The following is a 56,350-nucleotide window of genomic DNA, read 5'->3' on the forward strand; positions in this document are numbered from 1 at the left end:
CTGGACGGCATACCCAATCCATCCCTTAAACAAAAAAGTACTTGCCTTTCCATTTTCTATTAGAGTCAAACATGTCCAACACTAGCCTAAGCACTTTCTTCCTAGCTACAAAGTGATATATCCCTTGAGACGAGACGATGTGTTAGGGCCTATAACACCAAAAGAACTCGTCTAATGTAAGTTGACGGTTCCCACCACTCAGACAACCCCAGAGGATTTCAGCTCCAATGAATATCCTCCAAGCATTGGGAATGATCTAGCTGACGGATAGTCCTAAAAAATTGGCCAACTGACGATGTAATGCTGTCAGTGGCAACCTCAGTCCAGCCGCAAAGTTGGCGTCATACATACCAATGTCAGCAATCCTCCCCGAATAACACTTTTCAAACTTTTCAGGGAACTGATTGGGATATGGTTAGGAATCTAGTAACGGTCCCGTAAATTCTTAAAGATGTTTGTCGCCATCGTCGGCTTGAAGTCATTGATAGTCCAAATCTTGGGGAGAATAAAGGGATGAGTGTATCCATCACCCGGGCTTCCAGAGCTTCCTGACTCTGGAGCTCCCTCGTAACCTTCACCCCCGTCATCTTTTCTCATGTCCTCTTTAACCTCTCCTCCCTCATCACCATCGTCATCGCCCTCTACTTCCTCACCTTCCTCTCCAACATGACTCTCCATTTCGTCATCAGGAGAATAGGCGGATGACTCCCTCTCTGACGACCAGGAAAGGCCCTCATCGGGCTCATGACTAGACTGGAAGACTTCGTTGTAGCCCGCTCCCTCACGAACTGACGACTATTCACTCATCGCTTCTCTACCACCTGACATCTATTAACCTACAAGCGACGGAGTAAACTAAGAACCTACTTTGACGGGTCTCTAGCAGAAGTGATGACTAAACTACGGCAGCTAGAGCAAAAAGAAAGTAGAAGGAAAAAGTGGACTTACAGATAGAAGTGCCGATTCTGGAGCTGACGAGATCCACAGACTGGCAAAATCCACAGGATGACGTGATCCACAATGTGACAGCAGCAAGGCAACGAGTATCAGTTCTCTTTCTCCTAAAAATTGCAAGGATGAAATAAGAACAAATGTGGGGAAGAAGTGAGATATTTATAGGACAAAGATACACGGGAAACGAAGCGACGTTTTGTTCAGAAGCGAAGCCAACCAGCCTATGCCACATGTCCTAAGCATTAAATGATGGCTACTCAAGGAACCATTAATGAACGCACCATTTTTCGAACTAATGAAAAGGTACAAATCAATCTCCATAACTCGTCAGTTGAAGCTGAAGAAGCCATGGAGTAGAGAGCAGCTGATAAGGGTAATTTTGGAAAGATATCAAACTCATCAGTCCTGATATACATTTAATAAAGGAGACGACATCTACATAGCCAAAGCCGACGACTCTGATCTTGACCCGTCGACTCTTCTTCCAAGCAAACAGCATTTTGGACTTGACGACTTGAACGTCCAGACTAGATAGAAGCTAACGGGATTAAGCTGACGGGAACAAAGGAGCTCCTAACGAACCTAACATGGCTTTGCTTGGACTCCACGACTTGGTATAAATGGAAACATCTTGTACTCCACGAATAACCCTAATCAAGAAGATCTCTACAGTCCCATAAGATACGCACATTAATAAGAATCTTCTATACAGGAAAGATCTTCTCTGCCAAGGAATGAATGTCAACTCTACGCTACTATAAAAACCCCACAGCCCTCGCAAACCAAGGTACGCATAATTCACCCTAACTCTGGTACTCTAGAGTTGCGAAAATTCTCTAACTGGACCGTCGGAAGGTATTTGGTCAGTACCACACCGGTACTCTTCGTAGGATCTTCATCTTTTGTGTTGTGTAGGTTTTTATCTAAAGCATGTGAGGACCGTGTAGCTTACTGAAGATTTTTAACATCATCAGTGACTTTTTGCCTCTAAATTAGTAGCTTCCATAGCCAAATATGACTTTACAATTTGCATTATCAATAAGTTTCTTTCTTTAATTAATTAATCAATTTGAATCAGCGGGATATTAAAGGTCTTAGCCCATTCACAATAAACTCAACAAACCAAATATTTTCTCCTTCTTCTCTTTTTGTTCTTTTTTTCTTTTTTCTTTTTTGGATGAGGAACCAAATCTTTTCTAAATTTTAGCTAAACCCATATTTTAGTTACAATCTTACAAGAACTCAACAATATTATAAAGTACTGCGGCTTTGCTAAATAATTATTCACCTGTTTTTTTTTTTTTTCCTCCTACAAACACATTTCTTTCTCCCTCTCTTTTTATTAAATCTCAATGACAGAGTTAGGATTTAACTTTGGAGGAGCAAAATATATACTTAACATACATGTTTCCATCCAGTTATGAGTTTATGTAATACGTATATTATGCACGTACACAACACACATTTTATATATAACACTTAAGACCAATCTATATAATAAAATGATACTCATGTGAATACTAAGTGGTAATTTAATGTTATAAGACCTATAAAAATATAACATATCTATTATGGTGTGTTTATTCATTAGAATTTTTATATATGAATAAGCTGTGTTGCAATTTTTTCCTTTTATCAAAATTATACTTATAATTCGCATGTAAAGATCTTTAGGAATTAGATACAGCTAAAGTATAAAAACTCATAAAGTGAATGAATTATAACAATTTCAAGCAAAATATAGTAATCATTTGTGTATCTACAACTTTAGAGTTCAGCTTAAAACAATATCAAATTATGAAGTTCATTAAAAAATTATTTTTAAACTTTATTGCTTATAATTCCTTTTTATGAAAACTAACAAACAATCATATAAAGAATTTCAGCTCTTAGCCCTTTTAAAGGCAACAATTTTCTTTTCTTTCTTTTTTTTGTATTTCTTCTCTTCAATTTAAAGCTTTTTTTTTTTTAATCCTTGCTTTTACTTTACAAATTTTATCATAAAAAATACTGATAAAATAGATTTTTTTTTTCTATATTTTTCATTTTGAAATATAAAAGATATAATTAAAAAAACAAAAAAAAATCAAAAAATAAAAGAAAGAAACCCAAAGAAATTATGTACTCTAATTAGGGGGAATTTTGGGTGGGACCGAGGGGCAATTGCCCCCTCTCCGGGACAAAGCAAAGCGAGCAAGACTCGGGCTCAAACGACTTGTCACACAAACTCAAGGGCATTGCGAACAAGTGCCATGCTTATTTCCTTGACGAGTTGGGTTTGGAGGAAAGGAAGTCATGTTGGTGAATTTGTGCAGCTAAAGATTTGGGTGCACGGAAAAGGATTTTAGTGAATTTGTGTTAAGGATTTAGTTGAGTCTATATAGCTAAAGATTCTTGAGTTTGGATCTTTGCTCGGGGCAAAGTTTGACTACAAACTTAGTTGTAGTTTAAGCCTACAACTTCGCTCAATTTTTTTTAATTATTAGATGTGAATTTTGACAAATTCACCATTAAATTACATTTTCTTTTTATATTCTCCATACTTGCAAAATTTCCAAAAGATCAAAGATATCCATAACTATGTCATCAATCAATTATTTAAATTACAAGTTTTTGTAGTGTAAAACTATGCGTAAAAAATAAGTTTATGAATTATATAATAAATAACATCCGATTTGACATGTTAAGAGCGAAAAGAACATATAATAACGATTAGATTTTCAAAATATGTACTCTTAGCCGATCTTGGCTAATTTTCTGTTTAATGAAATCTATCAGTCTTGTTACTCATAAAAAAATACTTTCAAAATATGTAACAATATTAATTATTATTATTATTATTATTATTGAATAGATAAAAAATAAATAGTTTGGTGGGAATAAAAAAGTTAGGGGCCGTTTGGTATGGCATTTTAAGCAACAGTTTTCAGTTTTTAAACAACATTACACGTATTTTCACACACTTTTTCACCCATAAATATTTCCAAAAAATACAAACAACGTTACTCGAACAATGTTATCAAACGGGCCTTTAGATTCTTAAAATTGAAAATAACTTTTTAGTAAAATTTTAGCTAAAACTATATTGAGTTCTTTGTAACATGTTATAGTTATATGTGTGAATCCCTAACTCAACTAAAAAAAGAAAAAGATGCTAACTTTATATGTATTCAAACTACCTTGAGAGCCGAAATACTACTATGTGTTCATTAGGATAAATTAATTTAAAGAGATGGATTCGGATTTCAAGTTTTAATTGAAATTACTTGGATAAAATTATGAAAATATAGCTTTTTATAAGTGAAATTTATGAAGGACTTAAACTTTATTAATCTGAGGGTTCGAAATGACTAGGTGAATTGTCATTTTAAATCCATAACATTGCAAGCGATTTTTTTTATTTATTTTTACAAAATTTCAAAAAGTTACAACATCATGTGCTATTAAATATATATCAAATAATTGATACTATCATTATATTTCAAATCTTCAAAGCTAAAACTAAGTTATTCATTTTCATAATCCTAGTTTCCTAAAATAGACAATGATTTTTTAAATTAAAAAAAAATTTTAAGAAGAAATAGACAATGAAGTTTGTGTTTGAACCTCCATTAATTTTTGTCCATTTTTCTATTTTTCTAAATGCTTCTTTTAGATTGTTTCATAAGAGGACATTTATTTGCATTTTATCCATAAATTAAACTGTAAGAATAGGTTTCTGTTCAGGGCTTTTTTGTGGGCTTTGTTCACTTAAGCTCAAGCTAATGATATCATAGAACATGACTACATGGTATTAGGCCTCCAAATCCGATGAGTATTAATGGACTCTATCACACATATTAGGCTCTGAACCCAATAAAAATAGTAAACAGCAGTTCACTACATTGGGCCCCTAGGATTAGCATCCGGAGTTGTAAATCTCCGGATATCCTATTTTTTAGTATCAAACCACAATAAACCACAAAATACATGCATTATCCGGATGTTAATATGTAAAAATTTTACAATACTGTTACTACAATAGACTTCTACATATACACTTTAGAGCATTCACATCCGGTTTCTACAAAAATTCTATTCTACTATCTTAAAAGCTACTTTATCATTTATACCATACCATTTTATAACAAACCCAACATTCCAACTTTTATTTTCCTATTCAATTCATTAAAATAATATATACTACCCAATAAAATAATATAATCAAATCTCTCTCACTTCCGTCTCCCCCATCAATTTATTTATCATTTCCTCACTATCTCTCTTTCAACCATCCATCACCACCACCTCTGTCACAAGAAACCCACAATTACCACTGCTAAAAAACTCATCACCACCACCCCTGCCACAAGAAACCCACAAAAACACAAAAAATCACAGAAATCAAATAATCCACCATCACTACCACGACAACAACACACCCACCACCACCATGGACAAAAACCCACAAAAAATCAAAGAAAAATCCACATCAAAATCCACCGGAACTCAAACCCATCAGAAACCTTTGCCACCACAACCAAAGACACCATCACACCGAAACCAAAACCCACCATCATAGCCCCCACCACCACCATCGTGAGGCACACAACGCCGGTCTCCCCACGCCACATGCCACGCGTCAATCTCGCCACGCCGTGACCACTCCAAATCCAACCCAGCTTTGATGGCATGCTTTGTATGAGAGAGAGAGATGTGAGAGAGGGAGTGAGGAGTGAGGATGAAGAAAGAGAGAGAATCAAAGGGGGGGAAATAAGAGAACTGAGTGGCTGAGAGAGAAAAAAAATAATATAATAGTTATCCAAGATGCTACAGTATCGTTATAAAAGTAAGACGATATTGTAGTAGTATTGTAAAAAAATTTACAATTAGGAGGTTGGGTAGTGAGGATTTTGGGACTTTGATGCTAAATATTACCAACATATGGCATTTACAAGACCCAATTTGAATGCTCTTAGAGCATTCACATCAGGAAATTCTATTATATCATATTTTACCATCTCAAAAAACCATATTATCAATTATACAATACCATTTTTACAATACTCCAGCATCCCAACTTTTATTTTACAATACAACACATTAAAATAATATTTCTACACAATAATATAATATACCCAAAACCCAAATAAAAACAAAAACCCAAATCACCTCTATAACCACCTGCTACCACCTCCACCACCACCAAGAACATACCCAAACTGATTTTTATCTCCAAAACTCAATACCCAAACTGATTTTCATCAGTTGAAAACCAAAGTCATCTTCAAGCACAAAAAAAATCAAAATTACAGCAACCACAAAATCAAAATCAAAACCAAACCACGGCAACCCCAACTTCGGCAACCCACAAAATCAAAATCAAACCAAACCCACCTCTTCCTTTAAGCACGGGTCACAGCAACCAAAAAAAAAACACAAAAAATACAAAAACCAAAACTCCAAACCCGTCAATCCACCACAATCCTCAACCCCAAAGCCACCACAACCCACCATGACCCGCCACGATCCACACCGATTCAAAACCCAACCAACGCAACCGGACTTGAGAGACCCACAACCCACGACCCACACCAGACTTGAGAGAGCCACGACCCAGAACCCACGCCAGACTTGATGCACTCACAAATCGTGACGGAGCCATGATCCACGGAGAAGATGAGAAGCTTGGTGTTGGCAGCGATGGCAAGAGAGAGATGGGATGAGAGAGAAGAGAGAGGCTTGGTGTGAAAAAGTTTCAGCGATGGAGAGAGAGAGGATGAAATACTGTGGAGAGTAAACACCTGATATTTACACATAAAATATTAATATATCTCTTACAATACATAAAATATTAATATATCTTTTACAATTGAGCTACAGTGCAATTCTACCTTTAGAATTGCAATGTAGCACAATTGCAAATTTTTTTGTAATACTTGGTTTTTACAAGTTCGGATGTGGGGGGTTTTTTGGGCCTTTAAGCTAAATTTTGCCTACATATGGCATATGGCATTCTCAATGTGAATGCTTTTACTATTGACAAATTGTAAACTTAAATTTCATTTTTTTTATTACTCTAACCCTCTGTCTCTCAATCACTTCCCTCTCTTTCTCCCTCTTCTCTATCATCTCTCTGTTTCCCTCATACCATTACCATGGACCATGGTCCAAACTCCAGATTCAATCTATAATCAACAACGCCACCATCTTTGCCACATAGAACCTAGATTTGTTCTCCAATTCCACCGATCGAGATCAACGTGGTGGCCTGGTTAAGGTGGAAATCGGTGTGGTGGGTTTCTAGATCGGCGATGGTGGGTTTTTGGGGATCAGCGTTGTGGTTGTTGTCGATGAGATCGGCAGTGGTGGCTATTTCTTGTGGTTGTTGTTGGTGGTTTTTGGCGGTTTTTTTTCTCTTGGTGGTTCTTGTAGTGGCTATTTCTTGTGGTTGTTGGTTTGATTTTTGGCAATTTCTTTATGTATTTTTTTTTCCCTCTTGGTGGTGTTTGTGGTGGCTGTTTCTTATGGTTGTTGTTGTTGGTGGTGGGTTTAGTGGTTTTTTAAATAGTTTTCGTGGTGGTTGCTAGCTGGTGGCGTGGTCAATTTGTTGGGTGAGCGACAATGGTGGTTAGTTTTTCTTTTTCTTGGTGGTGGCTGGATTTTTAAAATATATTTTATGGTGGTGGTGATCTTTTAGACACGGAAAAATGAAGAGGAAGAGAGATTGAGAGGGAAAAGAGAGGAAGAGAGAGAAAAAGAGTGTGAAATTAATATTTTAATGAATAGATGACATAAATAAGAAATAGGAAGTTAGGTATATTGTAAAATTGTATGGTATAATAGATAAAGTAACTTTTGAGATGGTAAAATGGGATATTTTCTAAATAGCGAATGCGAATGCTCTACATTGTCCATCTCACTTCTAAATATAAACACAAAATTTCACAACCAACAAATATCATTTTTTTTTTATGTTGGAAGAGGAGTAAATGGTCATTTTGGAAACCATAGCTACAATCTTTTCAACCACGTTTGCTTCATATTCGTTGTCATCATTCTTCTTTTCCTCCTAATTCTTTAATAACTTTCCATTGTTTATTCTTCTTATTTTTGGGATTGTTTGGGTTATTATTTTTTAAATATTTTCTATTTACATTAAGATGTTTCTAAGTCTTACTCCCTTTGTTTTGAACATTGTTTGCATTCACGTGAAGATACAAGTTTTACTTTCTCTTGAATTCAAAAATACTTCTCAGCTTGTCAGAATTTTCTTCCTATAATTATTACAATATGGTGGGAGGTTGGAAATAATTTGCTCACACTTTAAATGACTCAAGAATATTACTTCCCACGCATTCTAGATTTTCCTCAACTACATAATTGTAGTAAAAATTTCATACAAGTGACTAGAAATTGGTGCTGAAGATATTCCCTTTACAAACAAAGTCGTGATTTTCGTATGTGAACAAGCATGAAGATGAATAGTGATATTCATGCGTGACCAAGTACAGTGTTGTAAATTTTAGTCTAAGTAATTATGACAAGTGCGAGGAAAAGATTGATTTTCATGTGTGAACAAGTGCAAAATCAAGTATGCCAACAATTTTTTTTTTTTTTTTGGTAAACGACGCTTAAAATTAACTGCTGAACAATAAGTCTATTACAACAAACAAGGCTAGCTTTATCTCTAGCCAGCTACTCAGCCACCACATCTAGTTGATTAGACAAAAAAAGAAAGTCAGTTACATCAAGTTCAGCTCCGAACCTTGCAAGACGATCAGCATATCCATTTGCTTCCCTGAACACGTGCGCCACGGAGGAGTTAGGGAATGTCTGAATTAGGTTCCTACATTCAGTTAAGAGGGGTTCAAGCATTAGATTGACCATTGAAGGCCTTGACACAAGTTGTACAATAAACTCAGCATCCATTTCAATACAGATATTCTCAATTTCCATTTGCTTTGCCACGGTCAGCCCGTCCTTGAGAACCCAAAGTTCAGCCACCATGCTTGATGTGCTGCCCAGCTTCCTCGCAAAACCACCTAACCAGTCACCATTGCTATTTCTCAACACACCACCCCCACCAACCTTCATCGGGTTCCCATACATGGTCCCATCAATATTTAGTTTTACCCAACCCGTAGGAGGCTTGTTCCATTTCACTTGGACTTGCACTCTGCTAGGCTTGTTAGGTTCATTGGGAACAATGGCGTAGAACTCCACCCCTTTTTTTAGGCATAAAGAACTCGTGCCCTCTTCCACTCTACCTATCTGAAATATTGTCTTATTCATTTGCAGCCAAATTGTCCATATTGCTTGGGGAAATAGAATTTTCCATGGTACATGGGGTCTCCAGTAGCTAGTGGAAGTCCCACAAAACTTCTTCAGCCACTCTTCCAAATTCAAAAAAAAAAAAAAATTCCTGGTTATTCTCCTTAAAACCCAGGTCTTTTCACACAGCTTTAGCCACCCTACAGTCCCTAAGTGTATGAATGATGGATTCCACCCCTTCCCGACATAATTCACACGTTAGGTCAAGGTTTAACCTTCTTGAACCAAGAACTTCCTTTGTAGGCACATTGCGATGAGTGCATAACCAAATAAATAATTTGATTCTAGGGGAAGTATGCGCTTTCCACACCCATTGATGAGGACTAGTGTCGAAGTTCAACAGATTAAACCATTTAGCTATGAGATAGATTTTAGGAAGAAGGAGTCATCTTTCGAGAATGCCCAAATTAAAATGTCTTCTTGGGATGAATTTTCTGCAATGGGGATACCCTTAATTTCCTGTAGGATTCTATCAAGGAGGTCAAAAGAGATACACTCCGCTCTGTCCATCAAACTCTTGGCCGAGAGTTTATCTTCCTCCTCGGTTAAAGGACCTTCAATTTGCTGTCTGAGTGGTCCGGAAGGAAGCCAGAAGCCAACCCAAGTACTCACACTCTCACCATTAGCAATAGACCATCTAAGTCCCTTATTAAAAATAACCCCTCCCACCTTACATGCTTTCCAAATCTGAGAGGCAGCTTGATTCCTAGAGTTTCCCCTCAGGCGACGTGGGGTGAGGTACTTGCAGATAAGCATTTGAGCCCACGGCATTCCCAAACTAGAAGCAATCCGCCAACAAAGCTTCACCAAAAGAGCAGTATTCCTTGCTTTCATATCAAAGATCTCGGATTTGTGAACTTGTTCCACTCAACAAGATGGATTTTCTTCTTATCTGTCGTAGATCCCCAAAGAAAGTCTCTCACCAATTTATTAACCTCCTCACAAACCTTGACAGGAGGTTTATTACACTGCATAATATACTCGGGTATGGAAGTCACCGCTGCCTTGATAAGCACAAGTCTCCATGTCGGCGAAAGGCATTTGGACTTCCAGCCATTCAATTTGGCTTGGACTCTTTCCACGACAAAATTAAATTCATTCTGTCTCCTTCCCTTGTGGCATATCAGGAAACCAAGGTATTTCCCAAGGTTATGGGTATCACCAATCCTGGTTAGGTTCACTATATCCATCTTATCCTCCACGATGACATTAGGTGAGAAGAAATTTTGGATTTGTCCTTGCTGATTTTCAAACCTGAAAGCTTGTAAAAAAACACCTAGAACCTCCACGACAGCCTTGACATTTCTCTCATCAGTTTTGGCAAACAATAGGAGGTCATCAGCAAAAAAAATATGGGAGAATCCGGGACCACTTCTAGATGCCTTAATCTTCTTCCAACTCCCCTCCTCACACTTCACATTAATTAAGGTACTCAAGTACTCCATACAAAGAATGAATATATATGGTGAAATCGGATCCCCTTGTCTCAAACCACGTGAGGGACAAATTTCACCAATTTGATCCCCATTAAAAAGCAACACTATCGAGGTAGTAGAGATGCAGCTTAGGATAAGTTCCACTGTGTCTAAGAGAAAACCCAAACTCACAAGCATACTCCTCACAAAACTCCATTCTAATCTATCATAAGCCTTCTCAAGGTCAATTTTGATTATCATGAATCCTTCCTTCCCTTTTTTCCGCTCAATTGTGTAGACTAACTCTTGAGCGATGATCACATTGGCAGTGCCTCTTCTTCCTAAGACAAAGGTTGTTTGGGAGGGTGAAACTAGTGTAGGCATGAGGTGTTTTAGCCGATGAACAAGAATCTTAGTCACGATTTTGTAAATGGTGTTACAAAGACTAATCGGCCTAAAATGGCTAATGGTTTCCGAACCAAGTTGTTTTGGGATGAGGACAATCAAGGTCTTATTAAGATGCTTAGGGATTTTCTTTGTTGTAAATACTTTCTTGATTTCAAATTTCACGGACTCTCCCACAATCAACCAAAACCTTTGGAAGAATTCAACATGTAGACCATCCGGCCCCAGAGCTTTGAAAGGTTTCATGGACTTTAAAGCAAAAAGGATTTCTGCATCGGAAGGGGAGGCAGCCAAGTTATAGGCTTCCGACTCAGACAAACAATGTCCCCAAACAGGGATTCGGTCTATGGTTTGGTGGCAGACCTCCTAGTCAATTTTGTACAACCTCTCGAACCCGTTAATGAAGATCTCTTTCACCCTCTCAATATCTTCTTCCCATTCACCCTCAGCTTTCATAATATGAGTAATCCTATTATGGCTCCTACAGATGAGGGTAGATAGATGGAAAAAGGTGGTATTTCTCTCCCCTTGGATTAACCAATCCGTTCTTGCTTTAATCCCCCATAACTTTTCCTCCAAAGACATAATTTTTCCAAGCTCTTCAGGAAGCCAAGAATGCATGTTGATCAATCCCTGACATGGGTTTTGAGCCAAGGCTTTCTCCACCCCTCCTAATCTTGCCAGAAGATTTCTTTTCTTCCAAAAAAAATGTTTCCAAACTCCTCTTTGTTCCAATATCTCGCTTTAAGGGTAAAGGTACAGATTGCACTTCTAACGTTTTGTTGATTTCCTTCCCATGCATCAAGGACAATAGGAGGAAAACTTTCGTGGCTAAGCCATATCGGTTGGAACCGAAAAGGCCTTTCACCGGTTCTAATAGGAGGGTTATCCAAGGCAAGTAGCAGCGGGCAATGATCCGAGTTAATACGCACTAGGTACTTGACCTGGGCCTCAAGGAAGCAAGACTTCCAATCTGGGTTCGCCCATAACCTATCCAATCTTCCTTGAATTAAGCCAGAGAGGTCTCTTTATTGGTCCATGTAAACTTGGAACCCGTGAACCCCAGGTCAAATAGATTACAGCAGTTCATACAGCTTGTAGATTCCTCAACGCTCCTTCTACAAATCCCATTATCACCCATTTTCTCCTCACTGCTTACAACATCATTAAAGTCCCCCATGATAGCCCAAGAGAGGTTGTGCCTTTCCAACAGAACTTTTAAATTGCCCCACATTAAGCACCTCTCTATAAATCGTGGACTACCATAAATAGAACTTAAAAGCCAGGGTTGAGCATGGGAACTAACCTGGACAATGGCGTGAATTTTCTACTCCGTCACCATCAGCACATCCATAGAAACAAAATCTGATCGCCAGAGGAGCCAAACCCCACTAGCATAGCCGATGGTTTCCGTCGAATAAGCTCCATCAAAAGGCAGTCTTTTAATGATCTCATCTACCCTGGGGCCATCAATTTTAGTCTCCGTAATCACAAAAATCACTAGTTGGTGTCATTCTACCAAGGCCATCATTGTCTTTCTGAATGTGGGCTTCATTGCCCCTCTACAATTCCAGATTAATACATTCATGATAGGATTGGGGGAAGTGCGAGAATCAAAGCATCTTGGGGATGGCTCCTCCCCTATCTCCCTCAATTTCCATGCTTGCCTCAGCTCGTTCCTCTCCCTGATCACACTTGGAAAGAAGTTCACGGCATGCTTCAGAATCCCGAATTGAGCTTGGTTGCTCAGAATGTTTAGTGTACATGCAATGGTCGACCTCGAGAACTAAAGGAGTTTAAGCACAGAGAAGTTTCCCATTACCACCATCTCTATTGGCTGAGCCAAAAGTATTTTCCTTTGTGCAATCACTAGTTCTAGATGAATCTTTTCTAAAGCACTCAGAGATTTTTCCCAATGGTGCATCCAGGATCACTTCCCTAACTATGCTAAGGGAATTCTTACAAGAGGCTGAAATTTCGGCTTATCCATGAGGAAGTGCCAATACGGATTTGGCGTGGTTATCCAAGCTTCGTCCTCCATTGGCAGAAACCCCGGTTGAGCACTCACCTCTGTAAGTGGAAAAATGTTTTTCCATGCCTCCATTGCTTCCTCCTCGAACCAGCCCATGATGTCTGTTGGGTCTCTCTGGATTCCTTCTATTGTTTTGTTGCCTATTGGGATGACTTTCCCTTTGAGAAAAATCGCCCATTTTTTCATTGCTATCTCCATTTCCTTCAATACCAGCTCCGAAATGGAAGTTTTGGCTTAAAGGAGGTAGCTTAACTTCAGAAGTATTATTCCTTGAGTTAGTGGGGCATGTGTTAAAACCCCAACCGTTGATGCTATCCAATTCACTGTGGTTAATTGAATTTCTACCCTGGGTCAGCTTCTTGGGCCCACTCTTAGTCAAGCCCAGGTCATCTTTTTTGCTTTTAGAAGTAGAATAGTTGTTATGAGGTTGGGTTAGTTGAGAATGGACTAGCCGTACCTCCCTAAGTCCCTCCTCAGCATGTGATTTTCTCTTCCCATCCTTTCCTTTGTCAGCTTGTGTGTCTCGAGGAGCTCTTGGTGTGTTCCAGTGAGTAACATCCTCACTCCTACCTATAGCTTCAAAGGCAAACTTGTGTGAGCTTCCTTTGTTATCCTTTGGCTTGTGTTTCCTTTTCACAACCATCCAATCACCATACACATCCGCACCAGCCATTCTTGACACTCCAACGTCTCTTAGCCCACCTTCTTAGGACCCGTCCGAACTTGCACTAGGGTTCTGCTGTTGCTCGGAACCTTCACGAGGTGGTTCCAGCCTTCTAATAACCATCGAACAACCTTCTTTCCTATGTCCTATGTGTCCACAAGCAAAGCATATATCATTAATGCCTTCGTACTGCACTACTTGGGCCATCTTGCCAATCTTCACGGTTTTAATTAGAGGTTTTTCCACGTTAATTTGGACACAAATTCTTGCAAAGCGCCCCCTCTCTCTATTGATCGTATGTGAGTCAATCCTAAGACAGGACCAATGGTGCTTCCAATCTTCTTAAGAATGGTGGGTTCATAAAATTCTATAGGTAATTCAGGCATTCTGATCCAAACTGCAACTGAGGAACACAACACTTTAGAAGCCTTGAATTTAGGTTCCCATTGTCTAATGGCAAGAAATTGTTGACCAACAAACCATGGTCCACCCATCAACACCTCATCAAGGTCGAATTTAAGGTCAAATTTAATCAGAAAGTGACCGTGTTCAAGATCAATGATGTCCATTCTGCCCATTGGTTTCCATATGGTTCTCAGCCTAGATGACAAGTGCATGTAGCCCACATTTCTCCCAAATGTTTTCACAACAATGGATTGACTCCACGATTCTCTAATTTTGCATTTTTCCTCTTTAGAGAGTTTCAGTGCATTCATACCCTCACAAAGTACATCATCTTCCTCATCAAACTCTATTTCCTCTTCCATGGAAGATTCAAATCCAAATCCTTGAACATAAGCACTTGGAATAGCTCCCACCAGACGGTCATTATAACTTCCTGGGGGGTGGACAAGCCTATCATCCTTACGAATACCGTTTCTCGAATCTTCACCCTTTGAATGAACATCTTTAAACTTCTTGGTGCTTCGTTCCAGTGTATCCTCCTCCTCGGTGCTTCTCTCGCGCGTTAGCATTATAGCTATCCAAGAGTTCTTTTTTCACTCTACTTAGTGCCAACAACTTTTATATTTATCAACTAGTTGAATTGCCGCAAGACGCGGTCTCACTTGTTATTAGCTTCTTCCAATATTTTAATAATTTTTACCAAGAGTTTTGTAATTCAATTCGTTGGCACTTCCCAGTATTTCCACTAAAGACACCCAAGGTTCAACCCCCATAACTATTGATGTATAAAATTTCTTGTAAAAATTTGTAATCTTTAGCATTCTATTTTATAAACAAAACATAAATACAATGTAGTTTACTGATTACAAACTTGAAATTTCATGATATAGTGCCAACTCAAGAATGCAAATATCGTTTTAATAATATATAATAATAATAAAAAATGCAAATATCCTTTAATTATTTTTTTACATTCTTAAATGTGTCTTTTTTTTTCTTTTGTTGGACTTTGTTTCAATTGTTGCAAAAGCAACTAAATTTGAGCAATAATATCATATTCTAAATCATTTGCTTTTCATATAAATTTTAGTAAAATGACATTAAAAGTTCATTATACTTAAATAATTAATACAACACTTAAAATAATTAATATAACAAAATAAATATATTTATTATATTAGTAATCTTTTTAATTACATAGAATCATTGTTATTGATTCCGTTCCGTTCCGGCCGGAACGGCTGGAATTTTTCGTTCCGGTATGCAAACCGGTACCGAGATACTTAACGTTCCACCTCGGGCCAAATTTCGGGCCATTCCGGTCCATTCCGGCCGAGATGTGAATTCCGGCCGGTACATGATTTGGCCTATGGAAAAAAAAAATTTATTATTTGATGGCTAATATTATGTTATAAATTTTGTTGGCTTATTAGTTATTAATTATTATGGGCTTATGTAATGAGTAATGACTTGTTATAAATCTTCTTATTATTTGATGTTGTATTGAAGTTTAAGACATAAGAGTTAAGACTAAATGTTTTGTATTATTTGATATTTAGTTATTGTCTTCTAAATCTTTTTATTGTGTGATGTTAAATAGATGTTATATTGATGTTTAAGACTTAGGAGTTAAGACTAAATGATTTGTATTATTTGAAATTTAGTTATTTATTTATTAGAATTGACAATTTTATGTTTTACAAGAATATATATAATTTAATTTTTAGAAACCTGAAACACCTTAAAACGGTACACCGAAATCGGCCGGTACCGAAATATTCCATTCCACTAGACAAACCGAAACGGGGTCCGAAACGGTATTAATAACAATGCATAGAATAAATATTACAATTTTGATTCCATCTCAATGAAATGAGTTAGAAAATATAAATGGTTAATAATAATTTTAGTGGCGATCCCAATGAATAAGGACAACGGGAAGGATTTGAAGTAGCCTTCACAGATTAAAAAAATTCTTAGTAATGAGCAATGTGATAAGTAAGACACTCAGTCTTATATAGAATTGGGATTAAAAGTTGGTGGGGCCATAGTTTTTCAAAATACTAAACAAGATAATAGGATATGTGCGATATGGTTTTAAAAATCAGATCAAATAAGCGGGTTCAACTGGGAACCAGACCCTAATCCAATTAAAACCGGTAAAAACTGATGGTTCAATCAATAAAAATTGAGAACCAAATCCATTTTCGATCCTTTGATTGTTCCGATTTTTAAAACCATGATGTTCAAATGTTTTGGATAGAGACGAAATGGAAGCTAAAGATTTTGTAACGGATGGAATAGATAATAATCAATTTTCAAAGTTTTTAAGGGTAAACAAATAATCCAAATTTTGGACCATTATCTTATATGTTACCAAAAGTTTGAGAAAATAGAAGAAAGTCATCCGTGAATCTATAGTTGTTTTTCCTTTGACTAATTCAGAAAATGTATCTAGATAAAAAATAAAAATAAAAAAATGTATGTCACCTCAGGAGACTAGTATTGTAAACACTATGGGAACTTCTTTAAAGAAGAGAGCAGCGAGCACCATTCAGATCCAGTCTCAAAAGCCACTATTGAGGCCAATTCTTAGCCTATTTAGAAGTTTCTTGAATTCTTGAGTAAATATCTATAATTTTGTAAAAGTTTTCTTTTTAGTTATTTTGTTAGTGTTCTGATCAAATGTAATAGAGTTGCTCTAACTTTTGCTAGTGTCTCAAAAGAGAATAAGAAGATCATTGTTTGACTTAAAGAATGTCTCTCCTTTTTCCTTTCCATTGTAAACCAAGATACTGAATAAATAAACTATATATCATCTTTTATTTATATACATATATATATATATATTAAAGTTAATTCTAGTAAATTTATAAATATTTAATTTTAGATACTTGTATGCTAGAAAGAATTTCATATTCTAAATCTATTATTATTATTATTATTATTAAAAATTGTTTCTTATATAGAATTTATAAAATAAAATAAAAAACAAATAAATTCCTTTAATATAAATAATTAATACACAATTATAAATAATTAAAATATGTATCTAATCTATTGGCTAATTCCATTAATTAGAAACAAAAAAGTTAGTTATAATACATCAATCAAGAAGAATCATACTCTTCAATTTAAACAAAGACAATCAACAAAATACCAAATATCATTAAGCGTATGGAAGAATTTCACCACCAGCCTCATTACATCACAAACTCCTGAAGACAAAATAAAAATATTGTGAGGGCATAAGGCTCATGAACTAACATTTACAGCCACAAAAATTATTTTTGTGGTATTTTCCTAAACCCAACCCCTGAAACACACTTGCATATCCTATTAAGTCTCACGCACCCTCTGTACAAAAACAGCAGCCTAAACAGAAAATCTTACAACATATATTACTGTTGAGGAAAAACCATGGCATTGACAGAGGGAACCATCATGCCAACCCTCACATTCATATTACTCATCAGATTCATCCGAATCTTCCTCAGATGTCACCTCAGAGCCTTCTTCCTCTTCATCATCATATGAATCAATCCTCATTGATCTAGTGGCAGTCATCTTCGTCAGTGCTGCAGTTTTACTAGCCCTCTGCGAGCGCATGCTTATTGTGCCAGGAACGGTGGGGACAACAGAAGTGGGTGAAACTTCTTCATCAAAAGAGACCTCTTCAAGCCTCACGCGTCTCCTAGAACGGGGCGGTCTGCTTGAGCGTGGTGCTGGTGTTTGTAGCATCTCCACAGAACCATTGGTGTCCAGGTTAAAGTCAAGTTCCAACCTCCCTATGATACATAAAGAGGGACAAAAAAAATACACAGAAGTTAAAACACAAAAAGTAAAACAGATGGAAAGATTACCACATTGATTATGGTCCAACATGCATTTGACATAGAAACTACAGCTAACACATCAAACTCTAAACTGCATGTATTAATCCATAAGTTAATTGGGAAAATATTTTAAATTTACTCCCACTACTTAACATGTTAGACTTGCCACTACCACGCTAACGCATTGCATGAAGCAATTGCCATATGTAATCTTTATTAATCTGGAAAGGGCAAGAATTTGTCTCTAATAAAATACCACTTTTCTACTGTGTTACTGGAAACATTTGGAACAATTTACCAACCCCAAGCATAATGTCAAAAAAAGAACTGTCCCTCCCTAGCTCTTTCCACAGATATGTAAAGGTCTTTACCCAAAATAAGATTGGCTTGATCTTGTGACAGTTCTTGCTCCGGTTCTCTATCTAATGCCTTAAGACGCTCAGCCATCCCCTTCAGTTCCTTTACAAGATCCTTCTCTGCCAAGACAGACTCAGCAACATGATTTAGAAGCCTCCTCATTAACTTTATTGACCCTTGTTCTGATAACCGAAAATGGAGCAAGACAAGTATTCTACATAGTGCCAAAACATATGACCTCTCAGCAGCTGTCTTCTTCATATGGAAGCTTGCAACCTCCCAAAAAACAAAAAAAAAATAAAAAGACATTATAAGTTTGAAGCCCACAATATTCAAATGAAGTATCCGTTCAAAAAGACATTTATACCTAGGTATTTTACATATATGCAAACTAATAACTTACCGTCTCTAACAAAGCATGGTCCTTTTTGACTCAAGTCTTAAATCACTTATCACTCAGGAATTAAGATAATATCTGATGCGAAGGATATCCTATATGATATTCATGTAACTTAAACTAACATGGATAGAAATAGTGGAGTAGGAATTTCTCACTCCAGGGAGAGTGGGATTTCAGTAGGGTCCTTTGAAATTCCTAACTTTTACAAACATTTCATCCATGCCACTCCTTTGCCAATAATCCACCATCCCTAATATAGTCCAGTCAGCTTTTTGTAATTCAATCAAATAACCACACTTCTCAATAACAGCCCCAGACTTGGAACTGGATATGGAAGGTTTCATGCCCACCAAAAGTGTTCTTCTCAAAGTGCATGCATGATAAAATTCCATCATGGATGGTTAGCCTACAGAATTTACCTCCTTCTCTAATGATGCAACAAAGCAAATGAATATGAAATAGAAATAGCAGGAGCACAAACTCCTACGAATAACATTTCCAATTTGTATTATACTCTGTGGCTTTGAAGAAATGGGTTCCCAGTTCCCACACAGCCATCAAATTTAGAGAATTGATGAGGCTTCGATTGTTGGATCACCAACTACAAGATATATTTCAATACAATAAATTTGATCCATATACAGCTCATTGCCAATCCTAAATATAATATCCATAACGTATATTATATTAGGAGCATCAGCACGGTCATGCAATAGCACTAATATTATAATAGTTGAGTCGAAAAGTTGTAAACAATTACCTCTACAGCAATGCATATTGCAAGCCCCTCTTCACTACACTCAAGCAGAGGTTCTAGAGAACCATCTATGACTTCTGGTAGTTCTCTATTTCCATTTTCATCCTCTTTCACAGTCTCCTTTTCATATAATGGAGCCTGCATCATCTGCAGCATGAAACGTGATGCTTGGACTGCACGCTTACGCATGTCAGACACCAGAACTGGAGAACCCCCAGCATTGCCATTGACGCCTGGCCACATTGAACGCATGATAGGAATGAAAGCCTTGGATAAATATTTCTGCATTTACAGAACCAAAACGCTCAGGCCATCAACATAAAACATAATTTACCCACATTTATAAGACATGTCAAAACTTGAAATCTGAGTAACCTGCCTTGTGATTTGCAGAGAGGGAAGGATAATGCTCAAAGAACACAGATAAACACTGCTTCAACCTGGTCAATAGGACAAGGAGAATTAATTTTAATACACTATGATATAATAAAGATCATAAAAAGAGAAGGGAAAAAAAAATTACTAAATCAGCCTACCTCTGCAGGTCTTTTCTTTCATTGCTGAAATACAAGTTAATGAGCTTGGCCAAAAGAAAAGGATGTAGAGAAGAGTGTATGCTAGGATAGTTCTCACTTAGAAGAAGAATCTTTGCAAATCCCTCCCCGAGAATAGCTTGAACGGACTCATTTTCATCACTTGCTAAATAGTTTCCCCGCTCATCTCTGTCAATTCCAGCATATAAGAGATCAAGCGTTTGAACATCCAAACCTTCACCTGTATCAGATAAGTTTACAGGACTAAAAGCCTTCTTATCATCTTGGACTTTTGATGAAAAATTCTCCCCCAAGGCCCTGTCAACTTCCTGTGGCCCATGCCACATCACAAGATCAATTAGGGCCTTACAAGCAACTACACTAACTGCAGAAGGGCCATTAACAAAGGAAAGCCTCAATTGCTTTACTAGTTCCTCGCTTGGCTTCTTCTCTAACAACCCAAAAAGCCCAAGGCACCTGACAGCAATCCTTTGCACATCCAAGTGAACATGTTTTGCCTGCAATTGAATTTCTTAACAGTGGTTAATACTGATGCGGGAGAAGGTTGTCCTGCGTCAAATACCTTAAAAAAAGAAAGTCTTGAGCTATGTTTTATACTAATGACACTTCAAAAGTATGTGGAGCAACTGAATTAAACACAAACAAGTGTACAATAACAGGTGTGGAAAAAGTTTCTCATAGGATGTCTAATTATTGCATTGAGAAAAGGGGGACATATTCCATCTTTAACATAATTTTCAATATATGCAATTAACTTCTTGAACTGCATAGATAATTAAACATCATTTTAAGTGTTCAAAAAATTATCTTCCACATACACAACAGCAACATTAAAGCCTTAGTTTCAAAAATTTGATGTCAGCTATGGATCCTCAAAAGATTAATTAAAAATCGGTCATATGTATTCATCTCCACCATTCTATTAAATCTATTTTTTATAAGTAAAATTTTATCCTATCTAAAATCATACTATGTCACCTCTTTAACTAACATCTATTTTTTAACTGTTTCTACCAATATTATTTCAGGCCTCCACCTCCTTTCATTCTCTCAACTTGAATCGTAACACTCTTTTTCATTGGTGGATTAATCGCTCTCCTTTATACATAACCCAACAATCTCAAGCGACTCTCCTTAACCTTTTCATCAATAGAAGTCATCTTTATCTTTAGAGAATTTCTTCATTTCTTATCATGTCTTTCCTAATATTTAAACTTATCCATCTTAACATTCTAATTTCAACTATACTCATTTTTTGAACATGTTGCTTCTTGATAGCCCAACCTTCAATACTACAATCATACAATACTCCTAATTTGCTTCTCCAGATCATCCATCCTACTCTTATCCTTTATCCCCCACATGCAGTTCATTTTGCTCTAAGGTGTGCAAGTGAAAATGCCATACTTCAATGATTGAGTCCTCTCCCTGTGTCCCATGGTTTGGAGGTTAGATAAACCCCACTACTAAACACATGCATGTGCCAAACACTCCCAGCACCCAAATCCGTTTAGCATAGAGCATAACACTTTGGGAAGAAAAAGCACAGGTTAGAGAAAATAAAATACCGACATATAAACTCATTACCCCTGGAAGCAACAAAGATTGCAGTAGTTCGAAAGGCTCAATAGCTTGTCCCTGAAGCCAACGAAATGATTTTGCATTTTCCAAGAGAAGACCAGTAACGGCAAAACTGTGCATCCACTGCATGAAATCTGCAGTTCTCTCCCTGCAAGGCCGAGCAAGCTCTTCTACAACCCCAAGAACAATTTGTTCAAATTCACCATTAGCAGCATGGACTTTCTTTGCCAGTCCAGACACTGCATCAGCCCATTCTCTGTCTCCACCAAGATTTATCCCATCTCCTATAACAACCATGTTCCCATCATCATCCACTTCATGCTCAGGAGGCTTGTGCAGCAGTTCCTGCACTAATGTACTGGCAACCTTCCTGTTTGTAGCATCAGAAAAATCAAGCATTGCACCAAGCAATAGTAGCTGCCTAGATGCAAAGCAATAATTTGGTCCTGCATATATTAGGTAATATTAGGACCCGTAGTTGGATATAATTGACTCCCATGTCAAACCAAATGAACTCACACCCACCAGCATCAATGTGAGCTTTCACCAAATCTATATAATCAGAAACTGTTGCAGGAAGAATTCGCTCTAGTAGGTCATTATTGTCTGAAGCTTCTGCAGCATATACTGCTGCTTCAGTGCCCATTGTAGCAGCAGCATCAGAGCCTTTTGCCTGTTGAAGCACAGTTATAATTCTTATAAGATCAAAACAAAGCATATTGGACTTAGCATATGTACCTTCAAGAATTCATTAAAGACTGAAAGCACGAGAATCGCAACAAACATGACAACTCCAAGAGCTGTTTGATCTTTTAATAGATTTTCATTAGCAAATTTAGAAATTCTCGGTACAAATCTATTCTTTGAAGTTATATTTCTTTACCCAAGCAAAACAGGAAGTTCCAACAAATGAGATTAATACGAATTCTGGCAGTTTCAGGAAGAGATTACTCAAAATGAGTGAATATGGTAAATGGGCAATGGCAACCATATGCATCAATCAATTAACAGAGCTTTAGAAGAAAGAAGATTCTGACTCCATGCTCTAAACATCGAATTAACACCAAATAAAGAAAAGGTGAAGGTGTTTTGTAATATTTTCTGTGGAACTGCAAATTTTGAGAATTTCAGGGGTTACTGTATGGACCACCTGCAGTGAGAGTTATGTTGCTTTCTGTCATAAGCATAACTGAGTCTATATATAAGAACAGGAGAGATTTTGTCAAAGAGAAAGAAAGAGAAAGAAGGAAGGGAGAAAGCGACATACTAACTGGCAAAGAATTCAAAGTGATAGAAGAACACGCGGTAACAATGAGAGGGAGAAATCGTGACAGTAATGTTGGTCCTTCTTCCATTTTGAGACATCCAAAATATGATCTTTGAAAATTCAATGAACATAGTATTGATAACTTTCCTATACTACCATTTGCATTATATGAAAAGTCAATACCCTATTTCATTGGCTTTATTTGAGTTCAAATTAAAGAGAGTGACTTAGAAACTTACCTTTTTTTCAAGATAATAGTATAATATATTGATGTTCATTTAAAATTTTGGGTTTTCTATTAAAGGTCAACAAAAACAGACAAAATTGTGTGATTGACTCTTCTCCACACACCCCCCCCCCCCACCTCACTCCGAATCCATTTCTTTTGTTCTTCTCTATTCATGTTTTCTACAAAGCTTTTCCATTAACAAAAATCTTCAAGTTTTTGTTTATGTAATAGTTTTCATTCTGACACCAACATGGTAAGTTTCCATTAAAACAAAAGAGAGTAGAGGCCCTTGAGTTAATTGAAATCTCAATAATAGAGCAAAATATCTGGACAAATGGCCGAAAGTTAGAAACATCATGCAAGACACCTCAATTTAAGACCTTTTATTTAAGCTCTCAAATTTTAGGGGGAGGGGGGGGGGTGTTGACCACCCCCCCCCCCCCCAACCCTTACAAATAAAAGAGAAAGTGTGTCAATGAAAATCTAAAAGTCTAGAGAATTTTTGAAAGAGACAGAGACTCACTTGTGCTTCATCCTGCAAATGTCTACACACGGTCCTCCAATAAAGCGCAACCTCTGCTTCCATTAATTGGATGCTTGGGGTGCAATGCACTGAGTCCCCTAAATTCAATATGACAAACCATAAGGATTCTATAAATTACATATTAGCCATGAAACAGGTGAACAATTAAGGTTATGTATATCAGTTTGTTCGGGTAGCAATAGGACACTAACACAGTATTTTCAAGACAAAATTATTCAGTTATTGGGTAAAAAACAATATACTTCCAATGTCAAAAGTCGAATTGGGATCAACTAGGACAGATATAAAGCATATTTATATAAGCTAATATGTACTGTAAATCACATCCAACTACAAACTCTAATGACTCTACCCTGTCTCCAAACCATACATATTTTAGTTAAATGCATATCAGCAATGCATCTTATGTTCTATCTTTCTAACACTTAAAAAGTCATAACCAACAATGATATTTTCTTCATCAACAACTCCTCAGACCTCAAATTATAAATTTAGGTATATAACAAACAAATCCTCAACATTGTCGTAGCAGGAAAGTGTATAAGAAATATATGATATTTAATGTCATGCCGCGATCCACAACGCCCCCATCCACCCTCTCAGCACTATAAATTAACCAATTTTATAAAGTTGTGCTTGAATAGCTAAGTAGATCTACCATAAAGCTCACCCAACCTTCTGTTCTATCAACTGTAGATGATATGTATTGCTGAATGCTTTCCCCATCACGTAGATTCACTAAACCAGCTGTTAACAAAGCCCCCATCACAGACTCCCCAACCAATTCATAGGTTTCAACATCGAGATACTTGAGAAGTTCTACAGGGTCTGCATTGCAGCACTTAATAAGCCACTCATCTTTCATTAACTTTAGACACTCCTTTGAGACCGCTGGAGAACGGTCAGCAAGTCCTCTCTGAAGAATTGTTGTTCTGAGCTTAATGCTACAAAATAAAGCAAACCAAATTGAAGAGTAATATATGTTTAGTATGAAGCCAACTACAAAAGCTAAGCCAGACGTTCAATTATGTCTGCACCCCTCAAAACACATAGTCAGTACTAAGTACTAACTAGACTATGCAATACTTTAATTGAACAGAAACACGCAGAATTCATACTGAAGGCAGAGCAGTTCTTGTTATTACATGGATTTACCTTAGACTTTGAAGAGGAAATTTATTAGCAAGAACACAGTATGCTGCTTTGCGCACTGACTCACTCACATCTGTGGTGCAATCAATAATTACTTGTGATGTTGCATTTGAAGGAGGCAACGATAGAACTACTGTCTTACGAACATCCTGCAGACATGCCATAGCCTTGTAGATATTAAAAGCACTAAAATATTGAATATTTTGCCATAGGCTTCATATTTTATGAGCTTTCATCCTTTTGTAATAAAAATATTGCCCCCACTGGAAAAGCACAGCTCCTAAATGTAGCATTCATGCTTTCCACCTTGTCCTATCCTAGCTTACAGACATTGCCTTTAATTTTATTTTTTTTTTTTTTTTAGTTGAAAAGTACATTACCAGATATGGACAGGAAAAGAAAAGCTAATAATTTGGAAAAATGAACAAAATAGGCTATGAATTTTACCAATAGGCCAACATTTTGGGACAACTAAAAAGGGGGATGTGGACTGTTATAATATCATAAGAGGATCGAGTGTTAAAAAACAATGCCAGAGACAGGCAAAGACCCTGGTATAATATTGAACATAGTCAGACCCATCCTATGCCAAGATAAGTGACATGCATATCATGAAACATCTGACACTCTTCCAAGAGTTAAGAACGAGAGAAAAGATTTGAATACTTGTGTTAATGTTAGCACAAGCAGGTGGCCATTGGAGCTTGGTGTCCCAACATCAGTGAAGGACCATGTATCCTCACATACTAACCCGTTGAGTAAATGTGACAGCATGGACTCATGCTTGCACAAGCAAGAAATGAATAGATCAAAACTTTCAAAAAAAAAAAAATTCACAGCACAAAGATTTGATTCCAAATTAAGTCAGCATACATTCAATGAACCAGTAGGGCAACTCACCGCATTCTGTTCTATGGGAAGCACCTCAAGAAATAAATCTAGTATATCACTGTTCTCAACATCATTTGCAAAGCGTGAAAGAGCCCTGACTGCAAATGTTCGGATTATAGAGACCTTGTCCCTCACGCACACCAACATGCATTCTATTACCTCATCCCAAAGTTCACTGCTCACTTCCGCATCATCCGGCAACCGCATAATGATCTACAAGTTCAAGAATTTCATCAAATAAAAAGACAAACAAGAGTGCCCAAAACCATGGTAGGAAGTATTATTCAGACTAGCTAAAATGTTCGTACTCAGATGACATGCAAGATGTAGAGTATTTGAATCAAATGTCACTAGAAAAACTTAAGACTAGTTTCACTTTCTTAAAAGGAGGAAACAAAGAGACCAGCATTTACAATTACAAAATGGGGGGAAGCAGATTTAAAAATCAACTCCAAGTGTAAGTCCACCAAAAAGAAACCCAGTTCAGCAGCTTTCTAGGAGCATTTTCAGGAAATTCAAATGCTAAATGACAAGCGACCAAGAGCCTCAGCGCATTTTAGGAAGCACGGACATGGGACATGGGTATGACACAGCAACACGAGCAATTTCTGAAAAATTATAACATGACACCATGGGTATGACACCGGTACGACATGGGTACCACACCCCAAACGAAGTGTCCACGTTTGCTAGTACTAAAACAAGAAAATATAATTGTGCAACTTCATGAACAACTAGCATAGTGCCATATTAAAATACCCATCTTCTCCAAACAACAAAAAGCATAGTACCCAAAGTTCGTTTCCCATTCCACTCCTCCATTCTCAGATCAAATTTTTATTATAAGCAATCCAATTGTGCAATTTCTAAGATATTGAAACCAACAGAGCTTCGGAACTTAATGAAAAACTCTTAAATCTTAACATAGCTTCTAACTCCAAACTCCCAAATACTTTGTAAAACCAAATTTCCCAATCCTATAAGTTCCCAGCTCAATTTTTGCCTACATTTTCAAATTCAGCAGTAATCAAAGCCGTATTATAAAATTAACTTTATAGTTTCTAGTCCCATCTCTTCGTTTCGTTTTCCACAGCAACCAAAAAAAAAAAAAAACCAAAATTTAACCCTAAGCATTTCAATTCTCATCTGAAACTCCATCACATTTCATTGAGTTACAAAACCTAACAACCACACGTACCTCGGAAACCATCTGGCAAGCGCGGAACCTGGCGGTCTTGTTGGCGGCAGCGGCGGCGACGAGGAGGAACCTGAGGAACTCCTCGAGGAAAGCATCGGAATCGGCGGAGGCGCTGGCGAATATGGAGACGAAGCGTACGACGCGCTCGGTAGAGGCGACGCGCCGCTGGAGAGTGAAGAGCGGGGTTAGGGTTTTGGAGAAGGCGGAGAAGAACTGGAGTGGGGACGAAGATCGTGATCGGAGGGCTGAGAGCTCCTTCAGTTTCCGGTTGTGAGTGGCGTAGGAGGTTCGAGTTTCTTCCAGAATCTTCGCGATTTTTTGCTTCAATTGCTTCTCTTCCTCTCTCTCCTCCGCCATTTCTCTCTCTCTCTCTCTCTCTCTCTCTCTCTCTCTCAGATTCAGACAGACACACAGTGAGTGTGAACAAATTGGATCTGATGGGTTTTGAATTCGAGCGGGAGTTTTGAAAAGCACATATCATGGGCTTGGCCTTGAATTTCTCATTTCTATGTTGGGCCAAGTTCAAGCATCTGAAGCTCAGCCCATTTAAGAATTTTTAAATTTAAAACCCAGAAAATAAAAATTGTGAATAAACAAGCACAACAAGCTTCTTCTTTTTTTCTTTTTTTAAATATTTCCAACGCTCATTAGTCAAGATTCAAGAGGGTTAAATAAAAATTGTGAATAAACAAGCACAACAAGCTTCTTTTTTTTTCTTTTTTTTAATAATTCCAACTCTCATTAGTCAAGATTCAAGAGGGTTTGTTTTTTTTCTTTCTCATTGTTTTTTTTAAAGCAAGAGAGTATTAGTGGCATAAGCAAAGATTAAAATAAGCTTTGAGTGTTGAGGTAGACAATGGGTTGTTAACTTTTGATTTGTCAATATTATTACGTACGTAAGATTACGAATGATTAGAATCAGCACATCAAATACCTTGAAGGCTTCACCTGGTTCATTTCATAAGCAAAGTCAAATGTTCATTTCATAATATTAAAAAAAAATCAATAATTATAATAATAATAATTATTGTTGTTGTTGTTGTTGTTATTGTTGTTTGTTTGAAATATGTGCGATTTGATGTGATATATTAAATTTTTATATGTATCAAAGTATTGTAGGGAAAAAAAAAAAAAAAAAAGTAGCAAGATTTTACTCTTTTTTTTTTTTTTTTTTTTGTGGAGCTCACCAAAATAAGTTCTAAAAACCCCAAAAATCAAACTTTTTTTGAGCTTGTCAAACGCACTAAATCCTCTCTATAAGGAAAGGTATGAAAGGGGTTTAGAATTTTCACCCATTATATTATAAGTTTTAGAAGGCAGCTCCATATTTCTCTAGATAACTACGCCTGTTTTTATTCCATTAAATCAAAAAATACAAAAATATGTATATGTGTTAGATTGGGGTTTTCTTATGAGTTGTAGTATTTTGTCTTGTTTCTTATGTTTTACTTTATAGTTGTAGATCCGATCGAATTAAAGGAACTTGTTTTTTCATGCATTTTTCTTGTATAGATTTGTAGATTTGTGTGTCTTGTATAGTGAATAGTGATATGATGTAAATTTGTTTCAAATATGATTTAGCACATTGAATCATATGTTTATGGATCATTTATACAATTTCCAGCATTAGTTTTTGTTTTTGCATCATGTAAAATCATGAAAGAGCTTAGACAAAATTATGTTTTTTTCTTATTTAATAAAATTCCCAAGTCATTTAGGAGACTAGGATAGGTATATGTGTATTCCTTTGCATCATAATGAGCATAATTCACATAAAATCAAGGGAAATACGTTAGAACTCACATAAAATCAAGGGAAATAAGTTAGAACGTTTAATTTCTAGATTTGAGATCTAATTTTAATTTTTATGATTACATATGGAACATGTTCATTCATCATATAGTAACAATATCAAGGACATACGCTTTAAATGCTCAGATGATAAAGCATTCCTATGTATTTTATTAATGTTAAATTAGGTTGCATTGCATAATCACTAATCTAATTTTATGGTTTTTTTCATTTTTCATTATATAATTGTATGATAGGATAGATGAGTTATTTTATATTGGCTATTATATCTTAGGATACCTATTGTCGATTGGGCGTGTTAGTTTGTTGTCTTCTTTAGTTGGTAATTTAGACCTGCTCTTTTACTTTTCTTTTCTTTTCTTTTTTTGTTAAATGTAGCCTTGGTCTTAGTCTATGGGATATAGATTAGAAATTTTCATGTAATTTTTTATTATTATTTCCTTTTTAGATTGTAACTAAGAAATGAGGCTTTTTGATTTAATTTTCTTATTAGATTGTATTTAGGATTAAAGTCTTGTAATTTATTTTCAGTTTGAAAATTTGTTAATTTTCATTATTTATCATTTAAGATTATTTGTAAGGTTTTTTTTTTTTAAATCATGTAACTAAATTGAGTAACAACTCCATGTAAATATCTAGATTAGATCAAATCATTATCACGATAAGATTTTCACCTTGACATCCCTTACCTAAAGATTCATAACTTTTGAGGGGGAAGGGATTTTATTTTTTTAGTTTTTGCAATGAAACTATATATATGTACAATCCTGAGCAAATTCTCTACCAAATGACCTTGCACATAACTCAGGATTTATCTAAAATTTTAGAAAAGAAAGAGAACTCATAAAATAGAATAGCTTAGGTGGGCTTTCCGTCTTCATAACTTTCGATTGCAAAATCTGAAAAAGAAATGTTAGCTGAAGCTAGCTGAAAGCCCCATAATGAGGTTACCAAAGAATGAGTTATTATTACTTTTCTTAGTTTTCTTTCAAAATGAGCAAGTGCAATCATATGGGGACATCATTGACAATCCTTCAAGGATTTCCAATAAATCCAAAAATGTCGAGAAATCTGCCCCTCACCAAACCCCACATGTTATGTTTTACTTTTGCAACTCCCATATTTACATCTAGTGTAAAATTACAGTAAGTGTTTGGTGAAAATAATAATGGCAGATCAATTCAAAGGATAACATTATATTGATTGAGGACCGTACTTCCTTACGGTTGGTATTAACTCTAGGGGAAAGTTTTCTCAACAAAGAAACAAATCTCGAGGGGAAGATAAAAGAGGAAAGAACGAAAAAGTGTATTAATTTGAAGACCAAAAACAAAAGGCCCACTCCACAGTTCACACATTAGTGTAGCAATAAAGAGTATTCCAATTCTGTCTATTTTAATATTAGGATTTACTTTTTATATTTTACCCAATTACTTTTTTTAAATGCCAACATTAAATTATTTTTCCTCAAAGTTAATTCAATAAAATAAAAATTCTTCATTCGCATCATCATTTTATAACTGTGGACAAGATATGCATAATTTATTAATTTTAGACTAATTGGTGTTTTTCTTAAAAAAAATAATTATAATAAAGACCAACTGATGTGGATGATTTTTTTGAGTTGATTGTTCAAAATTTTGCATTTATGTTATTGCCATGTATAACTCTAGAGACACCAACAATTTCATAGAGATTTTCACATTCTCCCTCTAGTTCTTTGAGTTGTGGTGATCCCAAAAGAAATGAGTGGTAGTTTTATCAGTTGACGAGTTCTTACTAATTTTTATCTAGACGCACCATGCATTAACATTTTTTTTTATTATTATAATAACAACTTGCCACCTTGCTATTTGTGATTTTTTTTTCTTTTTTTCTTTTTTTTTCTGGACATTACACATATTTGTAAGTGAATTGCTATTGGATACTTTGAAGTTGGCATCCAATTAGACTCGTATTCTGTAGTAATCTTTCGCTATCTTTGGTAGTGACATGCAACTAACATTGCAGACACAATTTTCGGATGTTCCTTTATTTTATTTTATTTTATTTTGTGCTTTAACATTAACCTGGAAAAATAAAAAGGAGCATATTTCTCTTACAAGTAAAAGTTATGAGGATTAAAAGCATATATATCGGAATACTAACTTTGTTCGAAAGATGGCTTGCTTCAAATGGAAAGTACTTTTGGTCTTATAGAACTAGAACATTTTCAGTAGAATATATGCTCTGAACACTGCATAGAAGTGCTTGTAATTTGTAAACCGCCCAATGAATTGATTGAAATCCTCTTTTTCATGAGCATCATATAATCATAAATCCACAATTAAAGACACGTACATAAAGTCTGCCTATATAGGTATTTCGCACCAGATGCCACCCAATAGGCCAGTGGAGAGTAAATAAAAAAAAGCTTTATCTATCAGATTGTGCAATTTCCACGAACGTCACTCAATGTGTCTGCCCGTTAGTAAATGGCCCATGCCTGTCAGCCTATATACGCCTATGCCAGGTTGCCTTGCTAGTGTCCAACCATACAGGATGAGACTGAAAGCACAATATGATCTCTTTTTCTTAGAAGTCTTGAAAGATAAACCTAAGGCTGAGACTGAAAGCACAATATATGATCTCTTTACTTAGAAGTCTTGAAAGATAAACCTAAGGCTGAGACTGAAAGCACAATATGATCTCTTTACTTAAAAGTCTTGAAAGATAAACCTAAGGTTAATATAGATCCAATGCTATCAAAGGTTAATATAGAACAAATGCTATCAAAGTTAATTAATAATCTCCTAATAGCATAAATTTTTTTGGGAGAATCAGTAAGTTAACAATAATAATACCAATAATAACCGAATAAGTCTCTAGTTTTTTTTTGTATTTTTTTTTTTACAAACAAAAGTATTCCAAACCTCTTTAAAATAACTTGCCACTCAAAAGTTTGCAAAAAATTTATTTAAAAAACAGTGATAGTTACATAAAAAAGTTTGACCCTAATTTTAATTGCATAAATTTTTACACTATAATTCAAAATCATTACAATCTAAACAAAGTTATATTAACAAAAGTTAGTAAAAACAAAGTAATCAGGGTTTGAACTTCCACTATGCACCAATAATCCTTCTATCTAAATTATCTCAAATAATATTTTGGAACTTAAAAGGCTTGCAAAACAACTTAATCATTTGAAAACTCAAATCGGTGAATACAATTTTCCTAAGATTTTTTTTTCTAGAATATTGTTTGACATTTGTGTGTAGGATTTTTTTTTCCAAAGTCTAAATTACATTAATTTTGAAACTAGAATATATTATGTAATTGTCCCAAAACGATCAAAAACATATAAATTGCAGGTCATTCAGAGGATATATTTATATTCCTTTTTTGAGTAAACTGGTAAACATAGATAAGTTTATGGGTCATATTACCTTAAAACGTTTCAAGAAAAATCCTTTCACATTAAAAATATATAGAATTATTAGATATTACCAGAATTTCTTAAGCATTTTGCTTAAATTTAATACAATACAAAACGTGTTTAAAAGTGGTTATATACACACTATCGTATCAAATCTAGTACACTAAAACACTTTATCTAAGCTTTGCTCAACTTCTCAATAATCACTCGAAATTAAAATTAATAGAAAGTTATCAAATTAATTAAATCGTGTGATATCGGATTCGGATAGACTGATTTTTCACTTGAGAGGTGAGACAATGACAGGCTCATGTCTAATGGTGTATAACCAAGCCAAACCTTGGAAAGGTATTCCTAACCATTTTGGTACCTTAGAATTCAATAAAAACAACTTAGATTTATCCTCTAACAAAATGAGTGGTAAAGGATGAATTTCATTTATAAAGACTCTTCACCAGCAAGTCTCTGTCAAGTTGTTAAAGATAATGTACCTTGTCTCAATCAACTCACTCCCTTGCGGGAGAAATTGATGATAACTGGCACGCGTTTCTATTATGTTTTTTTATAAATCCAGAGCAAATTTCAAGTAGAAATATCACATAGCCATGTTCAAGAATAATTAAGGAAGTCAATATCGTACCCGAGGTTATACCGGTTTGGTTACCGGTATGATATATTTCGGATACCGGTCAATACCGGTGTACCGTTTCGGGTTTACCGCTATTATATATATATATATATATATATATATACACACACACACACACACACCAAAATCTCTAGAACCATGTTTATAAGCATATAATATTTCACTTATATTATAGTAAATATAAAAGTTTATCATAAAACATTACCTCAATTCAGAACAAATTATTCATAGTTTTAGACTTTAGTATCAATTAAAAGGAAAAAAAAAACACAATATAAAAAATAGAAAGCTTGTTGTTCATTGCATACTAAGAAAACAAATAATACTAATAAGTTAATGTAAATAAGTTACCATTATGCCCTTACAAAAATTCAAAATTACAAAACTAAAAAAAAAAAAAAAAGACTTTTTTCTGTACCAGCCGGTATTGCCCGAAATTGGCCGGTACGCGGCCGGTATTTTTTCCGGTACAAAATAAAAGTGTACCGGTACCGGTGCACTGGCCGGTACAGCCGGTACCGGTACGATATTGGTAACATTGAGAATAACGGCTACTTCTTCATTTAGAAAATAATAAAATAAAAATAAAATCCGTTTGTATTTGTTTCATTGTAAAATACTTTTATAGCATCTTATAGTAAAAATCTTTTGGGAAATCTTTCACCTTTAAATACTTAGTATGCGTGTGTTTAGTAAAAATTATTTTTGTCAACTTATTTTACTATTCAACTTATTTTTGCTACTAGACATGGGCGCACTACACTTTTTGATACTATTCATCGATCTCACTATACTATTTTAACTAACTTTTACTTTTATCTACAGTACTTTCAACAAAAAATTTTCAATTTTAGCAAAATAAGCGGATCTCAATTAGACTTTTAGTAAAATATTTTATAAAAACACACAATGCCTCTTCCCCCATCAAGTAATTGGTTGCTAGTCCAGTGGACTAAGTCTGTAGTCCAGTTATTAGAGCTACAGAAGGTAGTAGTTTGGCAATCAGTGCTAGTAGCGGTCCAATCATTGGACTACCAACTCCACCCGTTGAACCGCCAGCTCTTGTGGCTAAGCTAATTTTGGAGGTTTATACTTGAAAATTTTTACATATTACACTAATTAAATACTTGAAAATAGTATAAAATGTTTTTATTTACAATTTAAAACAATTTAGGGGAGAGAAAAGAAGGGAATAATAGAAACCATAATATATCTTCAGATTTTCAATTTAGATTTTAGAATCATCAAAAAGTTGGACATCGCATTATGAGACGGAAAAATGAAAAATCTATGTATTTGTTGTTTTGTTTTTTTTTTTTTAAATAAAAATGGGGTGTATTATTTAATTATATATAAGTTCATACAACAATAAGCATTACAACCTTGAAGGGACACAGACTACTAGTCCCAAGTTTTTCCATATCTCATACAAAAGGCGCATATACAAAAGCGAGACAAGTACCATAGATTTCCAAAAGGCACTGTTGTTGATTTCCCCTCTTTGCTAGAGCATCCGCGCAACCATTAGCTTCGCGGAATATGTGGCACGCCTATAGTCACGCTCCATAAGGTTCTTGTAATCACATAGTAGTGGGATAGCATTTGGTGAGATATCATTATTAGTGGTTAACCAGGAAATAACTGTCATAGAATCAATTTAAAGATGAATAAATTTAAAATCTAAATCCCATGCCAGAATGAGACCCTGGTGAACTGCATCCAACTCAACAATATTATTAGAAGTAATACCCATGTTTAATGAAAAACCTAAAACCTAAGCACCAGAACTATTGTGTAACAGACTGCTTGCACCAATCAATCCAAGATTACCTAAAGAACTGCCATTTGTATTTAAATTTATAAAAGGTTCTAGTGGAGCAATCTATTTAATAGTCCTGGGGATCCCAATTTTAATAGTCTTAGCAGGGCAAGCTAAATAGAAAAATTTTGTAACAAACTAAACCGCTTATGAACAAGCCGAGATTGGGAGCTAGATTGATTGTTAAAAATACGCTCATTCCTAGCCAACCATAAATGCCAACAAAGGAAGGGGAAGTGAATCTTCCAAGGAAGCTGATAATGGAGGATAAGAGTATCCAATGTAGTGTTTGTTTGAAGCCAAGTTTGAAGTGGTAGTAGAAAAAATGATAGGGGCAAGACACTTGGAGATTGACACCAGACCATCTTAGCCCGAGGGCAATCTCTTAAGATATGGATAGTGTTTTCAGGAGTATTAGACCGAGGACATCAATTATCGATTTTTGGACGAGAGAAAGCCAAATAGTGATGAGTAGGCACCGATTGCACATGGACTTCCAAATGAAAATTTGGATTCTTTTGGGGCAATGGGGTTTCCAAATCCAATATATTTTGCAAAAGAAACATTAGCTTGTTGGTATAAAAACTTCAAGGCAGAATCAACCAAACAAACACCATTATTTTGAGGCCAGACAAAGGAATTAGACAACCTAGTCAGTTGGACCACATAAATACCTTGTATAAGTTGTTCAAGTTGCGTTAGAAGGGGAAATTGTAGATCCTATAACCGCCAAATATGATTGTCCAATAGGAAACTCACTAATCTTTGCTCCTCATTTGGCATAAGAGGACCTTCAATACGACTTCGTAGTGAACCGCTAGGGATCCAATGATCCTCCTAGACTCAAATGGTTAGACCATCCCCTAATATCCATTTCGTACCTCGTCAAAGCCATTGTATTCCTATATGAATGGATTTCCAAATGTGAGACACTCTAGGGTTTATGCCACTATTAAAAAGGTTTGTATGGGGAAAGTATTTGGCTTTTAATACTTGAGCTCATAGCATGGATGACTGTTGTTGAAGCCTCTAAGCCTAATTCATAAGCAAAGCCACATTCATATGGTGTGTAGATTTAGGACCCAAACCACCCGTATCCTTAGGAGTTAGGAGTAGTGATGGTTTCCTAACTAATCGTTTGACAATGTCTATGATGGGCGGTGTCTCCCCATAAAAATTTACAATTTAATTTATCCAACTGCCGACTATTTTTTATTTTTTTTGTGGTAGAAGGGTGGTTTGCATGGCATGAATAGAAATGGAGGCCGAGGTGGATTTGATTGAAGTGACATAACCCACAACAGAAAGATATTTAACTTGCCAACCCTCGATCTGCTTCTGGATTTTATCAACTAACTATTGAGAAGCAGTAGCCTTTCAACGGGTAGTAAAAATAGGAGTTCCTAAGTAGGTTTCAAGTTGAGTCGTAGTAGTAATATCAAAAATACCAACAATCAAATCTTTAGTTCTCCTGGGCGTATTTAGTGAAAACCAGAGACATGAATTTTGTGTACTAATGATTTGGCCGGAGCAATTACATAATTTATGTAAAATATTTTTAAGATTATGGCACTCCACAATCTTCGCGTTAGAGAAAAGAAAGATATCATTAGCATAGAATAAATGCAAAATTTTAATGTGACCCCTTAACGTGACATGATGGATAATTTTGTCCTAAACCGCCTCTTCCAGAAGAATGGATAAGCATTCCAAACACCAAATAAAATAGATATGGAGATAAAGAATCCCCCTGACGCACCCCCCCTACTTGGGACAATAGCCGGTAAAGGAGCACCATTCCACATGATGCGAAAACGTGTTGAGGAGATCATATTCATAATAAGTTTAGTTAGAGTCGAAGGGATTTGGAAGAACTCAAGAGTTTCCTGAATTAAAGACCATTCGAGGCGATCATAGACTTTATCAAGATCAAGTTTGAGGCCGACGTGGGCCTAGACTTTCTAACAATTGTACAAATAATTTTTTGAACCAGAATAATATTATCAATTGTTTTGTTTTTTGTGACAAGGACATATAACAAAATATCGCCTACTTACCAAAACCTAATAATATAAGCATAAACATGTGACTAGTAATCCATTTGACCCCACGACCTTTCCCTAATATCCCTCCTCATGTTTGTAGGGGTTTGACAAACTATATATGATGTCTGTTTTGTTACGTGTCATTTCATATAACAAAATAATATGTTACTATTTTTTGCACATCATTTGAGAAAGGGTAGTGATATATATATAAAGTTTTAATTTATGGCGTTCACTTTTATGATTTTTACTCTTCAATATCAAATCAAGACGTCAATCGATTTTTAGTGTAAATAGAAATTAAACCTAAGATTTCTTATTCAACTATCAAAAATTTTACCAGTTAAGCTAACTATAACCCACAATAATAATACTTATTGATACAACAAAAAAGTCACAACATTTTAAAATTAGTATATCACATCATTAAACAAATATTTATTTAAAAATTATGGTGAGCCTGTGTGTGAAGTAACATGCTAATTTTAGAATATTATGAAATTTTTGTGGTTTTTTGTTGTATATACCCAGAGCATTACTCTTTGAGGAAAAAAAATGTTCTAACACCATTATTTAAAGATGAAACAAAAATTGGATAATTTCTCAAGAACCAAAAAAAAAAAATTCTAAACATAAAAACTTTAAAACTGAGGGTTTCAGTTAGCTTAACTGGTAAAAATCTTTGATGGTTGAATAAAATATTTAGAGTTCAATTCCCGCCAAAACAAAAAACTTATTGTTATCTTAGTCTGATGATAAAAAACTATCATCGGGAACAGAAGCTATAGGTTGAAACTTTCAAAAGCTTCTTTTCTTTTCTTTTCTCCCCACACCCAGCCCGGACCTCTCCTCCCCATATTTTTCCATCTTTACTTTAACGAAAAAAATTAATTAATGTATTATAATTTTTTCTATTCTCTAAAAAAAATATTATAAAATTTTCTCAATCTCTCTTTTTTTCTTTTTTTTTTTTTATTGTATCCATTAGAGATTATTTGGACTTATTCCTATATGATTGAATTTTTCTTCTAGAAATTTCTGTTGCAAAAAATGAAACAAATAATCAAAGAAATATTACGAATATCGGATTATGGGATCTCATTTTAAGTTTGAGCATGATGGTTGCCCAAAGAATAAAAATATATATGTGACGCTAGGACTAGACAGCAAGTTGACTTCCATTCAATTATAATTAAAGTTCATCTAGATTATGATGTACGATCCATTTATAATGTAAGCAGTGATTATATTCATCTGGCCCTGCTTGCTTCATAATTTTGGGTGACACAATAAGTTCTTAATTTTTAATTTAAGGGTGTTTGTCAAACTTAAACAAAAGACTGTGATGTTACTGCTAATAAAAAATATATATATATATATATAGGAATTGAAATTCACTAATTATAGAATATTAAATTGAGTTCATATGAAGTATTGCGATGCATCATGTATCATATATTAAGCTGCAACTATATATATAAAACATTCAAACAATAAGATCAAAACCTTTATTAAAATTTATTTTGTCCTTTCAAGATATTCAATAGAACTTTTTGTAAGTATGTGACCTTTGAGTTTCTGAAACACCGTAGCGAAATAACTGTCATTGCTCTATATAAGTCGTTCTATTCGGACGTGTTCTTTACCTGGAATTTAAAATAAAGAATTGTGAAGTAAAAGTTTGATTATCCATTTGATAAAATTTTCTACAATTATAATTCCCATTAAGTGTTCTAATTCCGAACTCCCACATTTATGTAAGAAATATCAATTTTTGTATGTGTGCGCAAGAATTACTAATGTGATATTTAAATCCAACTTTTTAACTCTTTTTTTAAAACTAATTATATAGAGTTGACTTTACAACAAAAATATTTATTTTTCATCCAATTAATTTGTTTATTAATATTCGGTCTTTTTTTCGTTTAAAAAACTTATCCATAATAGTCAAATTGTTAATTTTTGTTTAATTACTAAAATAATATATTATATATAGTATATGATTATATCAAATTATTTAATATTATTATTTAATGTATCGTTTTCAATAATATGATATGATATAAATTCCAAATTCTAAGTAGTATATTTCAAGTCTCAAGTATTATAATTCATGTGAGTTAAAACTCTTAAAAATCTGTAAATTTCGAGATTTGTACCCAAACATGATTATTTTTACACCCATGATTGGTGTTGAAGTATCTCCCATTGTGCTCACTCACTCATATCATATGGGATATATTTATTATTTAAAAATGAGAAAGGAGAAATAGGAAAAGTTAATATAAATCTAAAAATACCATTATTCTTTCTGTTTTTATTTTTTAAATAATTATGTTCTAATCAACTGTTGATCTCACAAACTCTTCTTTAACGATGGAAGAGATACCATTACCACCTGACCTCAATGATTTGTGATTTTATTTCCTTTATTCTAATTAGTAGACAAATGAAAGAGAAATATAATTGTCATCACATAAGCACTATAATAATAAATGCAAATTCATATAATAAAATAATAATAACAATAAATGCACTAAAGGTAAGAACTACCTAAATACATAATAAAAGAATGAACGAATCCTACAAAATTTTCATTGTTTCCTCCGTATAGACGTCCAAAAACAACGCAATGCCTCTATCACTAACTGAAAAGACACCATCACCAGGAGGTCAATCCAAAATTTATCTGCACATATATATATACTATATAGTGCAGGCCAGCTTAGTTCAGGGAACGTGATGCCAAAACCAGACATAGCAAATTATTAACCATTATTAGATTTTGTTGACCATATGGGTATGATCGATAAATAATATAGTAAGTAACAATAACAATGTCTAGTTTCATGGAATCAAATGGGATAGGTCATTTGAAGATAATTAATTAAGTACTCCCTACGTTTTTTCCTATGGTTTGTTTGGTTAAGCCTTGGGAATAACATATATAATATGAGTTATTTGTGACCTTTGCGGTTCTGAAACAACACATCTATGATCTAACTGTCAATCTTTTTTTTTCTTTTTCATTCTCTTTTTTATAATTTGATAGTTACAATTGTGAAGAAATAATTTGAACTCTGAATGTTATAAACACACCAAGAAGTGTCAATCAGTTGAGTTAAAAGGTTCTTGGCATCAAACTTTCAATCTCTATGGATCCAACCTTAATCGTGAAAGAAAGTGAGGGGTAATGACGTTTGATATGAAATCTTTTTTTTTAAAATTTGTTTTAAATTGACTCGTTTTCTTATATTTGGTCACAGCTTTGAAATGGAGGTAATGTGTATTATTTGGCTCGCATGGAAAATCATTGACCTCTCTTCTAATTTTAAAAAATTATATAAATACAAACTTTAATTCAACAAAAACATACCTTAATTTGAAACCTGTTTTTTTTTGGTAGAAACAAATACATACACACACGCAAAAGATAGGAAATTGAGTTCTAACACTAAGGCACACCACAGTTCCAAGTAAAAGTTATAGTAACTTTTTAAAAGATGATGGAACAAATTATACTACGTACCTACAACATATTCTCTTAAGTAATGTGAGACATTACCCATTTTTTAATTTGGAACCTTAAGTGCAAATTTAAGTGAAAAAAAAAGTCTAATTTTAGTATAAAAAAAAAAAGGTCATTTGAAAAAAAAAAATCAAGTCAATATCAGTCAACCAATCAACAATTAGTACATAAAAAGCGAGGGAGTGAAGAGAAAAAAGTTATCATTGCGATAGTTTTTGTGGTATGAAATTTATGTTTGATGGACTATTAGATATACTGGCCTCTAAACACGCGCTCACGCTCATGCTTAGAGGATTTTCTATTTTTTGGTAAAAGTTAATAATTTATATCCATTATAAATTGAGATTGCTATATTTTTTAATTACAAAAATATCTAGGAGTATGATGAGTGTTACACGTGTGTTTGAATTCAATTTTAATTTTAATTTTAATTTTTTAAATGGATAAAGCAATTTGAAAACCATCAGAAGAGTGGTCATCTTTTGTAGGCAATGTTTTAGTGGGAGTTAAAGAAGTATTTTTATCAAGTTTTGTCTCCACTTAAACGTAGGTTGTAGGGGTATTTTGGAATAAAAAAAAATTTCGGTCCAAACAGGGAAAGCCCCTTAAATAGTAGTATAGGTAACGCTCTGGAAAACATTTTTTTTTCCCTAGAAATTTGGCTAGATGGAAAAGGATGGGTTTTAGTGTTTTCCATTCAAGTCCACCAAAACACATCCTCTCAAATTGGAAAGAAAATGTGTGATAAATTTTTTTAAAACATTATTTCCCCTATTATCCTATTATTTCAAATTACAATATAGGTGTGGGTTCCAGTTAGCTCAACTGGTAAAGTCTCTGATGGTTGTATAAGAGATCTGGGGTTCAATCTCCGCTTTCACCAAAAACTGATTGATGTCTTAGTCTGATGATAAAGAGTTATCATTGAGAGCGGACGTCATAGGTTAAAACTCTCTAAAAAAACTACAATATAAGTATAATAGTAATTTACTTATATTCTTCCACTTTTTATCCTCCATTTAAACACAAATATTGAAAACTAAAATATTTTTTAATCTCTCAACATTTTTCATCCTCTCACTATCTACCCTCCTAAACAAGCAAAGCCTTAGGCTTGATTTCTGTTGACTAACATTTTTCACCATTCAAATATTGATAATAAAATGTTTTCCACCAAAACAAATAGAACATAAGTAGATGGTATTTACAAAGTTGCAATGCATTTGAGAAGAAAAGAAAAAAAAAAGAATAGTTTTTTTTCACGTGTAAATTATGTAAAAAATATTATTTTCTCTTGTTTTAAAGCTTTTTAATAAAGTCAAGAAACTTGTAGTTTAAAGTTTTCATATTGATTTCCAATTAAACTTGTAGTTTAATTGGAAAAAAATTAATGAGGGAAAGGAACATTGCAAGGGTTTTTTTTTTTTTTTACAAAAATTAAAAAAATTATAAAAAAAAAAGAAAAGAAAAAAAAGTCTGGAACGAATTTAAGAGGGAGTAAAGTATTTTGATTTTCCTTCATTCACAAAAAATATTATATGTTGTGAAATAATATGGATGACAAGAAACCATTTCATAAGGCAAAGAGAAATGGAAGTTCCAAATCTTATGCTTTTAGTAGACAAATTAATACAACTTACACCAATGTGGTCGATACCGTACTGGTACTGGCCGATATGTATCGTACCGGTACATATATCAGTATCGAAACACCAAGGTTTTGTACTGGTTTAAATACCAGCCGTCCGGCCATATCGGCCAATTTTAGGCCATACCGGCCAGTACATAAAAAAGTTTCTTTTTTTAATTTTGTAATTTTTGAATTTTTGTAAGGATAAAATGACAACTTACTTGCATTAATATATTAATATTATTTATTTTCTTAGTATGAAATGAAAATTTAAGTTTTCTATTATATATATATATATATATATTATTTTTTTTTTTTAATTGATGCTAAAGTCTAAAATCAAGAATAATTTGTTCTGAATTTAGGTAATGTTTTATAGTAAACTTTTATATTTATTATAATATATATATGTGTACACACATACATACATACATACATATATATATATATATATATATATAAAAGATAACGATAAACCCGAAACGGTACATCGGTATTAACTGGTACCGAAATATATTGTTTCACTGATCAAACCGGTATAGCCTCCAGCACGAGATTGACTCCCTTGATTTACAGGACCATATTTTGTCCTGGGATTATGCATGAGAAGAAAAGCGTTGAAGCAAAATGCGGGACCCTCCCACCCCCTCCTTTGTGAAAGTGAACTGCAATGTGGCCTTCAATTAAAAAGAGTTGGCTGTGGTGGTAGAAATCATAAAATTAAGGTACTCTAGATTAGTCAAAATTGACACAAAGTGGGATAGCAAAAGTAGAACTTCTATTTTATGATCCCTACCCAACTCTAGTTGGGGTAAGAGTATTTTATGTGCATATGAGATGCCCTAATCGTGTTGTGAGCTTCAATGACCATCAAACATAGTGCTGATGAAACTAAGCTAATTTTGAATTCTTTCACTCTTATTGAATTGCAAAATCATATTTTTAGTGTCAGTTTGAGAACAAATTATTTAGTTATTTTTTACTGAAAGTGTATTAAAGTATATTTGTAATTTGAAAATTGTGAAAAAAAAGTGGAAAAAAAAATGAGGTTTTAAAAAGCTACACATAAAAGTTAAAAACTAAAAACTAATGCTAAAAGTTAATGTCAAACTCACCCTTAGATACTATAAAACAAAAATAAAATAAAATAAAAAACTCACCCTTAGGTAGGCTAATTTTGTTAAAGTGGGCTCTTTTGTGTAAAAAGGAGGGGGAAATCCCAATCTTGTTTGTGCCTTGATTTGTTCTTTAATTTTAATATAATTCTCTTCTTATTCAGAAAATATAACATAAAAATAAAGAGGCATATTGGGAAGTATATTATCTCTTTCTTCACCTCCCTCTAACCCAACTATTTCAAGGCATTTGCTATTAACTATGGGTTTTGACTTTTAGTCCATAATTAAAGGAAAATTATAAGATATATCAAAATCTACAACATGCTTAAGTGCTTACTCGTGATTAATGCATCCTAATTCACTTCCTCACTCAGTACTATAATCCAATCACAAATGAGAAATGTGTTTATGTCTATAATATTTTTAGAATAAATCTTAAGCGATAAGTTGTTATTGGTTATTATGAGCGGAAAAAAAAGTAATTTAAGTTGTGAATTTAAATTAAAACCAATAACAACTTATTGTCTATAATCTGTTGTGAAATTATTGTGAAAATATTGTAAACATAACATTTTTCGTCACAAATTATACCAAAGCATGTTGTGAGAATGTGTGTAGATTTTAATGTGACCAATAATTGAAATGCCCCAAGTGGGACAGCACCCTTGCACCATTCATATTAGTATTTTTTTTCTTCGGAATAATTCATATTAATGTGTGTGTATATACATATATATATATACACACACACACGGACTATTAAAGGAATAAAGTTCGCACTTTAGTCACCCAACACCATTGTTTTCAGAACTGGACTGGACTGGGAGGTCGGACCGTGAAAACCGAGAACCAAGATGAAAATCGGTTTTTTAAACATAAAGAATCGTATTTTTAGTTAATTTCGCAAACCCCTAAAACCGGGGTGGGACCGCACGAACCGGTAAAGAACCATGCGGTCCAACCCCTTAGCAATTTTTTTTTTTTTGTTATAAAAACAACTTAACATAATTTTCTTCTACTTAATTAAATTATCCATCTCTTATAAGGAATAAAAAAAAATTATAATTAAAATCCTTCAGAGATATTCAACTTTACTTCAAAAATTAATTATAAATTTTAATTTTTTCATGGTTATTATTTTATTTTATTAACTTTCTTATTTAATTATTAAATATATGCTTGAAAATCATTAAATTTTCCTTACATATATAGATATATTAGTCAATTTTGCTAGTTTTATAAATTTAATATCTATATTTATGTTTTAATTAATTATTAAATTAATTATAACATCATCACGGTTCGTCCACGGTTCAACCTCAGTTTGACCCCAAAAATCTTGAACCTCTCCTTTTTACGGTTCAATGAACGATCCGGGTTTCAAAACCTTGCCCAACACATATGATGTTCCGTTTCCTGAGATTTAAATATATATATATATTTTTTTTTTTTTTAAGAGAGGGTGCCCTGAATCCAAATATGCTATTAAATGAATGAGGTCAATTTTTATTTTTTAGGAGAGTTGACAAGTCAATATTCTAGAAAAAAGAAATCTAGACCTGAATTTCCCCATCTAGATGGGAACATTGAATAAACAGCCCAACGTAGATGAAAGGCTCACGCATTAGAAAATCACCATTGAAATTTGATTGGACATCAAAAAAGAAAGGAAAAAAAAAAAAAAAGCTTTGAAAAATTTGTCACTTTTTGTTAAATTTAACCAAGAATGAGTGATTTTCTGGTGGCGATTGACTGGAAGCTAGCTAAGTCCTGTGGTAACGAACAAATGTTTTGCTATTCCGGTCCTCCTTTTTGGCAAAAAAGTCAGTCATATCCCATATCACAGGCCAACAACATGTTATTCTTTATCTAGTGGTTGTACTTTTATGCCATTTTTTTGGGCCAAGTATTGAAGGATGAAAAAGAAAGAAAGTCTTAAAAAATAATTTTCTAAAAGCAAAAAGAACAAAGTTTGTCAAGCCAGACAAATACAAAGTTAATCATTAAAAAATATAAAAATAATTGCGTGAGTGAAATCAACGTAGGATGCAATTCTTTCATACTTCAATTGAAAAGAAAGAGCTTTTCTGCTTGATGTCACTTTGATCGAGCCTTTATGTTTTCTCGTATGGGTGATTTGCCAATAAATTCACTGTTTATTAATTTGTCTACATCATTTGTATTGTAATATACCAATATGATAATAAGGTAGCATCATGAAAGTTGAATTTTACATATGTATAGTGTATTATTGTATTAAACTTATTAAGATAATTTTTTTAATTCTCTGTTTGTTTCCGTTTTAATATTTTCTAAAAAAAATGAGTCTTTTTTCAACAATTATTTTTTTATAAAATTATATTATTTTCCTTAATTTCTTTGTTAACAACCTTAAATAAGTTGGAAAATAATCTTCTAACTTTCTTTATTTCAATTAGTGTGAGATAAAAAAAATTTCCAAAAAAATTAGTGAAAAACATTCTCTAAAAAATAAGACATTTTTTTTAGTTGACCAAATTATTTTTTCTTTTACTTTTTTTTATACTACCAAATACTAAAAAATGTGGAAATTATTTTTATACAATGTTTTCCATCAAAACAAACAAAGCGAAAGTACAATTCTATTACCAAAATCTTAAGAAGTGTTTTCAAAAAACAAAAAAGAAGTAAACTCTATTACCAAAATAAATTTAATGAATTCAAAAGAAATTTCGTTATTTTATCTTATTATAATAATTTATCATAATTTTTATTTTAATAAAAACAATGTATTTTACCATGTATTTTTACAACCTCATTTAAAGTTCTCAGGTATAATTTCTTAACAATAATATACTAGCTTCTTCAATTAAATCTAAATATATAGTTACATTAAATTTAATTGTTCTTAAAAAGAATAACAATGTTTGCACTAAAACCAAGTATTTGAATTTAATTAGAAAACCTTATTCACCCCACTTTAAAAAGTTTACCTTAATTTTACCACATTATCTTAACACATACTTCACTTAAAAAAAGTTTACCTAAATTTTACCACCTTTTATTAGCACATACATTACTTTAAAAAGTTTACCTAAATTTTACCACATTTTCTTAACACATACATCACAAAAGGATATTGTTAACTAGAATGGTATATATTATCTATACAAGAGTTCATAGAAAAGTACATTATATATATTTGTTATCATAAATATATGAGAAAATTTATTGCACAACAAAATCTAATAATATTTTTACAACAAATTTATTTTGAGTTTTGTTAGGTTCAAGTGTAGTTTATTTAATTTCAATTTAACTTATGGTGTGCTGACATCTCAATTTTTGTTGTAAAAATATTATAAGATTTTATTGTAGTTGTAAAGAACTCTAAAAACATTCTTAAACATAAACAAGTAGTGGAGCCAAATTAATTTTTAGGGACAAAGATTATGGTGTGCTAAAATCTAAATTTTAAATTTTTGTAAAAATATTATGAGTTTTTAGTGTAGTAGTAAAGAAATCTAAAAATATTCTTAAATATAAAAAAGTCATGGAGCCAAATTAATTTATAGGGACAAAAATTATGTACGATAAGAGGATTTGAATAGTGTATTAAAATAATTAAAAATTCACAATAATGTAATAAGGTCACAAAAAATTATAACTCTTTTTTTAGGCAATAAATTATAACTCTATCAAATGATATTATCATACATTTTATTTCAAAAAATAAAGTCAAAAATCAAAATATGTACAAATATTTTTATTAAAAAAAACACGCATAATCATTGAGAAAAATTATTGACAAATATGTTTTCTTTTAATATAAAAAAAAGTGTGTATTAAAGCTCATAATTGTGTACTTATTATTTTTAACATGTGCTCTTAGGATATTTATTAATAAGATACTTGAATATTTATTATTCCTTAACTAATAATGTCGTTATATACTTTTATCATAGTTTTTTTTTTTTTTTTTGGCCAAGAGTCTTGTATTTCGAATTCTCTTTTTTTTTAAGAGAGAGTTTCAACTTATAGCGTCCGCTCCTGATAAAAGTATCAGGTCAAGACACCAATCGGTTTTTAATGTAGGTGGGAATTGAAACGAAGATTTCTTATTCAACTATTATAAACTTTACCAGTTAAACTAATTATAACCCACAATATCTCAATTAGTTAGCATCTCTTAAAATTTTCAACACAGATATCTAGGGTCCAAATCCTATAACCTCAAACTATCAAAAATCTCTCTCTCTCTCTCTCTCTCTCTCTCTCTCTCTCTCTCTCTCTCTCTCTCTCTCTCTCTCTCTCTCTCTCTCATACTAAAAAGTCTTATCCTCCCCACCCACCCCACCCCCCAACTCAAAGGCCAAACAATTTCTCTACGTATTGTGGTACTGTGTAGTAAGTTTAAAACATATTAGAGTGGGTAGCTTAGTGAAATGTCACATGCGCGTCAGCCACTTGTTCACAAGTTCGAGCCTTCGCCTCTCCATTTTAAGTTTTTAATTTTTTTTTTAACCCTAGCATCTTATATATAAACGTATATCCAGCCGCTTCTCATAACGTATAAACCTAGCTGCCCCTCACCCAATTTTCTCTCCCTCTCACAAGCACAAGCCCCTTGGTCCCTCACCCAATTTTCTCTACCTCTCACAAACACATAACCTGCATCTTTTTCTTTTTTTGATATCCACATACATCTTATTTTTCTCATTTCTTCTAGCACTGATTCGGTCTCTTCATTTCTTGCTATGGTATGTCTTCTTCTTGATTTTGTTTCTCTCATCCCAAATCACCCATGTTGTACTAGGAATCCATGGGTTTTGAGTCATCCTGTGATGTTTATTTTAAATAAACTTTGTAGCTACTAATCTTAGTTTGTGTTTTATGGTTTGTACTGTGTTGCTCTGTATTTTGTGTTGAAAATAGGGTTTGTTTTTATTGTGTTTGTCTTTCAATAATATCACCGTTTGATGCAAAATAATCTTTCTTTCTTTTTTTTAATTGCTTTTGTTTCTCACATTCCAAATACCAAAACCTGACCAAACGGAATCGAAACCGAATATAATTGGTCGGTTCGACGTCCCTTCCTTACAAGTTGGTTTCGTTGCTCAAAAATTAAAATCGAAATTTTCGATTCGGTGCAAAAATTGCGTTCAACACCGACCGACCTGAACCGATTACACCCCTAATTGGTGGTAAAATAAAATCATTTCACCGCCTCAAACTCCAATTTAGTGCTTAAGAGCATTCATATCAAGCATCTTAAAAATTTTAGTATTTAACATCTAAAAAACCAACTTTATAACATATAACACATCACTTTACAATATACCTTACATCAAAACTTCTATTTTTTTTTATCACTTCATTTAAATATTCTTTCTTTACTATTTTTTATTCTTCCTCTCTCTCCTTGTCTCTCTCTTTCTCAACCCAACTATTCTCAGCACCGCCAACCACTACAATACCAACAATCACCACAAAACCGAGCACCCAACCACCCACCAAAAACCTAGCACCTATACCACAACCACCACAAACCCACCACTCGTGCCACAACTAACAAAAACCCACCATCGCCTCCACCAGCCACATCCACCCACCACCACAAACCATAGTAGAAAAATAAAATTAAATAAAACCTCCATCATCGCTGCCACTAGCCAAATCCACCCGCAACCACAAACAACAGTTGGAGAAAAAATTCAAGACCATTAAAAATACCGCACTGTGACCCAGGAATCAAAACCATGACCATTGGACCCACAACCCATGACCATCGAAACACAACCCACAACCATCAGATCACGACCTAAGACCATCGGACCATCAGACCACGGCCCACGACCATCGGACCACGACCCACAACCCAAAATCAAAACATACGAACATCAGACCCACGACCCATGACCATCGAACCACGACTCACCACCCAAAATCAAAACCATGACCATCGGACCACAACCCAAAATCAAAACCACGACCATTGGCGGACCACAATCGCCGAACCACCAAAAACAAACAAAGGCATGAGAGAGAGAAGAGAGAAGTAAGAGAGGAAAGAGGAGGGAAGTGAGAAAAAAAGAGACGTTGGTGAGAATAAAAAAATATTTTTATGTTTACAATCATGCTATAGAGAACTGTTATCAATAATAGCTTATTGTAGCTAAATACTAAAATATTTAGCATTTAGCATCTTTATTGTAGGTATGTTTTTATGATTTTAGGTGTTAAAAATGCTAAAAAATAGCATTTAGCATTTTTAACACCTTTGATGAAAATGCTCTAACATTGGTGGAGCTATAAGCAAATTTTTTGTGAACTATCAAAACTAGCAACTCATTGTAGCCAGGCATAAAAAAAAAAATTATCACTTAGTTGGGTTTTGTAGCTGAGAGGAAGAGAGAGAAAGAAAGAAAGAAAAAAAAAATTATTAAAATAAATAAATAATATTTAGCTGATGGTAAAAATAAGACCATTAATGCAGGGTGTGTTGTGAAATTATGTATTAAAATAGATAAAGTAGCTTTTTAAGTTGTTAAATTCTAAAATTTTTAGCTCAATCGACGTGGATGCTCAAAAAACATATACTGACTTTTAAGCAACTTTTCTGCATTGGCATAGGATTAAGAAATGAAATAAATAAATACCACTTTAAGCACTTATTGTAGCCTCTGCCTCCCATCAAAAAATTTTTTTGAGCAAATTATACTCTCCTCTCTTAAGATTTGAGGAAATGACACTTCTCCCCGAACTTGAAAGGAAAAAACACTTTCCCATTTGACCAAATTATGTTAAATTAAAGTTGAAAAATGTCGTATTAATCTACCATTTAGTTAAGGGCAAATTTTCAAAATTATCCTTCACTTATCCTTAAAAAATTTATAAACCTAGAAATACCCTCCATGTTTATCTCATAAATTTTGATGCAAAGCATTGATGAGGGGTGCAATTAAAAATTGGACAAAATTTACCTACAAAATTGGTTGTAATATATAGGCTACAACCTTACTTAATATCTTTTTATTGGAGGTAAATTTTGACAAATCCACCATTAAATTGCATCTTCTTCTTGTATCCTTCAATCTTACAAAATTTCTAGAAATTTAAATATCAATAGCTATTTCATCAATAAATTATTTGAATTGTAAGTTTTTGTAGTTTAAAATTATGCATAAAAGATAAGCTTATAGATCATATAGTAAATAATATCCGATTGACACAAAATTTAACATGTATATTAAGAACATAAAGAATATGCAATTCAACAGTTAGATTTTAAAAATATGCAGTAATATTTATTTTATTGAGTAAGATTTTAATCAAATGCTACAACTAATTTTGTAGTTAAATTTTGTCCTTAAAATGTTTAAGCATTTGCAAACTTAAATAATATCAGTTGGTAAGATGCGATAAAAAGCTGCTAAAAATCCACTTTAGTGACATATTTTATAATATGCTCATTTCAAAAAAAAAAATTTAAAATGTGAATGCTCTTTTTATTGACTATAGTTAAACTTTGGTAAAATGAATTTGTTAAAAATTTGGAATATTATGTTACTAATATTAATGGAAGGAAGGGGGGGGGGGGAGTGTCATTTTCATCAAATCTCAAGGGAGGTGAATGTTTTTTCGTTTCAAGTTGGGGGTGGGTATCATTTTCTTCAAACCTCAATGGAGGTGAATGTTTTTTTCTTTCAAGTTTGGGGGTGAGTGTTATTCCTCCAAACCTTAAAGGAGGCGAGTGTAATTTGCCTTCTTCTTTTTTTTTTTCTTTTTCTTTTTACTTTTGGTACTAGCCTTTTTCAGTCTCAAACTTGGAGTTTTTGTTATAAACTTAGTTTTAACTACTTAGAAGACGAAGATAAAAGGTTAAATTCTACATAATTTTTTGAAAGCATTCAAGGTATTGAGTCACATGTAAAACTTCGTAAATATATTACTATATTCTTAATATTTTTACACTAATTTATTTTGAAGAATCAAATTATATGTTTAAACCTTTTTTGACAATGAATATTATCTTTCTTTATTTTAATGATATGAAATATATATTGGTAGTTAATCGAGATTATGAAGAATTACGATCATAATAGTGAGTCTAGATCAAGTCCTAAACAAACTCGTATTGAAACAAATTTTGCAACTCTTCCCATAAATCCTAGTTTAAGAAAAAAAGATTATGATTATCATCCTAATGAAAATGATCAAATTCGAAGACATTATCTACAAAAGAAGTCTTGTGTATGACAATTACATTAGCATATATTAATGTCAATTACTAATTTTTATATTAACTTTTTTAATTTCAATATTGTCTTGTAATCTTGACCCGAACCTAAATGTTTGGCTTCACTTGTGAACAAGATCGAAATAAATTATTGAAGTACCTAAAGAAAAGTAAACCAAACAATGCATAAATTTAGGGAATAATTCTTCTAGAGACTTTTATCAAAAAAAAAAAAAACTTCTAGAGACAAAAATGTTGTCATAACTTTGCTGAAATGATAATATAAGCAGTGTACTTCCATATTGAAGCCGATCTCTTCAAGAATTGTGGCAAAAAATAAAAATTATGTCACAAGACTTTCTCATTCAAGGAAAAATGAAAAATAAAAAATAAAAACAAAAATTAGGCATTTAATGGCCTGCACTGCAGCGGTCAACATATTGATTCCGAGACCAAGTCCTAATTGGATTGGATCTTTAATACCAACGACGGACGTCATGCTGCCGCACAACTTTTTGACTCGTCAAAGCTGACTTTTTATTATCAATTTTTTATTTTTTCATGTGCATCTTTATATTTTTTGATTGTTTGTGTTTTGTTGACTGTTTGTTTTATTTTTTATTTTTTTATATAAGAAAATTTAATAAGATAGTTTTGACAGAAGTGAAGACTAAATTAATAAGTATATGATATGATATATATATAGTATATACTTTTTAGTCTTCACTTTCAAAATTATCTTTATTAATTTTTTTTAGGAAACTAACTATCTTATTAATTAGTTAAATTAATTTTTTAAAAGTACAAATCATATTATATCATATCATATACTTACTATACTATATAATAAAAGTTGAGTTTACAAGTCGTAGTTGTGCCAAATGACTACTTTCATAATTTTATCATGATATATTTTCTCAATTAAGGGATAATATTTAACAGTGGTTTAATTTAGGTAAAATTTTATCATTTCAATTTCAAAAAATTTAAATCATATTCAAACAAAAAGTCTATCATAAAGAATTTATAAACTTAAATTTCACACAATAACCTACGTTTTCTTTTCAAAAAAACAACAACACATGTTTTGACAAGGAATAAGATTTAACAATAATTTAAAAAAAATTAAATTATATTCAAATTTAAAGTCTATTATCAAAAATTTCTAAAATTAAATCTCATACAACCCATGTTTTTGTTTTTGTTTTTTCCTCAAGTTGCATGATTTAACAATAATTTTTTTTTAAAAAATTCTATTCAAACTAACAATTTATTATTAAAAAATTCTAAACTTAACTCCCACACATGACACAACCCATGCTTTTGTTTTTTTTGTTTTTTTTCTCAAGTTTCATCTTACAATATTAAATTAACATTTTATTAGAATTCTTGACTAAGGGACAAGATTAACAATAATTTAATTTAGATAAAACTTTATCATCTAAGTTTTATAAATTTAAATTCTACCCCAATTAAAAGTCTATTATCAAAAAAATTAGAACTTATATATATTCAACCATTGTTTTTCAATACAATCTCTCTTAACCATTAAGTCATCTATAATTAAATCTCACACAATACACCCCATGTTATGATTATTATTATTATTTTTGAAGTGCAACTTACTCTTATGTTTTAATCTAATAAATTCATCTTACTTATTATTATTTGCTTCAAAATTTGTGTGCATGATATTATGTCAAATGAAGTTTACTATAAAGAAGCCAAATAATGGACAGTCATTTAAATTATTGGTTCTCTTATGTAAGTTTTTATTTATTTTTTTATATTCTCAAATTTTGAACTCTTTTGTGTATGTTTTGACTTTCAGTTTTGGTTAGTATATTTAATTTGTAAGTGTGTTGATTTTTTCAATTAGACTATCATTAAGAAAAAATCGGTATTCAAAAACTATTTTGTTTATTATTGTTTATGCTGGTTAGGGTATAGATTAAACATAACCCAAATAAGAATGATCAAACTCATTCCATATCTAATATTAAGAAATTATCACAAAGCACAAAGAGAATTTTAAAATATAAAAATAGATAAACACTAATAAAGTCTAAACTTTAAACAATCAGAACTTAATGTACTTATTTTTATTAAAATTATTTACTTATTTTATAATTTATTATTACTATTGTGGGGGGTAAAAGCACTTGAATAAACGTTTGGGTTTTGGGCCTGAGTGGTTTGTACCAGTCTGTTTTGATCAGGGTCTCTAAGCCCACAAGTCAGTCCGCACTATAGAGGTCCGAGGAGTTGTCCGAGGAGGAGTATCTTCTCGGACAGGCCCAATAATGGCCCTGGGACTTGCTAAAAGGGTTAGAGGCAGAATTTTAGAAGGATTGGTGTGTAAAAGTGTGATCCAAGTACCCTTTAGAAGCAGGAGCATGTGAGAAATATCTGAGGAAAAAGCTGCTACCACCACATTAAAGGCCCTGCATCTACCTCCCTGACCGCATTAATGTAGAAATGACTTCTGAACAGTAAAATTCAGCTTTCCTGCCACTATTTGAAGATTTCAAGAATGTGGTAGACGGGACAAGTATCTAAAAGGAAGATTTGTGTGACACGTGGATGAAACAAGGAAGAAGAAGAAGAAGTATATAAGAAGACGAGAGAGGAAAGAAAAGGGGACCGACTTCTTAGCTAAAAAAGAATGAAGAATTGTAAATTTTGGCGTAGAAAGAGAAGTACAATACAAATTGTCCTCGGCTTGTGTCCAAGGAGGTCTCTTTGTCATATTTGTTTATCATTTGCATAGATTGTGGCACTCTAGCCTGTTAATCAACTTTCAACATCTCAAACCTAGGTTTCAAACCCATACTCTACAAATTTCATTGTATAAGGCTCATTGGGCCTGTGCCCATCACTTGTTTTTGGGTCTGGGTACAATTGTGCACTTACAACTATTTATTTAATAATTTAGTTTTAATTATTTAAAACTTTTGAGCTTACATATGAATTTTCATCAAGTTGTGCAATCAAGGATAAAAGTATTATGACAAATAATTTAATATCCTAAATAAATAAATAAAAATTTTAAGTTTAATATAATCAAACTAATAAAGTCCCGCAAAGACATCTAATTTCAGACCTCACATTTTATTCTTAGTTTTTCTTATTAATGATTTAAAAAAAAATTATATAATTATAATAGAAGAGTGGAAATTAAAACCCTAAACAACTCACTGAAAAATACTAAGAAATGTCACTTGTACTATACGAGCTAGAGTGCGGATATTTTGAGAATAAACATGTTGTGCCAGGTGGCTTGATGGCTAGATTGATCAATTTCAGGTTAGGAAGAACTAGAAGATTCCATTTATGGAAAACTTGTGTATACTAAGGCTGCGTTTGTTTCGGCAGTAAATAGTTTCCGAAAAAAATTTTACACCACTGGGCGTGTTTGGTTGTCTTGGAAAATTCAGTCAAACGGAAAATGATTTCCGTTGACTGTAAATCATGCCCCAAAACCCTGTAAAACCATTTCCGTTCTTATTTTCACTTCAAATGATTTTCGGGCTCACAGACTTGCAAAGAGAGAGAGAGAGAGAGAGAGAGAGAGAGAGAGAGAGATCGCGCCAAGCACCGGCGAGTCGCACCCCACCACTGGCTCCAACCCCAGATCGCACCGGTCTCGTCACACCCCAGCACCGGCGAGATCACGCCTTCGCCATCGCCGATCTGATTCGCGCCTTCGCCTTCGTCGATCACGCCTTTGCCTTCGCCGATCGTGCCTTCACCGATCGCGCCTTCGCCTTCGCCTTCGCCGCGCTGCGCCGCGCCGGCGTGATCTCCCCATCGCCATCGCCAGTCGCCTCTCTCTCTCTCTCTGTCTTCGTTCTTCTCTGACCGATTTGAGTTTTTTTTTTTTTTTTTTGTGGGGTTTTGTTGTTCTATATCACGAAATAATATTTGTTTGGAAGCTGAGAAAATGTGAGCAACAAATACAAAATGCATTTTCTATAATATTTTCAAGATGACAACCAAACACCTGCAAATATTTTCCAAAGTATTTTTTAAAATGCCACCAAACATCTAAAAATATTTTCCTTTCCCGAAAATATTTTCCTTTCCTGAAAACATTTTCTGGAATTATTTTACTGTTGAAACAAACGCACCCTAAATGTATAGTAAAGCAGTCTGTAATAAACATTGCCCTAAGGTTTATAGGTGCAATAATTCTCCTAACATTTAATACAAAACCAGGGGCTAAAGTGTTTGAAGTCTAATAATCTAAGTTAAGCAATAAATGTTTAGGAATCATAGTTATAGGTAAAAAAAAAAAAAAAAGATTACTATTAATACTTAGACTAAAATGCAAAACCAACAATCGAAGTTTATTTTCTCTCTCAAAAAAAAAAACCCTCTTAAGTTTCTCTAAAATTTATTTAGTCATCTAATTTTACTTTCGTTCATTTTAATCCTCTAAATTTTAAATTTAATCAATTAAGGCATCTCTATCAAAAAATATTATGAAAAATATTTTTCAATCATTAATTATATATATTTTTAATTTAACAAATTTGAAGAAAAAAAATTAAATAGTTGGACAATTAACCACAACATATAACAAAAATTAATGAAAAAAGCCTTATTTGAATAAATTTAAAACTTAAAGGACTAAAATGAGTGAAAGCAAAGTTAGAGAATTAAAATGAATTTTGATAAAATATAAAAGGCGAATTTTGCATTTTAGCCTAATACTCAAAAGAGACCCAAAGTTTTCATGCCTCATTGATTAACACCTTGCATGATTGCATCCTTTGTATATTGGCTTAATTATATATATATATATATATATATATATATATATATATATATATATATTAAAATCCAAAATTCAGAGAAAATTCAATTAGATTTCAGTTGGATTCTCAATTTCGCATCATGTGTTACCATGTGTTTCATCTAATTTTTAATTTTTTTCCAGTAATTTATATATATATATATATATATATATATATATATATATATATATAAATAGCTAAAGCTTAAAGAAAATCTAATTAGATTTTAATTGGATTCTTAATTTTGCGCCACGTGTCCTATTTTATTTTGAATTTTGTGCCAAGTGAATTATTGAGTGTAAAAATCGAATAGTCCAAATCCAATTAGATTCAAAATTGGATTTCAATTTGAGTCCAAT

At 33.4% G+C, this 56,350-nt stretch overlaps 1 protein-coding gene across 1 annotated transcript; it reads right to left on the reverse strand.

The window, feature by feature from the left end:
- Positions 1–17,300: 17,300 nt before the first annotated feature.
- On the reverse strand, positions 17,301–27,364 carry LOC142622295 (uncharacterized). The gene is made up of 12 exons (XM_075795741.1): positions 26,955–27,364; positions 25,766–25,969; positions 24,869–25,014; positions 24,389–24,657; positions 23,693–23,790; positions 22,199–22,346; positions 21,680–22,119; positions 20,075–20,589; positions 19,918–19,978; positions 19,542–19,820; positions 18,396–18,657; positions 17,301–17,976 (listed from the first exon to the last, which is right to left on the reverse strand). Exons 1-12 carry the CDS (start codon positions 27,309–27,311, stop codon positions 17,654–17,656), a joined length of 3,102 nt encoding a protein of 1,033 aa, XP_075651856.1. The 5' UTR covers positions 27,312–27,364; the 3' UTR covers positions 17,301–17,653.
- Between the last annotated feature and the right edge of the window lie 28,986 nt (positions 27,365–56,350).

Source organism: Castanea sativa, chromosome 1 (assembly GCF_040712315.1).
Source record: "Castanea sativa cultivar Marrone di Chiusa Pesio chromosome 1, ASM4071231v1".
NCBI lineage: Eukaryota > Viridiplantae > Streptophyta > Magnoliopsida > Fagales > Fagaceae > Castanea > Castanea sativa.

Bases quoted from the DNA above. Each gene is read 5' to 3' on its own strand.
- LOC142622295 (XM_075795741.1), bottom strand. From the start codon at position 27,311: ATGGCGGAGGAGAGAGAGGAAGAGAAGCAATTGAAGCAAAAAATCGCG. The intron at 24,658-24,868 runs GTAAATCCATGT...TTTATTTTGTAG, and splicing joins TTTCCTCTTCAAAGTCTAAG to CATTAAGCTCAGAACAACAA. The intron at 19,979-20,074 runs GTAGGCTGATTT...CCTATTGACCAG, and splicing joins GAAAGAAAAGACCTGCAGAG to GTTGAAGCAGTGTTTATCTG.